This window comes from Triticum urartu, chromosome 1A (genome assembly GCF_056163025.1).
Source record: "Triticum urartu cultivar PI428250 chromosome 1A, HENAU_Tu73, whole genome shotgun sequence".
Lineage (NCBI taxonomy): Eukaryota > Viridiplantae > Streptophyta > Magnoliopsida > Poales > Poaceae > Triticum > Triticum urartu.
In genome coordinates this window covers 552,249,066-552,320,690 of record NC_141873.1, presented here as the reverse complement: position 1 = coordinate 552,320,690, position 71,625 = coordinate 552,249,066, and the positions used below count along the sequence as shown (strand labels likewise).

General features: G+C 43.7%; 4 protein-coding genes and 2 pseudogenes across 5 annotated transcripts; 2 read left to right on the top strand and 4 right to left on the bottom strand.

The window, feature by feature from the left end:
- Positions 1–10,558: 10,558 nt before the first annotated feature.
- On the bottom strand, positions 10,559–13,268 carry LOC147992594 (uncharacterized). The gene is made up of 3 exons (XM_087539081.1): positions 13,256–13,268; positions 13,091–13,142; positions 10,559–11,906 (listed from the first exon to the last, which is right to left on the bottom strand). Exons 1-3 carry the CDS (start codon positions 13,266–13,268, stop codon positions 10,559–10,561), a joined length of 1,413 nt encoding a protein of 470 aa, XP_087395207.1.
- A 5,418-nt stretch (positions 13,269–18,686) lies between these two features.
- Positions 18,687–24,293, top strand: LOC125529511 (uncharacterized). Its single transcript, XM_087531118.1, is given in 19 exon segments — positions 18,687–18,940; positions 19,022–19,135; positions 19,265–19,390; positions 19,516–19,578; positions 20,437–20,464; positions 20,467–20,540; positions 21,312–21,389; positions 21,551–21,643; positions 21,980–22,066; positions 22,195–22,296; positions 22,404–22,523; positions 22,632–22,694; positions 22,775–22,920; positions 23,009–23,102; positions 23,216–23,274; positions 23,432–23,471; positions 23,570–23,661; positions 23,798–23,867; positions 23,963–24,293. Coding segments are annotated over 19 exon segments (1,749 nt in total). The 5' UTR covers positions 18,687–18,712; the 3' UTR covers positions 24,035–24,293.
- An 11,886-nt stretch (positions 24,294–36,179) lies between these two features.
- On the top strand, positions 36,180–37,547 carry LOC125528911 (uncharacterized). 2 transcript variants are annotated; one of them, XM_087531126.1, is made up of 5 exons: positions 36,180–36,330; positions 36,563–36,699; positions 36,807–36,860; positions 37,008–37,077; positions 37,226–37,547. In XM_087531126.1, the coding sequence occupies exons 2-5, from the start codon at positions 36,643–36,645 to the stop codon at positions 37,276–37,278; spliced, it is 234 nt and encodes a 77-aa protein (XP_087387252.1). In that variant the 5' UTR covers positions 36,180–36,330; positions 36,563–36,642; the 3' UTR covers positions 37,279–37,547. The 2 variants fall into 2 exon arrangements, with proteins under 2 accessions (XP_087387252.1, XP_087387257.1); XM_087531131.1 differs by having other exon boundaries at positions 37,008–37,082.
- Positions 37,548–40,330: 2,783 nt separating this feature from the next.
- LOC125528910 (uncharacterized) lies at positions 40,331–41,137 on the bottom strand. The gene is made up of 2 exons (XM_087539080.1): positions 40,802–41,137; positions 40,331–40,771 (listed from the first exon to the last, which is right to left on the bottom strand). Exons 1-2 carry the CDS (start codon positions 41,135–41,137, stop codon positions 40,331–40,333), a joined length of 777 nt encoding a protein of 258 aa, XP_087395206.1.
- Positions 41,138–41,431: 294 nt separating this feature from the next.
- On the bottom strand, positions 41,432–43,909 carry LOC147992593 (putative disease resistance RPP13-like protein 1; annotated as a pseudogene).
- A 228-nt stretch (positions 43,910–44,137) lies between these two features.
- Positions 44,138–49,545, bottom strand: LOC147992592 (uncharacterized; annotated as a pseudogene).
- Between the last annotated feature and the right edge of the window lie 22,080 nt (positions 49,546–71,625).

Here is a 71,625-nt window from a genome sequence, read left to right as displayed (position 1 = left end):
ATGAGCATGATATATAAAATTTCACACAAACAAGTTGATAAAGAAAAGTTCATGCCCACAAGTTCAAAATCATGCCCACAAGTTCATCCAATCAAGTTCAAAATGCAAATCAAGTTCAATACACAAATGAAAGACACATCATTCCTCGTCCTCGTCTTCGTCCTCGTCCTCATCTTCGGAAGATGATTCTTCCGCCTCCGAAGATGAATCTTCCTCCCTCTCCTCATCGCGCACCGCATCACGTGAAGCTCCGACGGTATTGGCAAGATCTTCAACGGCATGAAGAGGCCGCGCGCGAGGCCGATGGTCGGAGGAGCTCCGGCGGAGGCGAGGCCAACGCCACCCGGGCTAGGGTTTGCGGCGGCGGCGGCAGCGGCGGCGGTGGAGGGGTCGCGGCTATAGGATGGGGTGAGCGCGGTGCCGGCGCATGCGTCCATGGGGTGCAGTTCGCCGGCGCCGGCGCGCGCGGGGCGTAGGAGGCGGAGAAGAGAGAGTGCAACGCGAGCGCTCGACTGTGCCGCGCGGAAGCGGGCGCCCCAAATACACCGCGCAAGATAGCGAATCCGACCGCGCGCCCAACTCCTTATACCGCGCGCGCGGTTATTGCGCGCCCGCTGGAGCCACCCGCCGGATTGCGCGCGCGCTAAACTGGCCAAATTTTAGGCACGGCACTTGTTTAGCGCGGCTGTTGGAGATGCTCTGAACATCAGATCAATCTGTGGCCTATTTGTCCTACAGCCATACCTTCGACGAAACATTCTCACTGGACTCTGTCTGTATGGTGTATCTACAACACTGAACATCAGATCAATTTGTGGCCTATCTGTCCTACAGCTTACCTCAAATGGATGGATGCGTAGGGGGAGTTACAGCAGCCGATTGCACCTCCTTTTCCAAGGCACTCCTCCACAAGGGTTGTATAGCCATGATAGAAAACACAAAAAACACCACGCATTGGGTTGTCAGCAAATCTTGTCCGGAGAGACCTCTGCGGCGGCCAGAGCGCCCACGGGAGAGGCCTCCACCCGAACATCTACACTTGTCAGCAGAAGCGCGCATCTCGCGCAGTGGGTCGCGCCTCGCCTAACGCAGGTACTGTTGACGGGGTCAGGGTGACGCCACCGAGATCGTGGGGGCGGCTCCCCGGGGTCGCGTCAGATGGCGTACCTCGCTTGCCGGCGGTGGCTGAACAGTCGCGCATGGCAGCGTCGGTGCGCTCGCTGGGCACTCCCGATCGAGGAGGGTATGCGTGCTGGATGCAGGCTGGTGGTGGATTTTTGTGATGAGAGTGACTCATCGGTTACTGAAAGAGGGATGGGAAATGAACAGAGGATCTACGCGAGTGGAACCGGGCGTGGCATTGAAGTTTTATCTTTTCTCTAGTGCTTTTTTTAGGATTTGTCTCTATAGTGCTCATGTGGTAACTTGTGCTTCTCATTGGGTCCCTCATGTAAGCCGGTAGTGAAATGATGACATGGCTAGGACGATGATGTGGATAGCTTGCATGTTAAGATAATTAGTTTAGTGGGGATGAACTATTTAGGTATTATAGATTCATGTGGTGGAAGGGCTTCCCTTCCTCCCCGGTGAAAATTCAAAAAAAAACAATATTAATGTTGCTAAAAGGTTTTTTGCTGGTAATGTTGCTAAAAGTTTGTCCACTGGTCGAGTATTAATTTTGTTACTAGAACATAATGCCGCGCGTTGCCGCGCTCATCCTTTAACAGTCATTTGTGGTTTAGTTCAATGCATATCATTCACATTTCTGAATGAATTATTAGTAGTACTAATCATGCATAGCTTGATCCAAAAAGCAGTAGGTATACACGTGAGCTTAATTGCCTGACCTTCCATGCCGATTCTTGGTACTTGAAGTAGCGTTAACGGCCAAGTTGCTCAGAAAGGCCCTTGATCAAGCATACCCTGTCCTGGAGGCAACTAACATTCATCGATTCTTTTTCCTCGCGATCTGTAAACCAGATACTACATTTGATTAGATAGGCAATGAATTAAGAGTGTGCAAACAAATTGCATCAGTTGGCTTGTATCTGCCTTCCCACCTGAACGCCACTTCTCAGTGCATAAACCGTTTTCTTAAAACAAAAACTTCATTAGTAAAACTGGATTTGTAGAAAAAGAGAAGTAGTATAGTTGGAATGGGTTAAGCAAATAATTCCTATCATGAGCCACGGTGACAGGAAGGATGAGCTGGGTACTGAAATAAATGAAACCAGAAGTTCAGAACATAGGGCCAACAGTGCATCTCTATCGTCGGTGACTTTTTTTAAAACAAAAGAGAGTTCTGGAAGTTCCAAAAATACCAGCCTTAACAAATACAGTACTCACATATTCTTGCAAAACTGCACAGAATGTATTATTGCTACATATCCAACATCGCATGAAGTAAATAATTAAGATTTGCTTGATTATCAACTGGCCATGAAGCAACCTTAGAAAATTACTAATAGCACTAATAAAAATGCCTCTCGATAGCCCATAATTCAATACTTTGGATGACTCTGTATGTACCATAACTAATATGATGATCTGGCAACTGAAATTTTGCTTACCAATGAGATGCATATTTTTGGAAATGGAGGCATGCCCCCGGCCTCTGCATCATGATGATGCATGCGGCCCTCTTATTAATAATCAGGTCTTACAGCTCGCAAACGGAGCGAAACAAAGTAAATAAACGACAAAAAGTACAGGCGGACAATAACAACCGATACGGTAATAAAATGGATAAGCTCCCTAGACTCCTATCCTGTTATGCGAGCGCCATCCGAACCGGTTGAAGATAACCCGAGTTACCATCTCCCATTGGTTGCACCCAGTAACCAAAGGCTCTCTAGCAGTGGCGGAGCCAGGATTGAAGCAAGCCCTGGGCCTAATTTTTTTTTCACCCGGAGGGAAAAACTCGATGTTCATAAGGCTTTTAACTACCTCAAAAGACACCCTAAAATATGGCTCAATTACAAGAAAAAATTAGAATTTTAAATTCAATGCTTAACAATAAAACAGAATAGATAAAAACATGTTAAACAATGAACAGTATGTGATAGAAAAATACCAAATCAATGGTTTGCTTCACTTGTGCCTCCCGTAACCTCATCAACGGTGTAAGAAGAGCCAACACCTTCAAGACATCAAAAGAAATTTTTCATAAGAGAAGGCATGACCTGAAATGAAACAATAATCATTAATACAAATGTAAAAACTTACCACTTCAACGAGATAAAAGCCCTTTGTGAGACCTATATATGTTTGAAAGCCATATAAAATATCACCATCGTCAATACTTGCAAATACATCTTGCTCTATTTAGCAAACCGGTGAAAAAAATCTCTTTATCTTCATTTTCTGCAATATGAAATGAAATTGGCAATTACATCAATTTGAGTTCAACAATACCCTAGATATATGACTGGATGCATACATACACATATTATTTCAATTAAATTTCAGTTCGAAGCAGTTTATACACTGATCAGGGGGAAACAGAAAATGCTTCAACGAAAATTAGAAACATACAAGCTGCGGCAGCGGCAGCAAGCAGCGAAATAGCCAGGGATGCCGCGGGGCGAACGAAGAATAGGACAGGAGGGCGGCGACCGGGAGCAGAGGGAGTGACGGGGCGGATGCGACGCCATTGCGGACGGCGGCGCCGCGCGAGCGCTGGGATCTGGACTCTGGAGATCACGACTCGGCGGCGGCTGCGCGAGCGCTGCGTTTCCTCTTCTTTTTTTTTAGCAACAGCGCTGCGTCTCGTGCGTGGGAGTTAGATCGTAGGATTTTTTTGTTTTGAGAATTGTTAGATCGTGGGATGGTGGTCTTTCCTCGTGCGTTTGTTTCAGGTAACACAGCCCATCAAGGCTTTGGGCTGCTTTCTTTCACTGGGCTGCACCCCGGGCCTGCAGAAAATCATTCAATCATATATAACAATAGCCTGTTACATTTTCCACGCCCCGGGCCTGGGCCCTGGGTGCCCGGGGCCCAGCTCCGCCCCTGCTCCCTGGAGTCCATAGGAGTGAGTAAGGACCACGTACGGATGCAAGCTGTAGCTCTGAAGATAACCTGTAAAAAAGTTAAGTTGTGTTGTCTGTTAAAAATCATATCATTCCTGCAGTTCCATATAGCCCATAATAGCGCACATATTCCAATCCGAATATGAGCAGCAGTAGTCTGTTCAACCCCAGCTAACCACATCCCAAACAAAGACACAATATCTACTGGAGGGTTGATATTGAAAGCTATATGAATCGTTCTCCAAAGTAACTTGGCAAGTGGGCATTCAAGAAATAAATGTTGTATTGTTTCATCATGCGCACAGAAACAACACCGTGAATTGCCTACTCATCGCCTCTTAATTAAGTTGTTCTTTGTGAGTATCACTTGCTTGTGGACAAACCACATGAAAATTTTAATACGCAAAGGAACCTTAACCTTCCATATGTGTAGTGACCTTGAGAGGGGGCCAGAATTAATCAAATCCGTATAAAAAGATCTCATCGTAAATATCTCATTCTTAGTTAACTTCCATTGTGTTGAGTCCGGTAGGTCGGAGAGTTGAACCTCTATCAATCTCCGAACCAGGTGCATCCAGGCGGTCCATCTCTCGCCTACTAACGCACGTCTGAACTGGATGTTCAAGGGAATAGTTTGAAGGACGATGCCTACGTAATCCTCCTTACGTTGCACAATATTATAGAGGGTTGGATATTGTACGGCCAGAGGTGTCTCTCCTAACCACGTATCCTCCCAAAATCTTGTTGACATACCGTTGCCTACCAAGAATTTGACCCTACGAAAGAACATGTCCTTCGTTCTCATAAGTCCCTTTCAGAACGGTGAGTCAGTCGGTCTCATGGTAACCTGGGCTAGTGTTTTCGAGTGCAAATACTTATTATGCAGGATTTGAGACCACATGCCCTCCGGCTCTGTCTCTAACCTGTACAACCATTTTCTCATAAGGCATTTATTCTTAATTTCTAAGTTCTCAATACCGAGACCCCCTTGGTTTTTAGGTCAGCAAAGGATATCCCATCGCGCGAGACGGTATTTCCTCTTGGCCTCATCAGACTGCCAAAAGAAACGGGATCTAAAGAAATCAAGTCGCCTTCGGACCCCTTTAGGAATTTCGAAAAACGAAAGTAGAAACATCGGCATACTAGTCAATACGGAGTTGATCAAAACTAGCCGACCTCCATATGACATCAGCTTGCCCTTCCAGCAGCTGAGTTTTTTTTCAATTCGTTCTTCAATACATTTCCATTCTTTGTTGGATAACTTACGGTGATGAATCGAGATTACCAAGTAACTAAATGGTAAAGCACCTAATTCACATCCGAACAATTGTCTGTAAGTGTGTTCCTCGTCTTTGGCCTTCACAAAACAAAACACCTCGCTCTTATGAAAATTAATTTTTAAGCCAGACAATTATTCAAATAGACACAAGATAAGTTTCATGTTACGTGCTTTAGCCATGTCATGCTCCATGAATAGAATAGTGTCATCAACATATTGTAGAATGGACACCCCTCCATCAACTAGATGAGGAACTAGACCCTCTACATGGAAACGCTGCTTGGCCCTGCCAATAATGACGGCCAACATATCGGCCACAATATTGAACAGAAGAGGTGACATGGAATCCCCTTGTCTCAACCCCATATGCGTCTGAAAATAGTGACCGATATCATCGTTCACCTTAATTCCAACACTACCCTTCTGGACTTGAGTATCCACTTGGTTCCTTCAGGCTTCACTAAAACCCTTCATTCGCATTGCCTGCTGAAGAAAAGGCCATTTTACTTTATCATAGGCCTTCTCAAAATCCACTTTGAAGATAACCCCATCCAGTTTCTTCGAGTGAATCTCATGCAGCATTTCATGTAGGACGGCCACCCCTTCGAGTATATGTTGTCCCAGCATAAACGTTGTCTGGCTTGGTTGAACCACTGAGTGAGCAATTTGTGTCAGTCTATTGGTTCCCACCTTTGTGAAAATATTGAAACTCACATTTAGCAGACAAATGGGCCGGAATTGTTCGATCCGAACAGCCTCATTTTTCTTAGGTAGCAACGTTATCATACCAAAGTTGAGGTGGAACAACTCCAAATGGCCGTCAAAAAAATTGTGAAACATAGGCATAAGATCATCTTTAATAATATGCCAACATTTCTTATAGATTTCATCCGGAAAACCATCTGGTCCCGGTGCTTTATTCGGCTTCATTTGGGTTATGACCTCATGAACCTCTTTCTCAGTAAACGGTGCAGAGAGAACATCGTTCTCTGCTGCCTGTAATTGAGGTATATCATCAATCACAGACTCATCTAGAGACACCGTGGATAAATTCGGGGGTCCAAAAGGTTTTTTATAATAATTAGAGATATACGCTTTCAGATTTTCATGTCCCACTATTGTCCCCTCATCCTGTTCAAGCTGTATGATTTTCTTCTTCCTATGTTTACCATTTGCAACCATATGGAAAAATTGCGTATTGTCGGTCCCTTGGACAACCTTTAGCGTTTTCGCACGCAACGCCCACTTAAGCTCCTCCTCTCTCAGGAGAGCACGTAGACCTTGCTCAGCCCCGGACTTGGTTCGATGCTCATTAACAGAAAGGAGAGTGGCTTCAGCCTTTAAGTCTAGTGCCTCAATCAGTTGAGTAAGACGCTCTTTTTCCTGTTTGTAAATCCCACTCTCATTTCTGGCCCAGCCTCTCAGAAATTGTCATAGATGTCTAATTTTATTTTGCCATCTCTCGACATGCGTCCTTCCCGTAACCGGCTTAGCCCATTCGTGTGCAATCATCTCCATAAATCCTTGTCGCTCAAACCAGCTGTGCTCGAAGGAGAAGATATTTTTATTTGCCACATGGGTAGCCTCACCCGAGTCTAAAAGGAGTGGTGTATGATCCGAGATCACTCTTTGCATCGCATGGACCGACACCAACGGTTACTTTTGCTCCCACTCAACACTAGCAAGAACCCTATCCAGCTTTTCATAAGTCGGAATAGGTAAGGAGTTGGCCCATGTAAATTGTCTACCGGTGAGCTCTATTTCTCTCAAATTGAGACTCTCGATAATCATGTTGAACATCATAGACCAACGGCCATCAAAATTGTCATTATTCTTTTCTTCTCTTCTCCGGATAATATTAAAATCCCCCCGACTAATATTGGCAGATTTTCATCTCCACAAATCCGCACTAGATCGGCCAGAAAGTCAGGTTTAAACTCAGGTTGTGCTGCTCCATATACAGCAACTAGTGACCAACGGAACCCATCCAGCTTTGATCTTACCCTGAATTTAACCGAAAAGTCTCCCTGAACCACAGTAAGCACCTCTAAAGTCTCGCACCGTACTCCTAGTAAGATCCCACCGGATCTTCCTCTAGGAGGTAAAATGTGCCAATCAAAATCGATACCAACTGAGAGTGTTTGAAGAAACTGTGATGTGAAATTATCTCGTCCAGTTTCCAAGAGTGCAATAAAATCTAAGTGCTGTTCTAACGTTGTCTCTGCTAAGAATCTTTGTTTAGCCAAGTCAGCTAGACCTCTGCTATTCCAAAAGAGTCCTTTCATAAGTCATCATGGATTTTTTTTTCTTAAGCTTAACTCTAGCACTTCGGCGTACTGCCGAGGTAGGATAAATTTTCTGCTTCCAGGGCCGTTTGGGCTTCTCCTCAACACCCCGCGGGAAAATAGGATTGTCTACGATAGAGACTGCACCCTCCATCAAGAGAGGCTCTACCGTATCTGTGGTCTCCAGATCCTGCTCATCCTCAGCCTCCACAGTAGGCAACAGGTTATTACATATATTTGTGAGATCATTAATTCCTAAGTTATTCATCTCATTGTCATTCATAGGTTTGATAGATGCAAGGTTATGAATGATCTCAGAAGCTCTCTCCGCTTCCAAGTCTAAAAGATCATTAACGGATTTGACGACCTCGGTTTCATTTGATCCCAAAGAAATTCCTAAGTCATTTGCCTTATCAACTATTTCAGTCTCAGAGAAATGCAAAATTGAACAATTTTTATCAAAAGACGGACCTGTAGTAGCCTGGGCATGACGAAGTGAAGGAAATATGCCCTAGAGGCAATAATAAAGTTATTATTTATTTCCTCATCTCATGATAAATGTTTATTATTCATGTTATAATTGTATTAACTGGAAACATGATACTTGTGTGAATACATAGACAAACTAAACGTCACTAGTATGCCTCTACTTGACTAGCTCATTAATCAAAGATGGTTATGTTTCCTAACCATAGACATGTGTTGTCATTTGATTAACGGGATCACATCATTAGGAGAATGATGTGATTGACTTGACCCATTCTGTTAGCATAGCACTTGATCGTTTAGTATGTTGCTATTGCTTTCTTCATGACTTATACAAGTTCCTATAACTATGAGATTATGCAACTCCCGTTTATCGGAGGAACACTTTGTGTGCTACCAAACATCACAACGTAACTGGGTGATTATAAAGGAGCTCTACAGGTGTCTCCAAAGGTACATGTTGAGTTGGCGTATTTCGAGATTAGGTTTGTCACTCCGATTGTCGGAGAGGTATCTCTGGGCCCTCTCGGTAATGCACATCACTATAAGCCTTGCAAGCAATGTAGCTAATGAGTTAGTTACGGAATGATGCATTACGTAACGAGTAAAGAGACTTGTTGGTAACGAGATTGAACTAGGTATTGGATATCGACGATCAAATCTCGGGCAAGTAACATACCGATGACAAAGGGAACAACGTATGTTGTTATGCGGTTTGACCGATAAAGATCTTCGTAGAATATGTAGGAGCCAATATGAGCATCTAGGTTCCGCTATTGGTTATTGACCGGAAACAGTTCTAGGTCATGTCTACATAGTTCTCGAACCCGTAGGGTCCGCACGCTTAAGGTTTCGATGATAGTTATATTATGAGTTTATGAGTTTTGATGTACCGAAGTTTGTTCGGAGTCCCGGATGAGATTACGGACATGATGAGGAGTCTCGAAATGGTCGAGACATGAAGATTGATATATTGGAAGCCTATGTTTGGATACCGGAAGTGTTCCGGGTGAAATCGGGATTTTACCGGAGTACCGGGAGGTTACCAGAACCCCCCGGGAACATAATGGGCCTTAGTGGGCCTAGGGGGAAGAGAGGAGAGGCGGCTAGGGCTGGGCTGCGCGCCCCTCCCCCCCAGTCCGAATAGGACAAGGAGAGGGGGGCGGCGCCCCCCCTTCCTTCTTCTCCTCCACTCCTTCCCCCTCCCAAGTCCTAATCCAACTAGGAAAGGGGGGGTCCTACTCCCGGTGGGAGTAGGACTCCTCCCGGCGCGCCCTCTCCCTTGGCCGGCCGCACCCCCCTTGCTCCTTTATATACGGGGGCAGGGGGCACCTCTATACACAACAATTGATCTCTTGATCTCTTAGCCGTGTGCGGTGCCCCCCTCCACCATAGTCCTCCTCGATAACATTGTAGCAGTGCTTAGGTGAAGCACTGCGACGGTAGAACATCAAGATCGTCACCACGCCGTCGTGCTGACGGAACTCTCCCTCGACACTCGGCTGGATCGGAGTTTGAGGGACGTCATCGAGCTGAACGTGTGCTAGAACTCGGAGGTGTCGTAGTTTCGGTGCTTGATCGGTCGGGCCGTGAAGACGTACGACTACATCAACCGTGTTGTTCTAACGCTTCCGCTTTTGGTGTACGAGGGTACATGGACAACACTCTTCCCTCTCGTTGCTATGCATCACCATGATCTTGCGTGTGCGTAGGAATTTTTTTGAAATTACTACGTTCCCCAACACGAAGCATGGCGGCCCTCTTGGCACGCGCTAGCTGCAGGTCGTCCGCATCTGGCTGTCCCTGAATCCGGTTGCTGACACGCCTGCCAGCCGACACCGGATCCGCTATCCCGTCGAAAGCGATAAGCTCCTCCGTCGTCCTCTCTCGAGGGGTACGGTCTCGACTCCCACGCCCATCCCCTATCGTCGGTGAAGGAGGGTAGGGCGTAGTCGAGTGGGCCTCGGCCACCGAGATCAAGGGGGAAGGGGACCATGGAGACGCCTGCTCACTAGGCCCGTTCCCCCTTGCTGAACAGCTCGTCCCCTGGCCATCCTGCAGAGCGCACTCCTGTGGAGGGATTGCGACATAGGGCTCCTTCCCGCATCTCATCCCTAGCTCGCCACTCAGGATGGTGGCATCCTGTGGAGGGGTTACAGCACGGGACTCCTTCCCGCACCTCACCCCTAGCTCGACCGGTGAAGCCTGTGTGCGGGGAACGCCATAGACTGCCTGTCCAGGCGCCCCTCCCAAAGAAGTTGAGACGGGCACCGGTGCCTCCTGCCCGTGGGTCCCCCCACACTCGGTCAACCTAGCTGAAACAACCGTCCCATCAGGTGTGGAATCCGTAGACAACGCCTCGCAGGCCATACTCAACACCGGTGGCAACTCAAGTTCCGTTGGGTCGTCTGCCTCGACCCTGGTGCTCCATAACCGACTAGGAGCCGAACTCGGTGCAAAGGAACCAAAGCAAAGCATGTTCATCGGATAGTGGACGGGGGTGTCTCTTTGGTAGATGTGTCTACCTTATCAGATTTCGCAGTAGGCCCCTTGTCTGACTCTGGCAGTGAATCATCGGACCCCTTATCCTGATTCCCGGGCACGCCACCCCCCTCAGTCATGTCCATGTCCTGTGGCTCATCCCCATCCTGGGAAATCAGAGTATCCTCGATCTCAAGCTCTAAAACATAACTGACTCCAGCATGTGTCCATCTAACCACATCAGGTATGAACTCAACACTCACAACACTGACCAGCAACCTCGCAGCCCCTTGTGCATGAGTGAAGGGCATGTCAACCCTTTCTGTCTTACCAATCATACCACCCAAGCTCTGAGCAATCAGAAAATGCTTTATCAATTTTGGTGGTGCACCAAAGAAGCGTACCCACACCTTCTCCAAAGGTGTACCCTCAGATTCCTCCTGCTTCCACTCATCAAAAGCAATAACAATGTTGGTGCTTGGGACTCTACACAAACCCCACTTGAGAAAATGCATCTGATCCTCTTTAGTGGGAAAGTCCACCTTATAAGTCTGGCCCTCTAACTGTTCCAGATGCCACTGATAGTTACCTGGCACTAAGTCACGCAGTTGTCTCACGATCTGAGCCTCTGTCAACTGTCCATTAGTAACCCGGACAACTGCAGGGAAGGAACTCTCAACCATCTGCGGTATAGGATCCACCTCCGGTGTCTCAAAGAACATCGACTCCTTACAACAAACACCAAAAATATTAATGCCAGGTTTAGGATCAGAAAGTAGTGGGCAATCCGCTGTCGCATGCTGAGATCGGAGGCAATAGTCACAAAGCTCATTTGTACACTCTGCCACAAAATGACCCGGTTCACCACATCTATAGCAAGGTAACTTTTTATTTTTAATTGTCCACTTAGAGAGTTTTCCGCCCTCCGCTTTCTCTGGCCCTTTGTCAGACGTGCCGTCCCTAGATTTAGCACCTCCAGAAGCGACCGGAACCTGCACTGCTGCCAGAGCCCGAACCGCGTCAACTGCCGCTGCGGGTAACGTGGTTGGGTCTGCCATCCCATCCGCTGCGTGCTCGAGCTCCTCCGCCGAGGCCATATCCGCAGCCGGCGGTGGTGGCGGTGGAAGGTGTCGAGGCGGTGGTGGGCGTCTCCCTCTCCCCCCGCGACGATATCCACCTCGGTAGCGATCCCGGGGATCGGCGACACCTTCAACAAAGTTACCGGGCGGACCTTGAAACTGCCTAGTATCCTCATCGTTGTATCGGTTGTATCCACGGCCGCCACCGGACGAAGATCCACGGTGCAGTCCCTCACCATATGCATCATATCCATCATCTCCCCACTGCCTGTGTCAACGCCATAGAGCTCAATGCATCGGCCCCCTGCTATACGGAGGAGTGAACGCCCCGGCCGGCCGCAACTCTGGGCTGCACTCCCGTTGCCACAGGCCTCTGAGGAGGCAAGCCGCCCCGCCCGACAGCGCCGATCCCCCCAGCCGACAGGGCACCACAGCGAGCACCACCAGCGGCAAGGACTGGCTAAGCGCCACGCCCGACCCCGGCCGTCGAGACAGCACTGGCCGGTGGAGCGCCACGCCCGGCCCCGCCAGCAGCCGAAGCACCAACGGAGGGAGGCGGCCCTCATCCAGTCATGGCGTCGGTGCAGGAGACCTTCCTCGCCCGCCTAGTACCCAGCGAACAAAAACCTGGGACCGAAACCCTAGTCTCGATCGTTTGCTCGGCTGGCAGCGATGCAACATGCACATCCGCCTGTTTGGGATGAAACGAGGCTTGGGCCTCCAGCTGGGCCTCGCCCAAACCTGGAAGACCCATGACCATCGTTACATCCGGCGCTGCATCCAAACCGGGTCCATCGCCCAATAACATATTCAAACGAGCCCGTCTGGCCGCTCGAACAATACTCGCCGATCTCACCACCGGCGATCTTGGCGGCGGTGGTGGCCGGCTAGTCTTTCCTTTCTTCTTCTTTCATGTGACCATAGTCCAATTTTCCAGCAAGAATTGTGACAAGGTTACAGGTTCTCTCATTACCTTAGGGATCGGTCCGATCCATGGCTTCATGGCCGGCTTGGAGTTTTCAAATTTTGAACGATGTCGAACAATCGTAATCATGGGCTCCGGCAACGGACCGGCACCCGGCGAGGCCATGGCTCTGGTGGGGGCATGACACTCCACTTGATCTTCGTCGTCGCTCTCCAGCATAATGGAGAGATATCTAAAGTTTGACTACATGTGCACTTGAATCCTTGCTAAAATACTTCAATCTCCTATGGATGGGGCTGATCCACTACTTGCAGCTCTTCTCCGACGGCTGGTTAGGTCTATTGCCCTGCTGATCATTTATCGGCCGGACAAAGTAATCCCCGCCTTCTATCTACATGGGCATGGGGCAGCGGCGGTGGGCTATCATTATCACCCTTATTACAGTCTTAAAGAGTGATGAGATGAAGAGAAAAACATAGTACTATAGTCAAATCAGCATAAGGCATTAAGGCATATAGCATACTTACACGTGCAGAGCTTCCAAGCCCTCCATTAGTTGGGGATCCAAGATTCTTAGATCTGATACAAATCAGCATAAACCAGTTAGCAGTAAATTAGTAAATACAGTCAATATAGCATATTGGGTGGGAAGCAAACAAAGATAGTCTCCTTGTTTGGATGCAACCCGGAACCTTGAGATGCCATGTGGTTCAATGAATACAGCACATCGCAAACGAAATTAGGCGATAGCAATGATAAGCAACCAATACATGTTTAAGATCCGCACGTGAAAACATGGTAGAGGACCAGAAGATTGGGACGGAGGGGACCGGAGTCCTCGAAGGAGCACCATCGTCGCGAAGCTCGCCCACGGCGGGACGCCGGCGCATCGAGGAGGGACAGAGAAACTACGGCGGCGCAGGAGGAATAGAGAAACTGCGATGGGAGGGATAACGCTCGAAACTGTACGACGTGGGCTGTTAGCAGCGAACTGGAAACAAGTGGGCCTTGCACGGCCCGATTAAGGAGAGAAAGACCAGGTCATTCCGTGAAGAAGCGGCCCGCAAGGGCGTTTCCTATTTAGCGTTGCAGGTGCCCGTTATAGGCAAATTTACAAACGGGCGCCTGCAGCGCCGAGCGCTGGGCCGGCCCATCACTCTGCTTTTTTGGAAGCTCTTCTATCTACATGGGCGTGGGGCAGCGGCGGTGGGCTATCATTATCACCCTTATTACAGTCTTAAAGAGTGATGAGATGAAGAGAAAAACACAGTACTACAGTCAAATCAGCATAAGGCATTAAAGCATATAGCATACTTACACGTGCAGAGCTTCCAAGCCCTCCATTAGTTGGGGATCCAAGATTCTTAGATCTGATACAAATCAGCATAAACCAGTTAGTAGTAAATTAGTAAATACAGTCAATATAGCATATTGGGTGGGAAGCAAACAAAGATAGTCTCCTTGTTTGGATGCAACCCGGAACCTTGAGATGCCATGTGGTTCAATGAATATAGCACATCGCAAACGAAATTAGGCGATAGCAATGATAAGCAACCAATACATGTTTAAGATCCGCACGTGAAAACATGGTAGAGGAGCAGAAGATTGGGACGGAGGGGACCGGAGTCCTCCAAGGAGCACCATCGTCGCGAAGCTCACCCACGGCGGGACAGAGAAACTACGGCGGCGCAGGAAGAATAGAGAAACTGCGATGGGAGGGATAGCGCTCGAAACTGTACGACGTGGGCTGTTAGCAGCGAACTGGAAACAAATGGGCCTTGCACGGCCCGATTAAGGAGAGGAAGACCAAGTCATTCCGTGGAGAAGCGGCCCGCAAGGGCGTTTCCTATTTAGAGTTGCAGGCGCCCGTTATAGGCAAATTTACAAACGGGCGCCTGCAGCGCCGCGCGCTGGGCCGGCCCATCACTCTGCTTTTTTGTACTCAAAAAATAGGTGCGCTAACTGAGAATCGAACAGGCGACCTCACTTGCGCAGCATCGTTCGTACAAACACCAAGCCAGGAAGCGGGTTATGCTAAGATTCAACTCTTTATTACTTTCATTCCTTGCTTTTTTTTCATTTTGCTTTTTTCCTTTTTCCTTTTTTCCATTTTCATTTTATTTTTTTTTCTTCTTCCTGGTTTATTCCCTCATCGATTTTTTTCCTTTTTTTCTTTTCGTAAATGCGTGAACTTTTTTCAATTCGATGGTGTTTTTTTTTTCCAATTTGATGAACTTTTGTTTTCAAATCAATGAACTTTTTTCTATTTTTAGTGAACATTTTTTAACAAATGATGATTTTTTAAAAATTTGATGAACTTTTTTCATTTCGATGAGCTTTTTTTCAAATTCGATGAACTTTTTTTAATTTGATGAACTTTTTTTTCAAATTCGAAGAACTATTTTGAAATTCAATGAACTTTTCTCAAAATCGATGAACCTTTTCTCAAATCCAATGAACTTTTTTTTTCAAATGTGATGAAGAATTTTCAAATTCGATGAACTCTTTTTCAAATCCGATGAACCTTTTCAAAATGAGGTGAACTTTTCTCAAATTCGATGAACTTTTCTCAAATTGGATGAAGAATTTTCAAATTCCATGAACTATTTATCAAATCCGATGAACTTTTTTGAAAAGTTGATGAACTTTTTTTAAATTCGATGAACTTTTCCAAATTTAGTGAACTGTTTTTCAAATTCATGAACTTTTTTCAAATTCGTGAAGTCTTTTTTCAAACTCATGGTTGTTTTCATTGTTGTGAACTTTTTTTAAAAGTTTGTGCACTTTTGTTTTCCATTTGCGTGAACTTATTTGAATACATGAACCTTTTTTACATTGGCCAACTTTTTTATGCATGTCGTCAACTTTACAAAAAAAATCATTTTTCCCATACATTCACGTTTTTCATCAATGTTTTCAAATAATTCAAAAATCTAAGGGAGATAAGTAGCGCCGCCACACTGGTTCTTAAACATAGTCTCGCTGAGGTCGTTTGTTCGATTCACAGAGTGCTTCTTTTTAGATTTTTTCGCACAATAATACAATTTTTTCTCCATGCGCGTTCGTGGGCCGGCCCGCCAGGAGTAGCCGCAGGCGCCAGCTGCCTTTGGCGGCGCTGAAGGCGCTGAGTAGGCGCTCCCTCCCGCGAGACAATATGTGAGGCAAGCGGTCAAACTGGAACGACCAGCGCTAATCTGGATCATAGATTGAAAGATCTGACGGCTGAGACAATCAAATGGCTGTGGAGGCTCCTAACTAACCTCGTTATACTGTTTTTCAATCAATAGACATCGGTCATGCTAATATAGGGCCTTAGTGCCCGTCAGCTTATAATTGCCTGCAAAATTCGAATGAATGTTGATCGGTTTTCAGTCGGATGTCCCATCAAACTATGACGGTGGATTTATTATATATGATATATAACTGTACGTAGATGGTAGATAGATAATAGGTCAGGTGCATTCATTCATCTTTACATGCTCCAAATCAAATGGCCTTCGTTTGTTTGCACAAAAGACCTTGTGCCTGGCGGTGTTGAGAAATGGATTATTCTGATCAAAGGAACATAATTATGTATACATAATAAGCAAATTTCCACTGGTTGAGAAATGGGCTATTCCATATATATACATACTTCTCATTGCATCTGACCAGACGGAGGTGTTGAGAAATGAATTTGCTCTCTCTTCTGATCAAAGGGTGCCTGGCCCCACCTGTCATATGTGCAGAAAAGCGTTCCCATTGGCCGGCCCAAGTACCGGGTGTGGAGTCCTTGTTTTTTGTGCTATTTTTAACTTAGAAAAATGGTCATGAATCCCAATGTTTGGGATTTCGTTTTTTTGAAATTCATTTTTCTTACAAATTTGTAAGAATGTTCAGATTACAAAAGATGTTCTCAATATTTACAAATTGTTCACGAATTTGAAAATGTTCTCGATTTCAAAAAACATTCACATTTTTTGTTTTTTAATTTCAAAAAATGTCATGAATTTGAAAAATGCTACTAAATTGCAAAAAATGTTCTCAAATTTGAGAAAAGTGAATTTCAATTTTTTCCTCAAATTTGAGAAAAAGTTCTTGAATTTCAAAATATGTTCTCGATTTCAAATAACATTCACAATTTTTGTTTTTGAATTTCAAAAAAGGTTCCCAAGTTCTCGAGGTCAAGGAGTCTGAGATCAAGGAGGCTTTAAAAAAGATGAAAGGAGGCAAGGCGATGGGCCCTGATTGTATCCCCATTGAGGTGTGGGAAGGCCTCGGGGACATAGCGATAGTATGGCTAGCCAATCTTTTCAACCTCATTTTTTGGGCAAACAAGATGCCATAAGAATGGAGACTGAGTATATTAGTATCAATCTTCAAAAACAAGGGAGGTGTCCAGAGTTGTACTAATTACTGTGGGATTAAGCGGATGAGCCATACAATAAAGCTATGGGAGAGAGTCATTGAGCACCGCTTAAGAAGAATGAGAAGCATGACCAAAAATTAGTTTGGTTTCATGCCTGGGAGATCGACGATGGAAGCCATTTTCTTGGTTCGACAACTTATGGAGAGATACACGGAGCAAAAGAAGGACTTACATATGGTGTTCATTGACTTGGAGAAGGCCTATGATAAGATACCGCAGAATGTCATGTGTGGTGGGCCTTGGAGAAACACAAAGTCCCAGCAAAGTAAATTAGCCTCATCAAGGACATGTACGATAATGTTATGACAAGTGTTCGAACAAGTAATGTCGACACTGATGACTTTCCGATTAAGATAGGACTACATCAGGGGGCAGCTTTAAGCCCTTATCTTTTTTCCTTGGTGATGGATGAGATCACAAGCGATATACAAGGAGATATCCTATGGTGTATGCTCTTTGCGGACGATGTGGTGCTAGTTGACGATAGTCGGACGGGGGTAAATGGGAAGTTATAGTTATGGAGACAAACCTTGGAACCGAAAGGGTTTAAGCTTAGTAGAACTAAAACTGAGTATATGATGTGCGGTTTCAATACTACTAGGTGTGAGGAGGAGGAGGTTAGCCTTGATGGACAGGTGGTGCCTCAGAAGAACACATTTTCGATATTTGGGGTCAATGTTGCAGGAGGATGGGGGTATTGATGAAGATGTGAACCATCAAATCAAAGCCGGATGGATGAAGTGGCGCCAAGCTTCTCGCATCCACTGTGACAAGAGAGTGCCACAAAACCTAAAAGGCAAGTTCTACAGGACGGTGGTTCGACCCGCAATGCTGTATGGCGCTAAGTGTTGGCCGACTAAAAGACGACATGTTCAACAGTTAGGTGTGGTGGAGATGCGTATGTTGAGATGGATGTGTGGCCACACGAGGAAGGATCGAGTTCGGAATGATGATATACGAGATAGAGTTGGGGTAGCACCAATTGAAGAGAAGTTTGTCCAACATCGCCTGAGATGGTTTGGGCATATCCAGCGCAGGCCTCCAGAAGCCCCAGTGCATAGCAGATGGCTAAAGCGTGCGGATAATGTCAAGAGAGGTCGGGGTAGATCGAATTTTGACATGGAAGGAGTCCGTTAAGAGAGACATGAAGGATTGAAGTATCATCAAAGAACTACCTATAGACAGGGGTGCGTGGAAGCTTGCTATCCATGTGCCGGAGCCATGAGTTAGTCATGAGATTTTATGTGTTTCACCTCTAGCCTATCCCAATTTGTTTGGGACTAAAGACTTTGTTGTTGTTGTTATTGTTGCTCCCAAGTTCTTGAATTATGAAAACATTAATGTGCTTCGAAAATATTGCCAGGATTTTAATAAATGTTCACGCATTTTGAAGAACGTTCATCTATTTCAAAAGATGTTCACGAATTTAAAATTTTCCATGATTTGAAAAAATATCTTGGAATCTCAAAAAAATTCCCACAAATTGAATTAAATTGTGACGAATTAGAAAGTGTTCGTGATATGAAGAAATGTTATTCCCCGGACCATTGATAACCAGGTGCGCGCGTTCTGATCCGCTGTAACAAAGCAGTTCGGTCCGTGTCGGCGACGAACGGGCCCAAGAAGTTTGGGCCTTGACAGGCCAGCAGACCGACCCATCAGAACCGCTCTGGCTAACTTTACTTGACCCCCGAGGCCTCCGGCCCTTCCTCCTCCCCTCCCCTCCCCATCGCCGACCGCCATGGCCGCCGACCCTAGCTCCGACCTCGCCAACGGGGCCCCGGCCCCCGCCCCCGCCCCCGCCGCCGCGGGCGCCGACAAGAAGAAGTCGCGCGAGAGCGAGCGCCGCCGCCGCCGCCGGAAGCAGAAGAAGAGCAAGGCGCCCGCTTCCGACGCCGCCGCCGCCGACGCCGACGCCGACGCGGCCGCAGATGAGGGCGAGGAGGAGAAGCCCGACTCCAAGCCCCCGGTACGTGGATGGGTTTCCTCGGGTGGGGCTCGCGACGGTCTCTCTGACGCTGACGCTGGGTTGGTTTGGCTGTGCGCGCAGGTGGAGATCGAGGTGGAGTACGTGCCGGAGGAGCCGGACCTCGCCGACGGCCTCCTCGCCGACTTCAAGAGCATCTTCGACAAGTTCACTTTCAAGGAGCCCGTCGCCGCCGAGGTACCGGAGCCCGTCGATTACCAAGCAAAACCCTAGGAATCTTTCTAGTTCTAGCTGCCCCGCAGTGGAGCTTATTGTGCTATCTGCAATCTGCACTAGTCTTAATGAGTTGGTGGTTTGTGCTGGCAGGACGGGGAGAAGAAGGACGAGGCTGCCGACGCCGCGAAGAAGGGGTCGGGGTCCGACTCGGACGACGACGAGCAGGAGACCCAGCAGAAGAAGAAAGAAGGGGGCATCTCCAACAAGAAGAAAAAGGTTTGCTTATCTCTGTCTCTCTGTGTCTGCCTGATTGTTGAGTTACCTGTTTTTTATGCGCAATTGTTGTGGTTTCGTAGAAGGCGCTAAGCATGAATTCTGCTGTTTTGGTTTGTGCTTTGTAGCTTGAACAAAGGATGAAGATTGCGGAGCTGAAGCAGATATGCAACAGGCCCGACGTCGTCGAAGTAAGCCACCCCCCTCCTTTTCTTTTGCTGTGAACCAGGTGTGCTGGCAATGTGATGTGCCTGTGTTACTTTGAACGGATGTGTTGATGCAGCATCCTATCCTACCGCACCTGTCCGTCTAGTGTTTGCATCGCCAAAGGTTGCCAATGCTAGTGTGATCTGACCACCACCAATGGTCTCTAGTTGATATAACTCAAATTGCACCCGGGGATTTGTTTAAAGTCATGTATTATTGTCGTCTGGTCATGCAGCAGCTATTGGCTGCAGGCTTTGTAATAACACACTTCACCTCTAATGCTAGAAAACTGTGCTAGCAACTTTTACCATCACTTATTGTTGATATAACTAAAATTGCATTGGAGAATTTGTTTTAAGTCATGTACTATTGTGGTCTGGTCATGCAGTTTCCATTGGCCGTGCAGTTTGTAACAACGCACTTTGTTAGTGAGGATATGTTTGGTATTATGTAAGCTTTCTGATTTATCTGAGTAAATAATCTGTAGTAAGGTTCACGGCAAGTTAGATTATCTTAGGCTGGGTTGCTAGAAAAATGTGCCAGCAACTTTCACCTTTCACCTTTCACAGTTCTAAGGTTAAGATATACTCCCGTCCCATAATTTAAGACGTTTTTTGACACTTGCATTATGGGATGGAGGGAGTAGTATTTCTCTTGTTAAAGGCCATGACAGCATGCACACACGCGTACCCATGTAGCTTGTATCGGTGGTGTGAACATAAGATGAGAAAATGTCACTAAACTATTTGTTGTGTGCAATCTTTTTTTATCTCATTGCTATTAGCAGTGTAAAATTGTTTATGGATTAGCTTCAACTGATGTAATTATGCTCCTCCTGCCAGGTTTGGGACGCGACTGCATCAGACCCCAAGTTGTCTATCTGAAGTCTTACAGGAACACAGTACCTGTCCCAAGGCACTGGTCTCAAAAGAGGAAATTGTTGCAGGTTTGTAATACATGTACCATGAGTAATGAGTAATTTTGTTCTGCATAATTTCGTAATGAGTACTTGGATGCTCCTCTGAGAAATCAACCACACAATCATAATTTATTGTAGTTAGTAGTGGAGTGGTAGGCAGATGCAAACAGACCATCAGTTTTCTTTGAATAAAAGTGTTGGAGCATCTCCCTCAATTAATATCTGTCATTGAACAAACACTGCATGCCTTCATGTATTGTTACAGAAGGGTTTTTTTTTTCAAACAAACATAAGGGCCAAGGGACAGACTAATATGCCAGTCCCGAATTCACTCAATGTCGAGCACACATGGGGTTTATCCCGTAACTGCAACTGTTCGGGCCAGCACGGATATGCTAGTGTAACTCATTACGTAGTGCCATGGGGTGGGTCTTATTAGGAGAGGGGAGGGAACATAAAGTCGATAAGGTTTTTCCCCTCCCTCTTATACAGATATATAATTCTTGCAGGGATGCTGCAACTTCCTGGGAGCAAGGTCTTGGTGGTACTGTACTTGAGTGATAGTATGAATGCTAATGTGCTTGATCTAGTTGGTTCATGCTAAGCATTCCCTTGAAAGACATTTAGGTCCATCTAGGATCTTGACCTTTGGTCCTCCTTTATTTGCCTATACAGGTATATCATTTGCCCAGGCCTTTGCAACTTTTTTATATATCTCCAAAACATGAAATTATGCTTTGCTTCTTATTATCTATATCTTGTCGAATAGATTTTACATCATCATGTTGTTTCTTTCAGGGTAAGAGAGGTATCGAAAAACAACCTTTCCAACTTCCTGACTTCATTGCTGCAACTGGAATAAAAAAAATTAGACAGGTATGTTAATATCTTGGTCCTTTGTAGCAATGCTATGGACATTGTATCTCCCTTGTCAACTTGGTAACTTCAGTAGTTTTGTTTTATTGTCACTTCTAATTTTTATTCCACAAATGGGCAAGATGGACAAATTTTAAGTACCTTTTCAAATGCATTTTCAGGCATATATCGAGAAAGAGGATAGCAAAAAGTTGAAGCAGAAGCAGCGGGAGCGTATGCAGCCAAAAATGGGCAAGATGGATATAGATTATCAGGTCAGTTAATTCCTCTTGAGGCCAATCTGAGTTGCACATAGAAGCACATGCCATATATATTTGTGTGTTCTCCATAATGTGCAAGATGGATACAGAGCACTATTTATTTGCCCCCTGATTATAGTTGCAAATACAAGCACATGCCTGCGTTTTCTCCTTATCTGTTTGCCAGGTGTTTAATTACCTGCCACTTAGGCACTGATACTGATAATGTACACGTGAAAATATCATAGCTGATAAGTACGATGTGTTTCTTCCATATGTTCTAATTTTAGACATGAGTTAACTTCTGAATGTGCAGGAAAGGAAGTCTCACCTTAATTTTGTTGTGTGCAGGTTTTACACGACGCCTTCTTCAAATATCAAACAAAACCAAAATTGACTAGTCATGGTGACCTTTACTACGAAGGAAAAGAGTTTGAGGTACTTTTTTTTGCTTCGCTCTCTTCTTAATGTCAGGAACAGAGATAGTTGATATTTGTTTGGGAGATCCATATGTCTGTGTTCTCAAACCTGTCTTACCGAGCATAATACATGTATGAACTCAACAGGTCAAACTCAGGGAAATGAAGCCAGGTATGCTGTCCCGAGAACTTAAAGAAGCTCTTGGTATGCCAGAAGGTGCACCGCCTCCATGGCTTATAAACATGCAGGTATTGTTCTTTTTTAGAAGAAACAAACTCCAGGCAGCTGGTCTTCTGGTTGACTGATCTCTTGTTATTGGCCAGCTATATCAACTGACATCAAATAATTTTGGCAGAGATATGGTCCTCCGCCCTCATATCCTTCACTGAAGATTCCTGGTCTGAATGCCCCAATTCCTCCTGGTGCTACTTTTGGTTACCGGCCCGGGGAATGGGGAAAGCCTCCTGTGGATGAGGTAATTTACAACAAATGTGCTTTTCATGGGCTCGGCTGTAGTTAAATGCGGCTTCTGTAACGAAAATAAATTTCTTTTCTGATCTATTTATTTGTTTTTGGCTAACAGCATGGACGCCCCCTCCACGGAGATGTTTTTGGTATCCTACAGCTGGATGAACCTAATTATGATGTATGTTTGATCAGCTAATTTTCCTTGAAATTGAACTGCAGCTCTACTAGTTAACTGACTTGTGTTGCATTGTATTCCAGGAGGAGCCTGTTGACCGCAGCAAGCATTGGGGAGACTTGGAGGAGGAAGAGGAGGAGGAGGATGATGATGAGGAGGAAGAGGAGGAGGAACTAATGGAAGATGAAGACATGGAAGCTGGCATGCAGTCTGTCGACACCATGTCAAGGTTATTTCTAGAATAATTATTTGATTACTAGCTTAGGTTCTTCCCTAAGGGAACTATGTTTTGACGCCTCTTCTTGTTCTTTGTATAGCACTCCCACTGGCGTGGAAACACCTGACGTCATTGATCTTCGGAAGCAACAGAGGAAAGAGTCTGAAAGGCCAACAGATAAGCAGTTATACCAGGTAAGGGCTTAGCTTCAGTTTTGTGGCATTTCAGGCCAAATCTTATTATGGAGCTTTAGTTTGGCTTACTTATTGCAGTTCATAACCAACAATTTGTTCTTTTTCATCTGAAGGTTCTTGAGCAGAAGGAGGAGAAAATCGCACCTGGAACCCTCTATGGATCAAGCCACACGTATGCAACTCTAATACAACCTAGTCATCTCTACAATATTTTTTCCAATGAATTTCTGTTTCAGCCATATGGAGAACTCATTTTATATCGATAATTTCTGATGGATTCCTGTTTCAATCATATGGAGAACTCATTTTGTATCTTGCTGTTTTTGCAGGTATGTGGTTGGGGCACAGGATAAAGCTGGGGTTAAAAGGGTGAGCTTTTAACATTCCTTGCCCCAAGTATACAAGCATTCCCATGCCGTGCATGTTCCGATGATTCATTGACACATCGTTGTGATCCTCGTTTGCAGGTTGACCTTCTCAAGAATCAAAAGTCCGACAAAGTGGACGTCACCATACATCCCGAGGAGCTTGAAGTTATGGATGATGTTCTGGCAGCCAAGTAAGATCACTTCTCGCTCGCGTCTGCCAAGCTTTGCCTGTCAGTAGCCACGAGTTGAACCGTTAACGCCTTCCCTTTAATAAAATGATGAAAACAGGTATGAAGAAGCGTCCCTTTAATAAAATGATGAAAACAGGTATGAAGAAGCCCGGGAGGAGGAGAAGCTCCGGAACCAGAAGGAAGACTTCAGCGACATGGTGGCGGAGGTATGTTTTTACAGAGGCAGTCTTGTGTATCTGTTGAGCCAGAATCAAATACCAGCTTTCATCGAGCTGAATCTTTCCCCCTCTCCGATTTGCAGAACGCGAGCAAGAGGAAGAGGAAGCACGAGAAGGACGGGAAATCTTCCAAAAAGAAGGACTTCAAGTTCTAGACGGGGCGCCGTTTTGTTACCGTTCCTCTTCCGTTTCCCAGGAGGAGAATGTTTCCATTTCTTCCTGTAGCTTGTACTATAAATCAAGCTGTGTATGTATACTTAGCCTCTGGCAAATGTTGAAGTGCTGGATGAGAAGGCCGGACGAAAAAAAAAGAAATGAAGCTGTAGTCCATGCATGAGAGCAAGTTATGATGTTAAATATAACTGCTAGCATTAGTTTATTGCTGTTATGAAGAGTGGTATGCTAAGTTTGCTATGATCGACATACTCATCTGAGAAGAGTTTTGAGTGCTCTGCTGGGGAACAGATGCTTTAGGGAATAATTTTTCCGGACAAATCAGAGTCTTGGTGTGAGATGAAGTTTTCATATTTTTGAAATGCTGAAAAGAAAAAAGGCCTTTTATTACCACGTAAAAATAATATTGCCATATGCAATCGGTCCTCCCGTCCCCCTGCAATGAATTTGCCTTTGTCACCCCTCAGGTCAGTCTCATGGAACACCTTATGCCTTTCCCATAAAAAATACCAGGCAATAATGGCAATCATCTCTCGAACATGCTGAATATCCATCATGGACAAATCCTATTATGGCAAAAGAAGTAGAAGCTCTAGAGCCGCCATCAACTTCATAGGCTCTATCAGTAATTTCATCACCTCCAATCATCTCTTGCTTTCTTACAGAGAAATAACATGTGTTTTGTATCCTCTGGGCTCGAAGAACATAATGGACATTAGAGTGAGACTTCCATGTGTCTATTGTCAAGCGTAACACGACATGGGAGAGTACCTTGCAATGTACGCCAGATAAAAATATTTACCTTTTGCCGGGCAAGAATGCTTCCTAACCCTACACCAAAATAGGGCTAACAGTGGTTTATCATCCATTCCATTAATACACCTCAGTTTAGTTTCTTCAGGCGCAGCTGATGCAGTTGCCCTGACTTCTTCATTTTCTTCAGGAGCACCACTAGTGGATGCCCTGGTAATTTCATCAGCGGCTGGAATGCAGCATCAGCCTAGGAACTTACATTTTCTTCAGCACCCTGAGTGTCATCAGCGGTACTAGCATGTTCTTCAGTAGGCTGAGCAGATGCTTCAGCAGTAGTGACTTCAATGTGCACAGGAGCAGCAACACTTGAAGTGAATTTCTTCATCAAGTTGACGAATCGGACCTTGGCGCCCTTCTAGTCAGCCTTGTAGGCTTCAAATTCTTCGCTGAGCTTCTTGATTTCAGCTTGTAGTGCGAGAAGCTGCTCAGGCGAAAGATTGATGACGTTGTCCTTTAGGTAGCGCTGCTTTTTGTATTGCGCTTTCTTCAATGACCTTGCTTGGTCATACTTCCATTTTTCTTCTCCAATAAAAGCAGTCAAGACATGACTTTGACCAGGAGTGAGGTTTATCTCCGGCAAAGGCGTGTTTGGGTCCTTGTGCCATAGATCAATGAATTCTAGGATCAACTTTGGATCCAGTAGCATTGGCACATTGCTGCCTTTGGCTCTAGCGGCCCTAGCCTGCCCGTCTCTGATGATTTCGGCAAGTTCTTCATCATCAGCCTCATCATCAGAAGGCACTTGAAAGGCGACCTGCTTCTTGTGAGGACTAGGTCGAGGGCCTCGTCCAGCAGTAGCCTTTTTCTTCAGCAAAGAGGGGCCAGTTGAAGAATTTGGTGCAGCAGAGGAACTTGCAGATGCTCCTGAGGCAATTGAGAAGCATGTTGTCCTTTGACACGTGGCGAGATGCACAAGTGCAGAGGATTTAGTTGGAGCAGCTGAGGACTTTGACGGAGGAGCTGAAGACTTTGTAGGAGATGCAGGTTGAGGAATTGGCCGTGAGGGCATTGAAGAATCTGGCCGTGAGGGCATTGCTGAGGAGCTGGGCCGTGAGGGCATTGAGGTTGAAGCACTTGGCTTGAAAGCAGGCTTCTTAGGCATGGCCTTCCTTGGCTTGCTTGCAGAGGTCTCAGCAGCAGTAGCAGCAGCAGCAGAGTCTTCATTAAATTTCCTCACTACTTCTCTTGCCTGTTTTGATAGTTTGGCCTGGCGCTTTGCCCATTCATCAGGATAATCCTCACCGTGCTTGAGGCTGGTAGGGTCTGCCAATTGGCCAGATGCCAATGGAGGTCTTGGTCATGGCGGGTTGAGTGTGAATTTCTTCATATACTTGGGAGTAACATATCTGTACTCCCTCCATTCACGTGCCCATCTTCTCTCTATCCTTTGTATGCGCACCTTGCGCTAATTTTTGTCCTCCTTGCCAAATTTGGCCTCATCAGGAGTGCAATAATCCTTGTATATGTCATCGGGGATTTCGAAAGCAATATTGACCTCAGGCCTTTTTCCACCCTTCTGTGGCTTCTTACCATCAGCCATTTTCTTCAGCTGAGGAATATGAACAACAGAAGTTTCTGAAGAGGTGTGCAACTTTTTTTCGAGGAACGCTGCAAATGAGTTAGTTGATGAGAACCTAGTGATTCAGTAGAGGACATGTGTACCTGTGAACAGAGTATAGTTGCGAGGAATTTGGAGAGGTCATATGCGTTCTCAGAAGGTTTTTCAAAAAGAACAAGTTTGAGGAATTTGACCAGATGAGTCTTGAGGAATTTCACTAAGCGTTCTTTGTCTTAGGTTCCAGAGTTGTATAGATCAAATATCCACATAATTGCGGAATCTTGAAGAAAAATTATTGCTTAGAGAAATGAATCAAGAGCAGATGACATGTGAGGTGTTCAGTGTGTGAAGGTTTGAAGAATAAACACCATTGAAGATTTTTAAGAAATCATTTGAAGCAACGAGGGCAGTAAAAGTAACTTTTAATTACCCTTGATGAAGAACACGATGAACTGGGAAGTGTAGATGTGAAGTTCGTCAGTTCAGATCTTCCACGCCCTAACTTGGCAGAGGAAGACAGCTACGGCGGCGGCGGAGTGAAGAAATCCGCAGCCGATACGAGTACGACGGCGACGAGGTCGAGGCAGTGAAGCTCTTCCTCACCGGCGGCGATGAAGTAGCGGCGGCGCTAGGGTTTGGGAAGCTCGAGCCGGAGTGAGAACGAGCGAAGTAAAAAACGAAGTGAGGAAGAGGTTGAGGTATTTATAGTGCGAGTGAAAAACTGTACGCCCGAGGAAATCGGACGAACGTGCCCCTGGCCCTTCTCATTCACGTGACATGTGCCACCCACGTACTGAGAGGTGGCGATTGTGTAAGATCGTGGATGAATAGATAAGTATTGTCATGGGATGCGGAACGGTTTAAGCGGCAAAACCAAAAATTTAGATAAGATAAGTTAAAAGTTCCGTTCACAATTTCTTCAGCTGACAAGAACACAGTGAAGATTTTGAACGAGTTTCAAATAGAACGCACATGAAGAATTTGTGAAAAGATTGGGTTGAGTTTAGCATAGAGGGGGAAGGGTCCGATCACATTCACTTAGCAGAAGAAATCAACTTAAAGAATTAGCAATAAGTGAATGCTGTAGAGGATATAAACTCATATATATATTTCCAATGAAGAAAAACGACGGAAATAGTGAAGACAATGCAAAGTTGAAGAATTTGAAAAACTGAGGAATTTCAAAAACCGAGGAAAAACTCAAATTGAAGATTTTCAACTTTTGGTGGTGGCGTAACCCACCATATAAGAAAGCTGACTTCAGATACCGCGTACAATTGTCGTAGGGCTCTGAGAGTCAATTTCTTCGTTAATTTCTTCACACTTAGAGGGTTAGTCTTCATTGATTGAAGAAAAACATTACTTTGTGTGTTGCACATCTAAGTCATCAAGTCAGCATAAGTGTTAGGATGTGTGTCCTTTTCAGAGAACATTCGAAGATTCTAGGATATTTAGCTCACACCTCAACTTGCTAAATCTCTTCTCATCCAAGGGCTTAGTGAAGATATCGGCTAGCTGTTCTTCAGTTCGTACATGCTCAATGAAGATGTCGCCCTTCAACACATGATCACAAAGAAAATGATGACGAATCTGGATATGCTTGGTCTTTGAATGCTGAACTGGGTTATGAGCAATCTTGATAGCGCTCTCGTTGTCGCAGTAGAGAGGAACATTCTTCACGTTGATGCCATAGTCCTTGAGTGTTTGCTTCATCCATAGTAATTGAGCACAGCACGATCCAGCAGCAATGTACTCAGCTTCTGCAGTGGAGAGTGATACACAGTTCTGTTTCTTCGAGGACCAACAGACCAAAGATCGTCCGAGGAAATGACATGTGCCTGATGTTGACTTGCGGTCCACACGGCGGTCACCAGCATAGTCAGAGTCTAAATATCCAACGAGATCAAAAGCCGAGCCCTTGGGGTACCATAATCCAAGTGTTGGTGTGTGAGCTAGATATCGAAGAATATGCTTCACAGCCTTATGGTGTGATTCCTTCGGTGTAGCTTGAAATCGGGCACATATGCAAACACTAAGCATAATATCTGGCCTAGATGCACATAGGTACAATAAAGAGCCAACCATGAAGCGGTATACCTTTTGATCAAAGTCGATACCATTTTCATCAGTGCATAGATGGCCATTTATGGGCATTGGAATTTTGATCCCTTTACAGTCTTGCATGCCGAATTTCCTCAATACATCTTTGAGGTATTTCACCTGAGATATGAATATGCCATTGCGCTGTTAACGAATTTGAAGACCTATTTTCTTTTCAATTCTCCCATCATAGACATTTTATATTCTTCACTCAACATATAGGCAAATTCATCACTATAACGTTGGTCAGTACAGTCAAAAATAATATCATCAACATATATTTGGCACACAAATAATTCATCACCATAAGATTTAGTGAAAAGAGTTGGGTCGAGTGAACCGGGTTTGAAGCCTTTCTTCATGAGGAATTCCTTCAAAGTATCATACCACGCCCGAGGGGCCTGCTTGAGGCCATACAGGGCCTTTGTTGAGTCTGAAGACTTTGTCGGGATGCTTTGGATCTTCAAAACCTGGGGGTTGAGCAACATATACTTCTTCCTCAAGCTTACCATTGAGGAATGCACTTTTCACATCCATTTGATATAAGGTGATATTATGATGGTTAGCATAAGCAAGTAATATGCGAATAGCCTCAAGTCTAGCAACAGGTGCAAAAGTTTCATCGAAATAAATTCCTTCAACCTGTGTTGTCGGGGGTTGGGTGCGACATATGCCAAGGGATGGGAGCGAGTAGAACGTCGCCGGTGCCAGGAAGCGGGATAAGGCGTAGACACGAACGCCGGCGTACTTTACCCAGGTTGGGGGCTCTCCTTGGAGATAATACCCCTACTCCTGCTCTGCGGGATCTCCGCATGATCATTAAGGCACTAGTGAATACAAAGTGCTCCTTGAGTTGTATGCTAGAGGTTGAAGGAGGCACGTCTAGCTCTCTTCTTCCTCTAGGTATGTGTCTAGGTCTCTCAGGTTCGGAACCCTTTGCATGGGTGCCCTGGGGGGTTTATATAGGCCTACCCCCCAGGGGTACAATGGTAACTCGGTCGGGTGCTGGGCCCGGCTGTCAGCGTCTCTGGTTACCGGCTTCTCCGCCGGCAGCTGGGGCCCGCCGCCTGGTGGGCCCTCCGACTTGTCCGGTATGGAGCCGACATGCCGCGTCCGCCGCTGGCGGGTCTGGTTGGTGGCTGATCACTGTAGCCATGGTGCTAATGACGCGGGCTTGGTCAGAGGAGCATGGCTACAGTCCCGTCGCCTGGTGAGAGATCACTGTAGCCACACCGCGTCCTGTCTGGTTGATGTCATACTGCCTTTGGGGGAGGGCCCGGTCGCCTGCTGGGGGCCGGCCTCCCGTAGTTCCGGCTGGTCTAGCGTCGGCCGCCTTCCGGGCTCTCCTTGCCCGGTAGGGCCCGCCGTCTGCGGGCCGTACCGACAGACCGTCGTGGGAACAGGGCTTCGCCGGTCAGTAGTGGCGTAAAGGGGGAATGGCAACAGTGCCACATCGTGCGGGGATCTCCGCCGGTACGGGACACTGTAGCCATGCCAAGCCCGGGATCCGGGGGTACGGGGCTACATTGTCTTCTTGATGAGGGGCTCAGACTCTGAGGGCGCCTGGTGGCCGCCTGCTAGAGGCCGGCCTCTCCGGAGGCCGTCCGCTAAGAGGCGGCTTATCTTGGTGCCGTCTGCTGGTGCTAGGCCGCCTTCGGGCAGCCGACATTAGTACTAAACTTTGTACTAAACTTTCATACTTACTTTTTATAACATTATGAAGTTAAAATAATTTTTATTTAGCCATAGTTGATAATACTCTCTCCGATCCATATCTTTCAACGCTGCTTAAGAGAAGTAGATTGTACTAAAGCAACGTCAATTAATATGGATCAAGGGGAGTAACATTATTTGATGTAAATTTCTAAGATCTATCTTTGGAAGGTACGTCACACACACCATACTCAAAGTAAACTGTATCATGTAGGCACGAAGTCTTTATTTTTGCAAACGATGTCTCTTAAAACAACATGTTGGACTAAACATTATAAAATAAAAGGGATGTTATTTCATAGCGCCATAGATTATTAAATGAAACTCACGCCAAAAATTATAGTGTATGTATGTGCGTTGTGGTGCATACTGTAATATTCTTAAATATCTCGAGACAAATACATAAATCATGCAATTTTACAGATATCCCAAAAGTGGTTTCTAGTGTAATAGCTATAGGCAAATAGAATATATTATATAATGTTTTTATGTGAAGATTATCACTTAATAGCTGGCATGATGTTTTAGCTGTGGTCAAATGTGGTTTACATGTTTATGCTGGTTCAGTACTATATTAGGCAGGTTGTGTCTGAATTGAGCTTGTTATTGAAATGAGATTTATTTTAATAACAAGCCACATATAAAATTGAAAGTGCATCCTTAATGGTATTTTGGTGTTGATGACAATGTGGTTAGTGAGACTAATGTCTGTTATTAAGTTTATGTGAGAATATTTGTCTCTCGTTGAGTTTACATGTAGTTGGTTGACCCCCACTCCAAACGAAAAAAGGCGTCGGTTTTTTTAGGACTCAAAGGTTTTTACTGTTTTTTAGACATAGGATGACCACACTATTAAGGGAAGTTGAGGTGATTGCATAAGAATGGGGATCATGCATAACATACATACCAAGTTATTCCATTCTTATTGTAAAGATAACAGGTTGCAACACTCCTAATTTGACTCCATGAACATTTCTTAAAAGTAGTGTCAGCAATCTTTTACACCGCAGAAACATTTTTTAAATTCATGATGAACATTTTAAATAAATTACTTAATAAATGTCTGGTATATATATTTAGAATATTCTGAAACATAAACAAAAATACAAAAGAAACAAATTAACAAATGAAGCAACGCGATACTGTGCCGGCCCAGTAGCCCGTCGCTTAAGGCAAGGTGATGCTCGCATTACGTCAAATGGCCCCGACCCTATTATGTGCCTTAAGCGCCGGTTATAGGCAATTTTTCCAACCGACGCACACCACCCTCCACCCTGGGCCGACCCATTTACACTTTTTTCTTTCCATAAAAACTTCAAAAAGCTGCGTCTGATTCTATTTAAACTCCAAACCCTGTAGCTTAATACAAAGCAAGGTAACCAACTAGGACATTTTTCCTGCTATGCCTTGGTTACTTCCTTTTTCTTCATCAAATGTAAAGCTAAACAAAAGTAGACGTTTCCGTATTTGATTTTTTTCGGTTTTGTTTGGCCGGTTTTTTGTTCTTTTTTATTGCTTCTTTAAAAAAATCACAAGCTGTTTTAGAACACGTTAACTATTCAAATTCATGGACATTTTCTTAAATTCACAAATGTTTTTTGAATTTGTGAACATTGTTTCAAATGCATGAACACTTTTCAACTTATATATTTTTTTCAATCCCACAATGTTTTCAAATTCATGAACTTTTTGTTTGAAAATCAATGATCTTTTTTCAAATCCGCGATTGGTTTTTCAAATGCATGCAGTTTTTTCGAATTTGTTATTTTTTTAAAAAAATTGATGAACATTTTCATTCTTCATTCTTTTCAAAATGGATGAACATTTTTTAGATTCCAAAATTGATGATTTATTTTTCAAATCCTTGAATTTTTTACAAACCCTGTGAATGGTTTTCAAATTTGCGAACACTTTTTTCAGAATTGATGAACTTTTTTCATTCCTTGAAGTTCTTTTTCAAATCCATGAACTTTTTCCAAAATTATCGTTAACCTTTTAAATTCATGATATTTTGTCGAAATTCATGAAATTTTTTATTTTATGTTTTTTTCAAAGCCATGAACTTTTTTGAAATCACAACCTTTGTCCCTTTTTTGCGTTTTTTTGCTTTTAAACAAAAGTTATTTGTTTTAAAGAAAGCATCAATCCTCAGCTTTTTGTATGTGAGTGGAAGCGATCCCTCAACTTCTTTCCACCTGGGACGAGCGACCCTTAGTTTTTCTTGAGAGAATTCCTTATTTGACCCTTTCTTAAATTTTGGTTCCCTTTTTGGCCCTAGTAAAAAAATTCTTCCTGTTCTGGCACTCAAACTTCAGTTTGTTCCCTATATGACATTTCCGTCGGTTATGGCAACTAACACCGTTAAATCTGACATGAAAAGTCCTTTTTACCCTTGGTGTAGTTTGTGACCAAAATTGTGTACTGGAAGTCAAAAGCAATGGTGGTGTGATATGTTTGTCTTGAATACATTACCAAATGAAACCAAATCTGCTATTTAGCACATCTTTAATTTTAATTGGATAATTGGACAGAACCTCCCTTGTATTTTGATGATATATGCCCTGTACAGTTCATATATGCACAATTTATAATATACTTGGAGCAGATTCACATGTATGCAAACTAAAAGTTCATAGAAACTTGGTCCAGGTTCACATATACGCAAATAGTCCACATATTTAGTCCTCTACACACATTCAGGTTCTCATAGAGTTCACATATAATAGTCCAGGTTCACATCATGTCAAATACAACACATGAAGGTCACATATAGCACGTACAAAAGCCCAGGTTCACATATATATTACATAAACATCTCAAAAGTTTCTAAAATGAACCATGATATGGAAAGGGATCTAATGAGAATCACAAGCTAAGCCTCCTTTTGCTTCATGTGCTCATTGCAGGGCTGGCAGGATTCATTTTTTTGCTTCGTGTGCCCATTGTAGGGCTGTCATGTGGCACCATAGGAAGGTGTGGCAACTTATCAGCAACCTCTTTGCTTTTTCTTTTGGCATGTAGTTTTCAAAGCAACAGATTATTTCTTGTTGGCCACACAAATGGGCTGAGTTCTTGATCTACACATACACATTCATGGCAGCACATCACACATCACATATAGTAGCCCAGGTTAAAAAAGAACAATGCATAACATAACATAAAATTCGGAAACAACCATAGGTTACCTTTTTGCTACTCCGGATCCAGATTTACTCCCGTTCCCTTTTTCCTTAGTTGTTTTCTCCAACATTTGGCTATAGTGAGAAGAATGCAATTAGAATACAAAACTAAGCTTTCATCTAGTCTACCACAAAATTCAGAACTAGTTCTTACCTTTTTGATGCTCCAGTAATTGAGTTATCATGTTTTCTCTTTTTCGTAGTTGTAGGTTCCAAGCTTTGGCTATGGTGAGAAGTTACTTAGAATTAAAACACAGATTTCAATGCAACAAAAATTCTTTTAAATCCGATTTTATCTTTTATTGTGTGATGATCAATGATCACTATGCTACCGGGGCAGCAACTTTCAATTTGCGCCTTGAAACTATACAGATTATCAAAGCTTGTATCCCAATCATCATATAGTTCCTTCAAGGCTAGCAGCTTACCCATATAGACTCTCTTAGAGTTGATGTTGATTCCATGATGCTCTTTAAGCTTCTTTCGCAATGCCTTTGGTCCTAGAGTTGCATCCTCAATTAGCCAGTCTTTCACGTGCTCACATATCCACCGCTTGTTTGCATTCTTCAACTTCTTTTTTTCTTTTTGTACTAGAGCAATCGTGACCACAAGGGTTCTTTCTCACCTACCAAAGATGAACATAGAAAATTAGTACTAGAGTAAAGACCATGACCACAAATTAAGCACACATGAGTAAAGTTAGAAATTTACCATTCTGTGCACTCTTCTTCCATTGTAGAAGCATATGTCCTCCATGGACACTTATCTTCATCCCTTCTTGAACAATAAGCTCTGAACCTATGTGGTGCACTTTTTTCGGTGTCAAACTCAAATTCATGTTTGATTACATGCTGAGAAAGCGCCAATTTAAACTCTGCCATATTGGGATATTTTCTTCCTTCGTTCATTGGAGGATCTAATTTATTATATTCAATGTGTGGTGCATGATCTGCCTTGTGATATTCCTCATCTTCCTCTACTTCAACCTCTGGCATGCTCTCATCCTCGCTCTCATCCTCGCTCTCAGCCTCGCTCTCACGATCAGGAACATAGTCTTTGTCCTTTTCTTTATTGGAACAAGGAACCATGATAAGAGGTACAGGTTCATCCTCTAAATAAATATTTTCATCATCAACACCAACATGCTCATTCTCAGGTACCTTGTCGCGTTGGTTGCGAGTTCTTTGTTTGTTTGTGTAGGTTCGTGGGACTTGTTGAGGAGCCTCCTACTGGATTGATACCTTGGTTCTCAAAACTGAGGGAAATACTTACGCTACTGTGCTGCATCACCCTTTCCTCTTCAAGGAAAACCAACGCAAGCTCAAGACGTAGCACCGCTGGGTGCCTCGCTCGCGCCGCCGCTGTCGCGCTAGGTTTAGGTCTCGGGGAGGAGAAGGGGAATCGGGGGGAGATGGGGGAATCGGGGGCAGAAGGGGGAGGTCTTTTTTTAGCGTGCTATAAAGCAGGGGTAAATACGACTTTTCCTGTCATAGTTGACGGTGTTAACGGCAAAGAATGACAGAAGTGTCATGGAAGGAAGAAAATAAAATTATGGTGTCAAAGAAGGAAAAAAATAATTTTTTAAGGCCAAAAAGGGAACCAAAATTTAAGAAAGGGCCAAATAAGGAATTCTCTCGTTTTTCTTAACAAAGACACGATACTGGGCCGGCCCACAATGCGGGTGCGTGAGCGTCTGTTCTCCTAGCCAACAGTTGTGGCGCCGGCTAGGAGGTCTCGTCAAATGGATAGGGTGACACCCCCCCCCCCCCACACACACACACGTGCGAGTCAAGTTGGGCTGGACCACTTTGACATTTTCCACTTGTTTCGTTAGCTACCCTGTTGAAGCTTCAGTGACTGTTTTGCCCGGAATGAACAATCCAACAACACTTGGGGCCCTAGCATGCCATGAGGGCTTAGCACTAGCTGTTGATCTGTCTATGGATAATCTAGCAGTCCCTTGTGATTGCAAACCAACCATGGATGATATCAAACAAGGTCTGGGAGGTTCGCATATCACAATCGTCAAGGAAATAGATAAAAGGAGAGCAAGTTTTGCTAGATGTGATTTCATATTTGAAGGCCGAGCATCAACAGCTATGGTGAGCGTCTGTTCTCCATGGTGAATATTTTCCAAGTACACATTATTTTTTGTGCATTCCCAATTTCTTGTATTTACAAAAGGCAGATAACAACCAAAAGAACAAAGCAGAATTTATAAACCCAAAATAACCCTTGCATAGGCATAGGTTGGCACGTTACTGGGTTAGCCGTTTGCACCCCGCTTCAAGCGTAGCCTGCCTGTTTGAGGCAAATAGGCGTCAACTAGGAGCTCTCGCTCACGAAAAACACTATCTGGGACATGTTAGCTATAGATAGCGTCATCGTGCTCACAAAGCCCCCTACGCTACTTCATATAAGGGCCTGCCCATGTAGTTTTTCTCTCACCAGTTTTGGATAGTTTTTTCTCTTGTTTATGCAGGACAGGTTTCATTCGGGTTTTGTTTTTTCAAATTCATAATTTTTTTCAGACTCATGAATCTTTTTCAAATGAATGAATGTTTTTCAATGTCATGAAATTTTTTGAATTTTATTTTGTTTATAAAAGGTGAACAATCTTCTGTGTTCCTTAATCATTTTCAAACTCATGAACTTTGTGAAATTTCGCAAGCATGTTTTTAAAAAGTCATGGTCAACCAGCCGGCCAGCGAACCTAGTTAGTGCACTCGAGCGGAGGAAGGAGCCCATATTCGTTTCGAGACATTTAGGCCAGGCCGTAATGGGCCGCGAGGCAGGTCCTGATGAGAGCCGACGCACACCCCCGTCTCTTGGTCCCGTCCCTTGTTTCCCCGGCCGCCGCACCGCCGTCGTCCTCCGCCCTCCCGTCTCCGCCGCGACGCCACCCCTTAGTCAGGTCTCTCTCCCTCTCTGGAACCTCCTGCTAGAACCCTCTCCACCCCCCGCCCCTCTCCCTTCTCGTAGCCGCAGCCGGGCGTAGCGGGACTCGCTGGCTTCTGGATCGGCCGTGGTTCGCTGGGGGGTGGAGTGGCTTTGGAACTCCAGTGGATTCGATTTTGGCCGGGTTTGAGCTTTAATTTAAGGGTCCTTCTCATTGAGCATGAACCAGATTCGTTTCTTTCGTTTAGGCATCGGTAGCTGCGTTGGGGTCGTCTGACTGAGGTGCCCTGAAGCTGAATCGGACCTCCACCTCCGGCACCGGTGACACATGGCTGCGGCGGCTGCGAAGGAGGTGGACATGAAGAAGATGGAGCTTATGAAGGAGGTATTAGGGCTACATGTTTCTCTACCTTGATGCAGTCCTTCGTTCGATTTGTTCGACGACAGTAAAAGATAGATACATAACCTGCATGTGTGTGTTATTCGGTTCAGGTAAGAGCGCACCAAGTGGCGATCGGCGAGCTCAACAACCTGCCTCCATCCAGGGTAAGCATCCCTCCTACATCTCACCAATTTCTGCATGAATTTGTTGAGTCCAGGCGATGGTCAATTGGTGTGATGGCTTGATAATGGTAGGTAGTAACAACTGATCACTTACCACCTGTCTGACTGACTTGCCGCTATGTGCTGCAGGCAGCGTACCAGAAGACCTGCAACATCTTCTTCCGCAAGGACACCAAATCCGCCGTGGCATCCCAACAGAGTACGGTTGCTCATCGCTTTTGTTGTTGTTGTTGTTGTTGTTGTTGTTGTTGTTGGAAGTGGTGATGTTGATTGTTTTCTTCTTTTGTATGTGTTGCTCTTCATGGTGGTAACATGACATGATTCCTCCTTCTCTAATTCTTGTTCAGAGCAACTTGATATCACCAAGGCAAAGCTGCAGAAGCTAGATCAGGCATCATGAAGGTTCACTGCAGAAATTTGAAATTGCAACTTATGCTGCTTCATCCATCCACCTCGGTGAATTCTCTCTAATCAAGTGTCTTCGGAGTGCCAGTCAACTAGGATGCAACTTATATAGATTTCTGTGTAATAATGGTGTGTTTAATAGTTACGAGTGCGAGACAAATCATTTCTTTCTGAATATGGAGACTGGATATGGGAATGTAGTCACAATAGACCCATTATGAAGGTGATGCGATGATTTGGTTGAGCTAATTAAGCTGACCTACTGCTTGCTCGAGTCTTTCTGAACCGATTATGCAGCGACAGGATTATGGATCCAGGGGCATGTGTCAGCGAAGAGTCTGTGCATCAGTTTATAGGCTATGTGGTAGCTTGTCATGTCTATCAGCCGGAGCATGTACTCGCAGTCTTGTACAGGGGAGAGGCCACTCTGCTCTCTCCACTGTTCTGCTGTAAGCATATCTCTGTGATGAGCACTAGTTTCGGCCCTGAAGGTTTTTGAGAAGAAAGAGGATTTCATTTTTCTTTTGTGGCCTTTTCAGGTTCTTCTTTGCCTGTCAATAGATAGAATCCTATGATGTTTGTTTTTTCTTTACTTGGATTTGCAGCAAGAGGAAGCATGAGAAGGATGGGGAGTTCTTCTAGTTGTGACGTTATGGAAGATTTTGACTCAATCTTTAAAAATCTTGCCATCGTAGTTTTTTTTTGACCCAAGAACCGTAGAATAACTTTTCCATGGTATTTTTCTATTATAAAATAAATATGTACTATCCAATAGGAGGAAAAACAAAAAGGAAAAGCAAATAAAGAAAGACAACAATCTATCCAATACCAACTCTAGGAAACATTTGGGGGATAAAGAAAAGAGGACTAACATTTGGCTCTGCTCTTGGAAACACCTCCTGTCATCCATCTTCGGAAAGGCTCTGAAGTGTCTACTGCCTATGCTTGGGAATAGCTTGAAATCCAGTAGTGCTGCCTGTCGATGGCTGCCTGCAAGCCAAAATGTTTATGTCATTTCCCTGTGAAGCTGTACTGCAAGAGTAAAAGTGAGCTTGCTTTTTTTTTTTTGCAAGAGTAAAAGTGAGCTTGCTAGTGGCATGAGTAACGAACTGCAAAGCTGGCTGGCAGTGTGAGTCTTACACCTGTGAGTGAAGCTGTCTCAGTAAACTATTGTGTTGTTCCTGAATAAGAGATGCATGAGTGCTGGGGAAGAGTAAGATCTGCTGAGCTTTAGCACATGATTTTTTTGGACTAACGAGTCGTGTGTGAGTGAAGGAGGACGCATCGACGAGAGATATCCTATTTTAAGGAGGGCGGTATTCAAATCAGGGAAATGATCCTTTCATCTATTGATTTCATAGACATTCGTTTTTCTTTTATTGTCCGTATGATTTTGATTTTCAAAAGCTCCTCAGAGTTCTGTCGAAAGAGATGAAATCATACATTTGTCTCTGCAAACTGGGCCGACCAACTTGCAGCTCTGTGTTGTGTTTCTTTGACAGGTTAGTTCTGACGTATGCGTGTATAAGCAGCGAACATGCATTCAGGTATGCTGTTTCAATAGTATTAACATACTGAACTCTGTAGTGTTAAATTGATAGCATCTTTAAATGTATCAAATCAAAGGCAGCATGAATTCATGATACAAGCGCTGCCTTGTCAGCTAAACTATCAACTACATGTGCAACTCAGGGCTGAAGACATTATCACTTTAACATAACGAAAGCATTCTTCCAAACATAGAAACGGTAATCCAGCAACGTGTAAAAGTTACAAGGAAGCATTCTTCTGAAATGGTAGCACACCAACATCTAACAAGTTGATGAGGTTCATGAACAGCATTTCGCAGAAAAAAATAAGGTTGTCAAGAAATGCGCATTTGCCGCCGAAAATAAACTCGGGACGACAAACCACCGTCAATAGCAGAACGCAAACAAATGCACCGACAGTAGGCTAACAAGTTGAGACTCCTCACTGACACATGCCCCTGCATCCTCCTTTGATGCATAGAAGGTTCGGAAAATGGTCAAGCAAGCAGTGTGTCGACATAACTCACTCATTGCACCTTCAAAATGGGGCTATTTTTTATTACCGGTGAGCATGCAGGCGGGTTAATTGCCTTGCCTGAAGCCTGAACATAGAACGGAGATGAGCAGGAACTTGTCCTGTCGGAGGAGACAGGGTCAGAATGCACGTCCTCTGGCAAGGCTATCCCAAATTTCTGACGGAGGGAGATACAAGTTCGATCAATCCTAGCAAATTTGCCTGGTCCGATTACCGAATTCCTGTCCCAACATCTCCGGATATTTCTTCTGAATGCAGTCAAGGAGCTGAAAAATAATCATCTTGTTTTTAGTTCAGAACATGTGGTGAATAATAGATAGAGAGGGAAAAAAGCAGGTTACCTGTCCAACTTTCAGATTTCTGATATGGCAGCAAAATAGTAGGTAGGCATTTCCGACATGGAAGCATAAATCCCCAGTTTGTTTTCTGAAATCCCAGCAACTGGAGCAGAGAGGTACTGATTATTGAGACATCAAAATCAAGATGACCACATGGGTATGAGGTTCTGATTATCAACTGACCTCCCAGCGTTCATCTATCTTCTGCGTGCGGCTAAGAAACCTGAGAAACAATCACCTTTTTTTAATTCAAAACATGAGACGGATAATGAACAGCGAAAAGCAGGTTTACTTTTTTGGAGCTTTCATTTTATTTTATATGACAGCGAAAATACTAGGCTTTTCCAGCAGCATGAATCCCCTTTTCGGACCCAACGAGTGGAGAACAAAATATTGAGATTGCGAGTATGAGACGCCATTATCATGACCGCGTGAGGACGAGGTTCTGAAGTGAAACCGAACCTGTTCACATCACAAGAAAAATACGTTAAGCATTTTCCCTCCCAACCAAATATAATAACTAATGTAATAGGTGATCCAGGACAGGGATGGCCTGGGCAATCCCTCCAGTAGCATATAGGTATTTAGTCCCAAAACAAACTGGGCATGTATGGTAGAAGTATACCTTAGAAAGTTACTCAGCGATCAGTTCACATAGCACCCATCAATTTCGACCTCTAGCTTGCTTGTTGCAAGTGATCTGCATCCTTCTGATAACTTGTCGCTGCAGTCGTAGATCTCCAGTTTTTCCAGTGAAGGTGGAAGGCCCTCCTTCGGAAGCCCTGAGATGCTATTACAACATGTGATCTTCAACGTATTGAGGGAATGGAGGCCATGCAGGCCTGCAGGAAGATGTACGAGATCCTCACATTCAACAAAGCAGAGCTCTTGCAGGGACCTGAGGAGTAGAAGCGCTCTCTCTTGCTCATCTGTTAGCCTCGTTGATTCCAATTCAATAAGCATTAGGCTTCGGAGGCAGGTGAGGCCCTTGCAGAATGACGTGTTAAGGGGAGACAAATCATGGACCTCGAGACTTTCTAGTGCAGGGAATAACTCATAGCTATGACTTGAAATTCCCTCAATTGGCTCATAACTCTCCAATGGGGTAAGGGAAACCAAGGCAGGGGAATAGAGTATTTTCAAATGCTTGAGGTTCACGAGGGATCGCAAGCCTTCTAGTGAGACGAGTGAACTGCAGTACTGAATTTCCAAATGTTCCAGCGCCGTGCACGAATGTAGCTGTAGAGATTCCATGCTTGAGTTCACAAGTAATACCAAAGACCTGAGTGTTCCAAGCACCTGTGTGCCCTCTATAGCGACGAGCAGATGACAATTTTCAACTTCCAATTCTTCTAACGCCGTACAGGAATCCACCTGTAAATATTCCAAACTTCCTTCATTTAATTCCAATTTTCTAAGGCACGTGGGATTTCCCACAAAGCAGGGCCGCATTGTCTTTTGGGGACAACCAGTCCAAACAAGTTGATCGAGTGATTGTGGGAGGAGACATCTTCCCTTCTCTTGGGCATCTTCATCAAGGGAGGTAAATCCAACCAAATCTTCCCTACTCCCCTCAAATATTAGATGAGGGCATTTACCAATGGTTATCTTTGTGAGATTCAGCGGAATGTGCACGACTCCGTCAGCATCTGAGCTTGGCCATGCATCATTTACATATCCTGATGACGAAGCCTCGGAAGCTGACATAAAGTTTGATTGGACCTTTCCTTCCTCTTCTATCTTTAGCTATTTCAACTGCGGACATTCATATAAAGTCAATTCCTTCAGGGCCGGTGAATGTCGCAGCATCAGAGATAGCCACTTCCCTGTTATTCCACAATATCTAATATAAAGACTTTCAAGAGATGGGAGAGCATCCTCATTTGCAGGCACAATATCTGAAGATAAAAGTTCTCTGCAGTACTCTATTTTCAAACTCTTTAAAGAGATGAGTTGACTTAAACCTTTGAATGAAATAGATGTCATGCTTTTGCCCGACAATATCTCCAAGTATTTTCTCATCGACTGCCATCATCTCACTTGGAAGTCCATATCCATAAAGCTTTAATGTTTCCATGGAAAGTCCCTCCATTGACATAATTGTTGAAACACTAGTGATTATTAGTTTAGAAAGTGTGGCTGAAGGCGGAAGAGGGGTCTGTACTTGCAAACGAGGACAACCGACCATAATGAGTTTCCTCAGGCTGGGCATCGGTGACTTAAGCTCTGTTTCGTAGTTATAACCTTTCTGAAAGAAATCAAACACCTCAAGTGCAGAGCAACTCCAGATCTCCAGCAACCTTAAACTAGACTTTATATTCCCCACAGAAGTACAGGAACATATCTGTAAATCTGGCATTCGATCTAAAACCAGTTCCTCCAATGGCGGAACTAATACTACTCTTACTCTCCGCATGTTGCTCAACTTCAACCTTTTAAGAAACCGAAGCATTTCTAGAGATGGAAGTATTATCCATTCTCTGCAATCCTCTAGATGAACCGTATGCAATGAATTAAAGAAAACAACATCCAATACTTGAAGATGGAAGAACTTGCTCAAAACACGAGGCAAAGCCTTCTGCTCAGTATGACCACCCTGAATTTTTAGATACCGAAGATGTGTAGGATTTGCCAAGCTACACAGAAAAGAATTAAAATCAGGAGATGTTGCAAACATTTGCAGCAGACGCAGATTATGTGCTTCTTCAAAGACATCTTGGAATGCTTTAAAGAAAAAGGAGTCATATTCCCCAATTAACACTAATGTTCTCAGTTTTCTCACTGATGCGACTACTTTGCAATGAAAGTTCAAACCACTCAATACGAGGTATATTCCCAGTCTGATCATCCCTCTGATATATAAAATCGGTTATTATGGACAAATGGTGTACAGTTGGCAAAATTTCATTGCATTGCAAACCATCCAAAGCTGCACACTCTGTTCTTGAAACTAGCCTTGCAAAATCATGCATCAGGCCGCAAATGGCATAGTAAGTTTGACATTGAAGTTCAACCTGCTCAAACAAGCCCCGGTTCACCAAGTCAGTAAGATAGTACCGTCCCATATCCTCCAAACTCTTATTTGAATGATCACGATTCACAAATCCCTGTGAAATCCAAACATGAACTAGCTCCTCAGCAAGAAATGGATAGTTGTAGGGCAATATAGAACAATATGAGAAGCATTGCCCTACAGGGTAGGGCAACTCATCATAGGAAAGCTTTAAGGCAGACATAATACCACCAGTGTGTTGTAGGGATTTCTAATCTTCAGTGTTCAGAATGTTACTCCAATGATCCACAGTAAGATGATCTTTTAGTAGTGCCCCAACAGTTTGTGCTGCTAATGGGTTTCCTTTCAACCATCCTGCTATTTTCTATCCTAAATCACTTAGACTTTCTTTCTCTTTGTAATTCTCATCACCAAATGCACATGTTTTGAACATTGGCCAAAAATCACCATTTTTCAAACCATCCAAGTTAATTGGTCCAGTTGTACCTCTCTTTTTGGCAACAAACGGTTTTCTTGTTGTCAGAACTATCATATTGCCAGTTGCACCATCAGAACTGAACGGAGCTAACAATTTGTTCCATCGGCCATCATCCATGCCTTCCCAGAGATCATCTGAAATAAGTAGAACCCTCTTTGATTTAATATGATCCTTCAAGACCTCCTGAAGCTTGGAAAAGCTGCATATGCCATTATGTGTTTCTTGGGAGACGTGATCTAACATCTCTCTTGTGAGTCTCATTTCATCAAATTTATTAGACACCCAAATCCATATCTTGTGATCAAATTGGCTTTCCACAGCTGGATCATTGTATACAAGCTAAGCAAGAGCTGTCTTCCCAACTCCTCCGATGCCTACAATAGGCAGGACAGTTAAACCGACAGTTGCTTTGTGTTCTTTTATCAGTGATTTGATGGATCTCTTCTCTTCGTCTCTCCCATACACTTTCCCTTGAACAAGACTTTCTGTTCTTCTGCATGGATCTGAGATTGTACTCTGACAGACATTTGAAATTGCACCACCGGACCCAAGTATGATGAGAAGCCTTGTGATAGCCTCTCGTCCATCTTGCAGCTGACAAGTAATGTCATGTATCCTTTCGGAAAATTCGTCCTTTGTTCCACCCGTTTGGGTTAGCTGTGGTGATGTGTGTTGACTCCTGACCGGTTCTCATCCTTTCTCTGCTGAACGAATTGCCAGTTGCAACGGGCATAGGAACTGTAGTAGCATCAGTGGTGCTGAAATAAGAAATAGATCATGGATCGGCAGTGACAACCTTGATACGCTCTTAAGCTGATGCACAAAAGAAGGGACTAATAAACTAATATCGATCTCATGCCCAGCTTCGAATTAATTCGTAACGACGGGAGCCTACGAAAAACCCCCAAAGGGATCCCCTTCCCCCTCCCGCATCGCTCCCGCGAGCGCCGGGGGGGAAACCCTAGCCGCCGTCCCAGGGCCCTCCTTCTCCTCCTCCTTTCCTCGCCGCCGCCATGGCGAGCTGACGGGCAAAGCCTGGCCAGCATCGGCGACGGCGGGGCGTTCTCCTTCCCCTGCTCGGTTCCTGGTGGCGCGGGCCGTCGGAGTCGGGCGGCGGCGTGGCACGGGCACGGGGCGTGAAGGCGCGGTGGCAGCAGCTGGCGACGGAGGCGCGGACTGCTTGCGGCCGTGCGAAGGGGCTGTGGGCGTTGGGGACGGCGCACGGTTCCTCCTCTCGGTCGGGGTGGTTCGGATCTGGCGCGCGGGCTCGCGGCTCTGCTTCCGGCGACGGCTGGGCTGGGCCCTGGCGCGCGTGGAGGCGGGGTCTGGGCCTTCTCTGCCTGGCCCCCTGGTGGTGGTGCCCCTGCGGTCCTCCGGTCAGGTCCGGCCAGCCCTGGTCTGGTTTCCCAGCCCTGCGGACCTTGAGACTTTCCAGTGCGTGGAATAACTCATAGTTGTGGCTTGAAATTCCCTCAATTGGCCCATAACTCTCCGATGAGGTAAGGGAACCCAAGGCAGGGGAACCGAGTATTTCCAAATGCTTAAGGTTCAGGAGGGATCGCAAGACCTCTAGTGAGACGAGCGAACTGCGGTAATGAATTTCCAAACATTCCAACGTCATGCACCAATGCAGTTGTAGAGATTCCATGCTTGAGTTCACAAATAATACCAAAGACCCGAGGGATCCAAGCAATCGTATGCCCTCTATAGCGACGACAAATGGCAATTTTCAATTGCCAGTTCTTCTAACGACGTACAGGAATCCATCTGTAGGTATGTCAAACTTCCTTCAATCACTTCTAATTTTCTACGCGTGAGGTTCCCCACAAAACAGGGTCGTAGTGTTTTTTTTGGGGATAATATCCAAACAAGTTGATCAAGTGATTACGGAAGGAGACATCTTCCCCTCTCTTAGGCATCTTCATCAAGGGAGATAAATCCAACCAAGTCTTCACTAGTCCCGTCAAATATTAGATGAGGGCATTTACCAATGGTTATCTTTCTGAGATTCAACGGGGTGTGCACAACTCCGTCTACATCTGACCTTGGCCATGCACCATCTACATATCAAGATGACGAAGCCTCGGAAGCTGAGATAAAGTTTGATTGAACCTTTCCTTCCTCTTCTGTCTTTAGTTGTTTCAACTACGGGCAGTCATATAAAGTCAATTCATTCAGGGCGTGTGAATGTCACAAATAAGAGATAGCCACTTCCTATTATTCAACAATCTCTAATACAAAGACTTTCAAGAGCAGCCGCATTTGCAGTTATCATGTCTTCATGGGTCTGCTCTCGCACAACATGTGATGAGAAAAGTTCTTGTAGTACTCTATTTCAAACTCTTTAAAGAGATGACCTGACTTAAACCTATGAATGAAATAGATATCATGCTTTTGCACAACAATATCTCCAAGTATTTTATATACTTAATATTATCGAACGCTAACATTTTGTCATCAAGTGCCATCATCTCACTCGGAAGTCCATATCCATAAAGCTTTAATGTTTCCATGTAAGATCCCCCCATTGACACAATTGTTGAAACACTAGTCTTATTAGTTTAGAATATGTGGCTAAAGGCGGAGGGGGTTATGTACTTGCAAACGAGGACAACTGACCATAATGATTTGGCTAGGGCTGGAAAACCATGACTTATGTTCAATTTCGTAGTTACAATCTTTCTGAAATAGATCAAACACCTCAAGTGCAGAGAAACTCCAAATCTCCAACACACTTAAACTAGACTTCATCTCCCCCACAGAAGTACAAGAACATCTCCGCAAATCTGGCATTCCATCTAAACCAGCGCTTCCAATGACGGAACCATGATTTCTCTTACTCTCTGCATGTTGCTCAACTTCAATCTTTTAAGACACCGAAGCATTTCCAGAGATGGAAGTATTCTCCATTCTTCACAATCCTCTAGATGAACCGTATGTAATGACTTAAAAAACCAACATTCAATACTTGAAGATAGAAAAACCTAATCAGGACATATGGCAAAGCCAGTAGAACCATTCTGAATTTTTAGATACCCAAGATGTGTACGATTTGCCAAGATACACATAAAGGAATTGAAGTCAGGAGATACTGAAGACATTTGCAGTAGACGTAGATTATGTTCTTTTTGAAAGACATCTTGGAATGGTTTGAAGAACAAAGAGTCATATTCCCCCATTAACATGAATGTCCTCAAATTTCTCACTGATGCGACTATATTTTGCAAAAAGAATTCAAATTTCTCCCTACGAGGTATATTCCTAATCGGATCATCCCTCCGATATACAGAATTAGTTACTATAGGTAAATGGTGTATTGTTGGCAAAGTTTCATCGCATTGCAAACCACCCAGAGTTGCACTCTGTTCATTTCATTGCATTGCAAACACCTAGTATGAAAGTTTGTGATGAATGGAATCAATATGTTGGCATCGTATCTACAACGACGATCCAAACTTTAGGCTCAAAGCGAGTTAAAACATATAATATTTGTACTAAACTTTCCTACTTACTTTGATTTATTATAGAAAATTATAAAGTTAACTATTATATTGTATATAGCCACAATTAATAATAACATGTTTTGATATGAATTTCTAACATCTACCATTGAAATATACACCACACACGCACCATACTAAATGTAAATTGTATCATGTAGCCACAAAGTTTTTTTTCCAAATAATTTCTCTTAAAATTTAAGTTGATCCCATTAAACCGTAAAAATAGAAATGAATGAAATCTCATATTTTCATCGATTATTATATGAAATTTGCGTCAAATTATAGTGTATGTATGTGCGTTATGGTGCATATTTTAATATTCTTAAATATCTCGAGATAGATATATAAATCATACAATTTTACAAATATCCCAAGAGTGGTTTCGGGTCTACTAGCCACACACAAATAGAATATAGTATATAATGTTTTTATGAGGAGATCTAATAGCTGGCATGATGCTTTAGCTGTGATCAAATGTGGTTTACATGTTCATGTTGGTTCAATACTATGTTGGGCAAGTTGTGTCTGAATTGAGTTTGATATTGAAATGAGATCGATTTTAACAAAGCACATACAAAATTGTAAGTGCATTTAGTCCCTAATGATATTTTGGTGTCGATGATAATGTGGTTAGTGAGACCAGTGTTGGTTATTAAGTTTATCTCAGGACATTGGTCTCTCGATGAGTTTATATGAAGTTGGTTGACCCCCACTTCAAAAAGAAAATGGGTGATGATTCTTCCGAAGACTCGAAGGTTTTTTTTGGGGAGTCATAGGATAACCGTACTATTAAGAGGAGTTGAGGTGATTGCATAATAATGGGGATCATGCAAACTATATATACCCTAATAATATAACTGCATGAACATTTTCTAAAAGTTGTGTGAACATTATTTTACATTGCATAAACATTTTTAAAATTCACGATGACCATTTAAAAAATAGCTAATAGAATATATTTAGTGTATTTCAAAATATAAACAAAAATACAAAAGAACCAAAAAGGAAAATCAGAGAAAGCAACTAACAATCAAGTGAAGCAACAGGGTACTGGTCCAGCCCAATAGCTCGTCACTTGAGGAGAGGGATGCTCGCATTGGCAAATCCTATTTCTTTTTCTTTTTTGAGGGATCAAAATCCTATTTTTTGCCCGCACACATCGAATGGATATGGCGATGCCCACATGCGAGGAAAATTGGGTAGGCCCACTTTGGCATTTGCTAACCTGCTGGAGATTCTTTTTGGTTTTCCGTTGTTGTTTTTTTCCTACTATTTCATTAGTTGCATTGCTGCAATGTTTTTTCTTTCTATTGTGGCCTGTGTTTCATTTTTTTTCATGCTGTTTCATTTGTGGTGTCATTCCAGGGTCTTTTTTTTTCAGTTTTTTTGCTGTGCATTTTGTTTCCCTTTTGCTAGTTTTTGGTTTTTCCTTCCAATCCTTTTTTACTGTTTCTTTTTTAATAAACAATGCTCATTTTCAAAACATGAAGAAAATTATTTTATCACATGGAGAACTTTTTAAACATAAATACAGTTAATATTTTCAAGTACATGGTGAACATTTTAATATACGAGGACGTTTTTTAATATATGGTGAACATTTCTAAAACATGCGTTGAACATTTTCAAATACATTAACCATTTTTAGTATGTGTTAAATATTTTTCAAAATACACATTCATTTTGGAGTATTTATGGAATATAGGAAACAGCAAAAAATCAAAGAAAAACGAATAAACCAAAAATAACCACTACCTAGTGTTGCCTGGCAAATTATAGTGTAGAAGCTGAATCTAGGTAGTTTCAGAATACACCCTTAGGTTGGCATGTTATTGGTCAGCCCTTTGCACCTCACTTCAACCGTAGCATGTCGATTTAATGCCAATAGGTGTCGACCAGGAGCCGCTGCGAGCGAGACAAAGCCCCTCCTGAAAAAAAACTATTTGACAGTTAACCGCAGATTTTTTTTTGAGCCAATCTCGCGAAGCTTTATGACATCTTCTTCCTTGTCTGAAACAACAACTTGAGTTAGATCAGACTCTATGCCCATGACTTCTAAATGTGTTTTGGCATTGGTGGTATATCAACGTGTATATATCGGCAAGCTCAACAGTGTCCGTTCACAAAACACATTGGTGGTATATATCAACGTGTATATATAGGCAAATTCAGCAGTGTCCGAAAGACGTTCAGTTTCCCACTGTACATCGTAGGTTCGTGTTCATTTGCTTTTTGCGTGTACGTCAAGCTCTGAGATGTTTTGTTTTGTTGGGCATGAGCAGCGCATGCAGTAGCAAACCTGCATGCAATGCATCACGCAAGCGTTCGGGGCTTGCCTGCTCCTGTCTCCCTGATGTTCCTTTTAGCATTAGGCCAGCAATTTTTTTTTCCCATGTTTCTTTTTTAGTGCCAAAAGAGAAATCAAGTAATACTTCAACCAATCCGCAGTACATGCATATCGTTGAAACCTTCTTTGGCCAATACATCCAGAAATTAGGCGTCCATGGGATAAAGTCTGTTCACGGTAGCCATGCCATGTTAACAACGTCCTGCCGGCCAAATCTCTAAGTTCTTGAATCTTGATATTGGCATCTTCGCGCCCCGCATGGCGAGGTCGCCGAGCTTAACCTCGGCTGGCCGTCCTCCAAGAGATCACCGGCATGCAACTGGGCATAGTGCAAAATTATGGAAACCATCCACTCTCCAACGATAGCATGCTCGACTATGCGTGTAGCACCAGCTGAATTCTGCCTGCCCTCACCCTCGGCATGTGCTGCCTCATGCCCTCATCCATGGCCTTCGGCGTCCCCGTTGCCACTCCATCTGCCTCAATGCTCCAGCCGTCCCCCGTGCTCGAACGGCCCATGCCCAGCCAATTCGGTTCAGAACTTCAGATACTGATCTTTTGCTGCTGAAATTCCACTGTGTATCAAACGCCGAAATCCATCTTATTATCTTCACAAAAAAAGGGCTGACCACATGGCTTGAAGCATAACTGGCATTCAATTTTGGAGAACAAGGTCCAACGATGTCATTGGAAGTGGGATCTGGCAGCCACCAGCCCACCACGTCTCTTTTGAGTGAGTTAAATATTCAGATATTATGGGCGAGCACGACCACTATTCAGAGGAAATTTCGCCGACCAGCTTGTATGCATCCTGAAATCGATCAGCATGGGTGAGGGTTGCATGATGGGGTTGCAGGTAATGAGATTGGCCTCGATCCTCTCCTCCCGCATCTCGTTGAGAACAGATACTGCCCGGTCTGCTGTATCATATCGACGAAAAAGTCCTGTAGGAGACAACCGTAGGGTGCTGCCGGCTACATGCATCTCTGCCCAGAGCTTCCCAACCTTGTCCAGCTCGCGGATACTGCCTATACCAGCCGTTGGGAGCATATTGTAGGTCCATTGATCAGGCGTGTTCCCCTCATGCCAGCACCACTCATCGTAGGGCCATGACACCAGGACATGCGACCGCAGCCAACGCGGTCCTCGGACAACATCATTGTGGCCTTGGCGTTGCTTGGGCGCACGCGAAGGTACCCGACCAACACTCAATTTTCCGTCGACGGTGGAGCAGGACGACAACTATAGCCCGGGCCATCTCACCGCAACCGGTGCCTTCAGTCCGTTGAGCGTTTTTCTCCGGCGACACATACCTAGGCCTGGATCAATGAGTGTAGTTGTTTGAAGCGTGAGCACCACGATATTTTCATCTCGGCCTCGATCAATGGCTGGCTCTCAACACAACCGAACACCAAGACGCAGTGCCTGTGGCGCCGCCCTCCGTCGGCAATGTTGTAACCGCCAAGGCTCAGTGCCGACGGCGGCGCCCTCAACGACGCCGCGTGGCATAGGTTGTCGATACTTCCAATCGGGCTTCAATTTTTATATTGAGTTGACCGGGAACAGGCTTGGAGTAGTACAGACCAAACCGGCAACGTGTTGGAATTGGATTGAAGTTTCATTGAGGGACCGGGTGAAAGTACAACTCATATAGCGTCAAAACACAGGACTATACTACCACGTACGAAAAATTGGTATTGACGGACGGACGGACGCGGTCACATGAATAGTACCACCTCGGATGTAGAAAAAATAATATAGGTGAAAAAATTGAAAGCGTAAATTCACGAGAAGAAGCGTATTATGACGGTGGACCCACGGAGTCAATCCGTACTTTATTATTAGGGATAGATTATTATTATTATTATTACTAGCAAAAGGGTCCGTGCGTTGCAACGGGAGAAAAAAAATCACACTCACAAGACAATGATTAAAACTTCAAAAAATAATCTTGTTGAGTTGAACGTGACGGCTGCCTGGTCCATACACCATCCTTCGTAAGGATTGACTATAATCAGGAGCGAGAAAACACCACCAAATACTTCCATGAAATTTCTAAAGGTAACACTGCACTTGTATATATGAAGTGAACCCATGCCACAATAGTAATATCCTTTGTCGACCACTCTACACCTGCCAAATTAAGTTCATCTATGCATCACAGAGAAAAGGAATTTGAATGATGTGGGGATGCCACCTTGGATACAACATGGTCGCCTCTGCTATGTCTGTGTCTCTAAATTGAATATTATTTCGGCAATAAAAATAACTTAAAATACCAGTGTAGCAACTGCAAGAATAAAAAAATTCACATTGATACTTGCCATAACCAAACAGATACAACATTTTTTTTGAAACTATAGTAATTTAATACATCATTATTCCAATGCCTGCGCTATGAATACTTCAGTTACTAATACCAAAGCTTTCTAGTTTTGGTTTAGAAAAAAGAGACGTTGAGATCTTTTTCAAATACTCCAAAAATACCCATGATACTGGGACTTTGATTTATGAAACTACTATATTACATGATGGCAAACGCGTCAAAGAATTTAAAACCGTGGTTTAAAAAACTGAGCAGCCAAACATGGCCTAAAGCATTGTCAAAACATACTCTAGCAGACCATCGAAAGACCAGGAAAAGAATCTACACTTCATCCTATGGAAAGAAGAAAAATAAACTAATGAAAGACAAATAATAGCTCAGCTGATTCCCTATGTATTGAACTTCAGCACAAGCATATTGACGGTATGACAAAATTTTACATTCTAATATAATTAACCATTTCCGGATCAGCCTATTTCTGGCGTACACATCAGCCATAATTAAACTACAATGTTGTTGTCATAATAAAAATGAAGAAAATGGACAGAAGAGCAAGATCGAACAAAAGCTGCTTCAGCTATAGCATCTGGGATTTTGCTACATACACACAACAACAAGCTGAATAACGAACGAAGAATATGATATGTATCAGATAGGCCTCTAATTGAATTGGAACACGATGATTTTTATCATTTTTCTAGAGCCCAAATTGTTAATTAGACCCGCTATACAAAGCAACATAACACAACATTGTTTACCAATAGACTTTTGGACTGCTTGATTAAAATCAAAACCACCAGCAAGAAGAACAGGGAGGTGAAAAGAAAGATGAAATCATTGCAAATAAATATCAGTATATCTTTCCCTAATGATTAATCTATTTAGTTACCTAATTATGAAAAGCCATGGCATGACTGGTTGCACAAAGAGACTGAACAAACTTCAGTTCTTAATTGTAACTCCACCTTCTCGACCTATGCACGTGTATATCATAGATCAAACATGAACCAATAATCATATATCCAAATTCATGTGCATAAATAGGAACAAAGGGGATTAACTAACTCCTAAATCTGGCAAGTACAACTCAAAGAGGTGCTTGCCTGAGTCAACCCTTTATTTTTGACAGAAGCAAAACCCAGCCCGGCTGGTTCTTCCCTACGATTGTAAACTGGAGGCTTGGGTTCGATCCTCGCAAACCACATACTCCCTCCATTCCTTTATACAAGGCCACAAACTTAAATTACAGGTACCTAGGTAAAAATTTAATGACTACTTTGCAAGCCAACTTTTCTTCTTGTTAACTGGGATCATTAATACGTCTACATGCATGCAAGGAAGAAATGAGAAGGAAGTAGCACTGGGTCATTATGACTACATGCATGCAAGTATTAAATAAATTGCTAGTACGAGAAAACGTCATTAAATTTTGCCTCGGTTACGGTTAGTGGCCTTGTATAGATGCATAATGTATTTTTCATACTGACCTTGTATAAGGGAATGGAGGGAGTATTATTTTTCGTTGATCGGAGCGGCACAACGTCAAAGCTTTAAAGGGCCGGCCCATGATGTTGTTCTACGATCCAAACATTTTTTTCCCTCACGTACCAAATTTTATTAGTACCACCTCGCCTATATGTTTTAAATTCAAAGTGAAAGCGTAAATTCACGGGAGGAAGCGTATTGTGACGGTGAACCCGACAAAATCAATCCGTGCTAGTAAAAGGGCCCGTGCGTTGCAATGGGTGAAAATCGCATCGGCCAAGCATAATCCAGTCACTGTGAATCCGCAAAAAAAATAAGTATGACCTAAAACATAATGATGATTTGATTTATAACCCACGTGAAATATCTGTAACATGAAGAAGAATTTTCCTTGAAATTCATTGTAAAATTCTTAACGTATGTGTGATTTAAAAAAAAGTCTTACCGTATGCGTTGTTGGACTTGTGGGCCATGCGGCATGGCTCTCTCCTCCTTTGAGAACTGGGGCTTTCATCACAATTTTTTGATTTTACAAATGCTTTTAGGGCCGCTGTTTGTAAGCATTTTTTAGGTCTGCACTCTTTTTTCATCCATCGATCCGAGGGTATTTATTATACCTGTAGCCGACCATCTCTTTCCATATGCAACTTTTGCATGTCTTCCTCACACGTGCACGTCTTTCTCCATCATATGTACTGCAGGATATTTCTCCATCATGTTAATTAGTCGACCATATATATAGATCTCTTCCTCCGCGTTATCCCTCTCTTACAGGGCCAGAGCCTTCATCTTTCCTTATTATCTCGTAATTATCCAATTATAATTGCTACCATGCATGCCAGAATATGTCTTAAATTTAAACTGAAAGCGTAAAATCACGAAAAAAAACGTATTGTGACGGTGAACCCACGGAGTCAATCCGTGCTTTATTATTACTAGCACAAATGCCCGTGCGTTGCAACGGGAGAAAACATTGATCATAAGAAACTGTGTCGTGGGACAATGGACGCTCATGAGAAAAAAGATGGATCATTTGAGAATTGCGCATGAGCTCATGACATGGGGCCGGTATTACTCCGAGTAAATTTATGTTTCTGAACTAGAAAAATTAGCAATATCAACAATCTTAAGTAATAGTAGCAGCAAACAAACCAACCTAGAATAACAATTGCAGCAGCAAGCAATTCCAAACATCATTTTGGTCCATTTAGCAGACGATGAGAGCGTTGTGGGTGGAGAGGGATGAATGTCCTGAGGAATTCGATCGGTGCCTTCCACTTTGCAGCATATTCTTTGAGAGTTTAATAACTGCTACTTCTAAATGGTGCATCATTGTAACCTTTACAAAATTATTACATGTCACTAAGGTGATGGACCAAAGGTTTATACATGTGCACTTTGTGAACCTCCACTCATTTAATCAGATTGGTAAATTCACGTGTAGTCGATGTGCAGAGCTTATCCCAATCACTACAAATAACCACCATCCGTCCCAAAGCAGAGGAATATTCTAAATCTGAAGGTACCGGTAGTTAAGTTCTATTTTTTGATAGAAAGCTAAAACTCAAATTGTTGACCGTACTGGTTTACAGCCAACGAAACCTCGGATACATGTCTAAAGTTTTCTAGGGCTGCCAGCCAACACACAAAAGCTCCTTTTTCTGAACATCACACATGTCATGTTCACTTGTTTAGAGGAAATGTAAGTTTTCTCCATCAAGTAAATCAACCTTGACAAAAGAATAAAGTTACCAGATGTCCTTACATGATCATTTTGCACAAACATATGCCACCTATACTGGAGAACAAAGTTGTCCGGCAACCCACAAAATGTTCAGATTACTGTATAAAGACTGTCAGTTTTTATTATGATGAAACCTTTAAAATTGTGTACCAAAGGTTCGGATCAAAGGAAATGTAGGATCCTCATTCATACAATGGAATTTTCCAAGAGGTGCCACATCTGGAGTCTGTGTGAACCATACACGATACTCTCTCTGGTAAAACCACCCTAAATATGGGTCATTTGACATATATCAGTTTTACTTTGGGTTTTCTAGATACGACTTACTAATTGCAGGACACCAGTATGCATGTTGTCTTAATTTTCTTTTGCAATCTCAGGAAGAAAGCTGCAGATGTTCAGTTTTTTTTTCTAATGTGAGTTGTAATTTGGGTAACATAATCTTCAAAATGACTGTACAGATGACTCTTCCATGATCTACTTTTCTGAGTAAGATATTTACATATAAAGTATGCAATCCTTTGATGTTTAAGTACTTCTCAGGAGCTGAATATACGTCCTATGAAAATTTCTTACCAGATATTATTTTTTGTATCTTATGTACTTGTGAAATGATGTTCGCCCTTCAAACTTTTCTGATCTATTTTCCTTCCATCCATACAGTGTACTGCACAGGAACTTGTTCTATGGTATTATCCCTAGAGAGATGGGAGATTTACGAGAGCTGAAGGTGTTGGATCTGGGGTACAATAACTTCAATGGATCAATTCCATCAAAGCTAATAAACATTTTATCCCTGGAATTTATGTGCGTGCGAACTTTGATATATGTTTTTTTTCATTTCTGTTTAACTTCAAAACTTGACTGACCTTACTATTTGAATTGCAGCTTTCTTAAAAAAACAGACTTTATGGTGATTTACCTCTTGAACTAAATGAGCTCATCAGTCTGTGTGAGTCTCAGGTTCGCCACGGCAGGACTTTCTCAAATAGGATGCCCGCTGCAAGGTTTGTCTAAGTTTTCTTCTAGCATATCTGAGAGTTAAACTCGTGATTATGCAAGGCTTGAGTTAAATTTTCAAATCAAATAGGGATTTGAGCAAGCTTGATTTTGGTTAAAAAATCCCACCCTGTTCCTGCAATCACATGTATGTTAATGATATCTGAAATATTTGAGAATTATCTGTTTCGACTCAAGAAATATCAGACTTCTTTTAGGAACATTTCCTCCACAAAATGGTAAATTATATCCGAGTCGGCATCCCTGAAACCCAGCCCAAATCCACATATAACCTCACTCCGGACGAACCCTAGACCCAAATCTCTAGACAATGCCATGTTGAAAGATAGGCTTGCGAAGATTCGGCTCAAGAATTCCTGAGGGTACTTCTGTCTTTATCATATTTCTTCTCACACCTTGGGCGTTGTGTTTTCCCGCCGCAACGCACGCGTCGACCCGCAGCCCTCATATTAAGTGAACCAGAAGCGGTACATGCGAGAGAAAAGAAAAACAAACCCAACCACCTGCACTACCCTTCCTCTCGATCCCATGTGGACCTTTAGTATTCTCGGGATATATCTGATTATGATGATGTTCCGTACTGCTCTGGAGCCGACAACTTTTTGGACTGCTCGATGTTTATAACCAATGAGACTACTTTTTTGGTTGTTGGCTGGAGACTGGAGCTATCGATGTGACTGAAATTTTCTTTTCACCAAAGTAAATTTATATGGTCATCAAAAACCAACGACAGGCCAACACTTGTCAGCAGTTTGCAATTTGTATTACAATATGCGTAAGCCAATGGTCAGACATTGTTGTTTTAGTTAGGAAATGTAGAAAACGTGTTCATGATTTATGTAGATTGGATAGTCCCTTCAAACTGCAGTATTCGATCTTGAGCGGACAATCTAACTATATGTTTCCTTATAGAAAATTGACTATATTATGTTCCATGAATTTATTGAGTCTCTGGGTTCACCGTCATGGCAATTTTGCACAAAAGCCCCTGTAGTTGTTTATATTCAACCCGCAATCCTAATTATCAAGTCACGCCGAAACGACACAAGCAGAAAAATAAAAACGCACGACCCGCGACCCTGCCCCAATCCCATCTTCCACCTCCAGCGCGCCGCCTACCCCGCCGGCGACCCCCCCTGTTCCAAGTGCCCCCACCCACGCGGCCATCCACCGCCGACGACACTCGACGCTGCGGCCGTTGCCGGCTCCCCCATCCCTGCTACCACGGCGCCGCTTGGACTCCATCCCACTGCTTCCACCTCGGCAATGGTTCCCCCAACCCCGCCGGCTTCGCCATCCCGACGAACTCCACCACCCGTTGGACCAGTCCGCCTAGCTCCTGCGGCCACGGCGCACTCCACCACCCGTTGGACCAGTCTTCCTGGCTCCCGCGGCGAACATCGCTGCAACCCCGCTGTCGCTTCCCACCACAGCCGCTAGCCTACTCCACCTGCGCCGCGTGCTCTCCAGCCTCCGGCTAGCTGGGACGCGAGGTGAGCTTGGTTGCTTAGCAAAGTGTGTGCAGGCCATATTGCTTCAGAGGATTGGGAGTCAAAAACTTGCAGCTACAGGCTGTAGCTCTTCGGATGAGATGGGAGTGGATGAGAAGATCAGATCCTAATATACCATGGCAAGGATTACCGGTAGCGGTGGATGATTTTGTACGTAAGCTCTTTAATAGTTTGGTCATATTGAGTGATGTGGGAGATGGGCGTACAACTTTTTTTGGACTGACAAATGTATGGAAGGCTTTGATGTTAGTGATTTTGCGGCATCATTACTACTGAAGATCAGTCCACGCATCCTGAATAAGTGCATAGTTTGGGAAGCTCTCCATAACCATCGTTGGCTGCAAGATATTGCTAGCATGGCGAGGTCCATCCGCACGAACAGGTTCAGCTGGGCACCTTATGGACAGTTCTCAACTATGTCCAACTTCACGATGCTAGACCGGATGTGTTTCAATGTTCCGGTGGTGCTCATTGTGTTGGTCGTATTCGTGTCCTTCTGTGCTGGATACCTCACTCAGCTTTGCCAATCTAGCCTGAGTTCCTCTTCAAGGCAATGCTTACTAAGGTTGTTGTGTGAAATTTACAGGAGTTATCTGAAGAAAGGACTCACTATCCGGCTAGATGTACCATTGGATGCCCTTGCAAGAAGTATTGCTGCGGTGGGTACAGCATCACGGCCCCTCCTGCATCAACAATTTGGTGCTCCATATGCAAAGGTAGGTAGCTACTGATGCTCTTATCTTTCTGCAATTTCAGTGTAGCATGCTAACAGAGCTAATATTGTGTTGTTTTCTTATGCAGGCCTATGCAAAACTTATATCATTTTTGAACAAAGAATGGACTCATATGCTAATGCTGATGCCCAAGTTTCCTTTGAAAGTAGTTCAATAATAATATAACGCCAATCTACGTAATTCTGGTTTTCATTCCAGTGATGTATGCTACATTGCTACTTCAAAGACGCACACGGTCCACCCATACGATGCTTCTAGCTCTTCAATTTTTACACCATCGCTCCATGTAAATGCAGTTATCCTTAATGCAGGTATTGCATTCAAACAATGACATAATGACTTGGCTAAGGTGGTCTTTTGAAGTGTGCCTGACTGCAAAATAGTCATGGTTAAGCCAATAGTGAGATCTGGCCTATTTGATAATGCTACTGTACAAGAAACAAATCTCCCTATACATCTAGCGTACAACTAAATAGTTAAAGGAAAACATTGCAGGAAACTAAGATTGAAAACCTGTACATGTAGGATTTAACTTACTATGAACATACTTCTGATAGTTCTTGCGACAACACGGGATAAAACAAGGTTACTTAAATCCGCAGGTGGGAGGAGAAACTGCTATTGTTATTCTGGTGAAAGCTGCATTGGAGAAGAGTGCGTGCAAAAGCAATCATGATGCACGGTAAGTCCTCCTGCTGATTTCTGAACAATAAACAGTCATGATGCACTTTTCGCTGCTGATATTCTACAATTACGGGAGTTACAAGTCTTGGCATGATCATATGTGGACGCAATGTGAATATACATGAGGTGGCATAGCAGGAGTAGAAAAAGTGCAGCTCAAAGTGAGTGCACCTGTATAATTTCCTAGAATTATTTTCTTGGCAGAAGTTACTATCTTCTCATTATGTAATAGGTAGGACTGTAAATTTTGAGAAGTAGAAATTCAAAATTAATACCAGTGTTATAACTTAGGAGAGGCTCATGTGGATCAACTATTTTTCTCAGCCCATGAGAGATTGTCGGCAAGATCAAGGCGTACCACCCCCTTTGCACCTTGCTATATTGCAAGTTCTGAAAAGCCTTCTAGATAACAGTAGCAGCATTGTGAAGGAGGGACAAGAGTTTTCTGTTCCTTTTATTTGGAGGTTAAACTTTGAAAGAGAACAACTTGGTCACAACACGCATGATGAGCGAACTAAGACCGATTTGATCTTCTGGTTTAGTTTTCTTCCTTAATCCCACATTAATCTATTGAATTCTACTTTGTTCACTGACGGATTCACAAGGCTATGAAGAATCAATGAATTGATATCTTTTGAGGTTAGATCCCTTGATTTAATTTATTATGTAATAAGATTAAAATAATATGCATACAAGCAAAAACATCCCTAATATAAAAAAATGTTTGACCTGGTGGTATGCTATTTGAACTCATGTCATGGAATTAAAGAGGTTGAACTCAGCAGTCAAGTATTAATAACAAACGACATCAGTTCAGCAACATGTATTGGACATTTGTTAGTCAAGCATGCTAACAAGTAGTATCATGATTAGTTCATGAAGGTAAAGGCTTTGTATAGGGGGTCAAGGAATTTTGGAGGTAATTTACACATAGTTCAGTTGACCAATTGTTGGGTGGAGGAGTAGGAGGATGAAGACAACGTTGGGCGCCTATGCGTTGCCTCGAGGGCGCCTATGCGTTGCCTCGAGGGCCTTCTTGACCTCCCTTGGCGTCCAGTAGGGCACGTGCTCGCTAAGGTAGACGTGTCCTGCCGTCTGTGGGGGCATCATCTGTGGGGGCATCATGGTGATGGTGGACAACGGACAAAGAGGTGGATCCTTGGCAGGATCGTATACAATGTTTGTGTACGCATTGTGACGTCGATGTGCATTTGATGAAATCAACTTTCTCTCCCGTTGCAAGTCAATTGCGTCCGTCTGTTCACCGTAATTCTTTTTTTTACGATCGTTTCGTTCACTGTTGTTCTCTTTTTTTACGATAGTATCGTTCACACGTAATGTATCGTATGTTGACCCACGCTGGTTTTTCTGCTTGATCCGTTTCTGCTGTTTGAGATCGAACGAGAGAGACGAACGAATAGTAAAGCAAAGATAGTTGATCTCTTTCATTAATGATTAGGCTTACATACAGTCTGTCAGGATGCAATAGAGGGATGCGTCCGTTCCCGAACAACGCATCGAGGAATGCAATTGTTGCCGGTGTCGGTAGGAACAAGGGGAGATTTCCCTTTAATTAAGTGTCATAATTAAATCCTACCAGGATCATGTGTGTGAGCCATGCGCCCAGAATTAAACGGAGGCCTAAACTGTTCAGAGAATGTATTTTTTTCTAAACTTTCGCGACTACCTGCCGGCTGTCATTGTTCGGATATCATGTTGTTGGTAGGCGTTTTGGTGTAGCGAAGCACAGGTTGTCGTGCTACCACATGCATACCAATTTATGCCCGTGCGTTGCAACGGGATAAAAATAATAGGGATGCACATAATTGAATGTCATCGGCTTCCTCCTCCTTCTCTCCCCCGCCGCCCAAATTTCAGCTCCATTATCCCTCTCTTTTCCTTTTGTATGTATATGATTAGAAGAAGAAAACCTTTTTTTTTCGTTTTAAGTCACGTCGACCCAACTTCCTTCATTTCTCTCCCCAGCCTTCCCCAATCCGGTCGCGCCCACTCTCGGCCCCCTCTCTCCCTCGATCCCCTCCTCCCATGGCACCACCGGTCGGGAGAGAGCCGCGCCACCCATGGTCACGCACCGACCCTTTGACCACGTCTACCACGCGCGCGCCCAGCACCCCATCCTGCTCATCTCCCCTCTGTTTCCCTCGCTGCACCATCGCGCGCTTGTTAGCCATGGTGCCACACTATCTGGCAGGGCGCCCGCCAACAAGCTCCGGCACCAGCCCTCGGTCACCTCCACGGTCGTCCTCACCGTCGTGGTGAAACCACGAGCGTCGTCAAGTTCTTTTGGCAACCGAGCGCAAGCTTTGATTCATGATCTCTTTGCCACAATGTTTGGAATCCCTACTCGGATATCCCAGGAGACTGAAAAAAGTATATAAACGGTGCTAATTGAATGCAAGCGGCCAAGGTGGGACTATATTTAGTAGGAGTTGATATAACCGGCATTTAATTCTTCTGTGGGCCGTTTTTGTTGGTAGCTTAGTTGGGCCGCAGTCGTGCCTCTGTGATGGACGAACGAAATAAGAACGAATAGTAAAAACGTAAGACGACGGTCTTTGACTTACATGCAGGGATATACAGATAGATTAGTACCACCTCGGATATTCATTAAAAAAACCAAAAGCGTAAATTTATGAGAAGAAGCGTATTGTGACGGTGAACCCACGGAGTCAATCCGTGCTTTATTATTAAAATAAATAAATATATACTAGTACATATGCCCGTGCGTTGCAACGGGCTCCTGTTGTAACATCCCCAAAGGGTGTGGCAGCCTTGATGAGCGTGTGATCCCTCCCTCCTACGGCTCTACCCAACAATTCAACCTAGGGGAATGCAACATCCAAAGGATGCCACTCAGCAATGAGGAGACCGTGTCTTCCTGTTATGACCTCCATCTATCATAACAACCACCTGATGCCGCGGCATGGCGTCATCTAAATTGTGCCAACCAAAATTGTCTTTTTTGCATAATGGTCAAAAAAAGCATGATTTAGGAACGTAATCCCGAAACATGAGCTCACAAGTGGACCTAAAGAGAACATATGAACAAACCCAAAGAAACTTCAATGCTAGTCCGTTACAAAGTTGAAAGGAATACTGGATATGTAAAGCTTAAGAAATACAACTAATATATGAGTAACACAAAAAGATGAACATTATTAGAAGTAAGGCAGAATATAGCATTGAAAGGATTAAAAAAATATGACAAAATATACTGTTCTCCAAGCTGAATGCAATAACCATCAATTTTACAAATATAGCCCCAACCTTAAGCATTGTATGAAAGAAATAATTCATAGTGTTCCAATAAAGGAATTTTTTCCACCGATAATATGCACCTATAAATTGATTGGTGTTCATCATAAAACATGTTCCTATGTTAGCACGTCTGCATGAATCTCTGTTAGCATGCTTGTATGAACTTCTGTTAGCATGCACAAATCACTGAATTAAGTTGTGTACTTTAATTTTTCTAAAGAACCTGGCATGACTTCTCAGACATCTTAATTAAGCTACAATCCACCGTGACCAAATTTGGATCTTGATTAATTATTAGACTGAAGCGAGTTATCTGCTTTGTTTCAATGACAAAATATATGACGGTGTTTTCCTAAAGGAGTATATGTCAGGCAAGCTATTATCTTAACAAACGAGGGTAAAATTGAAAATCTCCTATAACTCAATTCTAAATTCCATCACATTTTTTAGTTACTTCTCTAAGTACTAACTAATACTACTACTCATATATTAACTTGTTCTCTCCTGAAAAAAAGTGGTTGTTGCAAAATCAGAATAAATAACCACAGATTGTAAACGGCATAACTTTCCCTTCCCTCATATTCTATCTGCAGGCACAAAACACAAAATATCTTGTGAGTTACATGCCACATGTATTGTAAAGAAGCCTAGTTTAAGTTGAATATGTGAGTCGCGGCTTCTAAGCCCCCGCCAGATCTAAAATGGAGATGCATATACATAGAAGTCCTTCACAGATCGGTGTATGGCAGGGCACATGTTACCTTGTTCATACTGTCCATGCTCCAATTATATTCACCAGATCTTGTAGCACATTGGCCAAATAGTGCAATATAACAATTCAATTTGCATGTATACTGAAGCAAAGCATGCACATTCAGTGTTGTACGGAGGAGCATCGGGAGGCTTTCAGTAAACCAACAGAAGAAATTCTTGATTTTTTACACCCTAGTCACAACCTGGGTCTTAACAACACAGAAAAAGCCCAACTTTATCTGCTTTACTGCTATCGAGAAAAGCAAGAACATGAGTTGCGCTTATATCAAACTAAACTGTACCTCTGTTATATGGAGTATTTTAACTACCAAACTGTACTGCTAAGTTTAATTTTGTTCCAAACAGTGTGCCAATTCACATGGACCAAGCTTATATGTGATACTTCCAACCCACAAACTAAACTGATTCCTTAGTTCAGATCATACTTTTATGTAGGAAAAAGCTAGCGTTGCTCCTAGGAATCCTAACCGATGTTGCTTTGGTTTTACAATTCCATTGCTTCCAACTTCCAAATCAAACTGCTGTTACAGACATGTTTGCTATGTAGATGTAGCCTAAAAAAACCCTATATTTACTTTCTCAAATAGAATTGCATTTCCTAGTTGTCAAAATAGGGTTAGCAGCAACTTTCATGCCAACATGATGTCCTCCTGATAGCATCACATATAAAAGAACAGGGCACCAAAGCAGAGTAAGTTTGGTTTGCACTCTTATGTTTGTAAATAGAACAACACCATGATGGTGTCTATGTAGGCCTCTCGTTTGCACAAAAAAATGGAGGTCCAGATGCTTATTTCACTCCTTTCTTGACCTCAATTAGACTTCTTTTATCCAAAGTTAGGAGCATACATATATGATAGGACCCTGTAGCAATCCGGCGAGAGGTTACCGCCTGCTTAGTGGTGCTGTCAACATGGTGAACGAGGATCACCCCCCCCCCCCCCCCCCAAATACGACTCTGATAAACAAATGTGAGAGTGCTGCTGTATTTTGTACCTGCAAGTAGCTGGTGTGTCTCTGGTCTCTGGCGAAAGGATGCAGACGGAGAGTGCAAGTAGCTGGTGTGTCTCTGGTCTCTGGCGAAAGGATGCAGACGGAGAGTGCAAGTAGCTGGTGTGTCTCTGGTCTCTGGCGAAAGGATGCAGACGGAGAGTGCAAGTAGCTGGTGTGTCTCTGGTCTCTGGCGAAAGGATGCAGACGGAGAGTGCAAGTAGCTGGTGTGTCTCTGGTCTCTGGCGAAAGGATGCAGACGGAGAGTTTGGACGGGCGAAGTCAGGATCTCCCCCCCCCCCCCCCCCCCCCCCCAAAATACGACTCTGATAAACAAATGTGAGAGTGCTGCTGTGTTTTGTACCTCTCTGTTGGGCGGGGGGTGTCGAGCAGCGAAAACCACAAAAGCGTGGCACCAAGGAAGGAGCTAAACATATGAATGGTACTGTCGTAAACCTATCGAAATTGAAGAAAGACTACCACGATGTGTTAGCTTTACCTGAGATTTGGACTAACAGAGACCCAGCACATCCTTTGATCTCCCTGCAAAGGTCCTCCGTCTCTCTCAAACATGAGGCGCACACCTATCCCTGGCCAACACACGGATCTGTTTTCCCCCAATTCCCATGCTCCATCTCCAGCTTGCTCTCTACCGATTAGTGAGGATTGACTTTGCTACTGGAACAGAAATCCCTTCTTTTTCATGCAGCTATTCCTCTCCTTTTTGCCTATCACATCACATAGCGATAAATACCTTGATTTCACTCTCTAGCTTTGGGGTTGTAGAGGCGTGCGCGGGCGGGGCTTGGTCCTGCTTGGGGAGGGGATTTTGCCGGGAGAGTGGGGGCCAGCAGGAGGGTGAGCTGGTGGCGGAGGTGGCAAGGTGATGCGGCCGGTGGACGCTCGCTGGCTGGATCCCACGGCCTCGATCCGTTTCTTCGGTTGGGAAGCAACTCGCCATTAGCAGGGCTGGAAAAGGCATGGAAACTTGGTGCGTGCTCGCCGTCCACGACGAACGGATCTAGAAGGAGGCCATCGCCAGGTGAAGCACAACGGCTCGCCGTTGCGCGAGATGAGGCGGATCCTGCCGATCTCATCCGGATTTGGCGGACGCGAACCGAGGGTGGGCACCGCGGAGCGGAGGGATGGGGGCGAGGCGGCGGATGGAAGCGTTCTCGTGCGGGGTGGGGCAGGGTAGGGCGAATCACAAAATTTAGTACCATCTCGGATATGTTTGAAATTCAAGTCGAAAGCATAAATTCACAGAAAGAAAACGTATTGTGATGATGAATTCACGGAGTCAATACATGCTTTATTATAGGGAAGAGATAGATATAATATATATATATATATATATAATATAATATATATTATAGGGAAGGGATAGATATATAATATATATTATTATTATTATTATTATTATTATTGTTAGGGAGAGATAGGGAGAGATTAGGGAAAGATATATCGAGCAACGTAACCGAAACAGAACAGAACAAGTGTCTTTTCTCTTCGGATGATGAGTTGACCGAAACCGACTGGCTCTCAGTTACAATATACTCCTACTATTAGGCCTCCTTTGGTTTGAAGGAATCTTGTAGGATTTCTAGAGGATAGGATTTTTGTAGAAAAAATTCCTATGAAGCCTTTGGTTTATAGGTATGGATTCCTATTCCTATATAGGATAGAAATCAATCCTTCACATTTCATAGGGAAAAAAATATTAGCCTAGACTCAATGGAAAAAATTCCATCCTATGAATCAAGTGACATCTCTTTTCCTATAGGAAGTAAGATGCATGCCACCTCACTTCCTATGATTGTCCTATTCCTATGATATTTCTATTCTATGAACCAAAAAAGGTCTAAATAATGTATATAACTATATTCCGGAATGCTTCCTTGGGCCACTCGGTTTCGGCAAGGGCCGGCTTTATTCCATGCAAAAAAAAGGCGGCTTTATTGATTTGAATAATGCTGGCTAAAAACACTTGATTCGGAAAATATAACGAGGCCGGCCGGTGCGTTACTCCGAGTAGTTTTTTTTTTGTATCGACGGGGGTTGTTGTAAAATCCGATATGCATATGTTTAAGAAAAGGGAAATGTTTATTTTCCACCTGATGATCTTTCTCTCCCTTAAGCCGCGCGCTACGGACGCCACATGTCTTGGTGGAGGGCCGCCCACGACCTGCCCAGCCTTATCTCTTTAGTTGGAGCGAGAACCGGTCAATATCCAACGAGCTTGATCACCTTCGGCATGGCCTCCTGTCCGCCATGACCTACTTCCCAAGCTCCACCTGCTGCTCAAGATCCACACGCCGCACGCTACGGATGCAATGATTTTTGTTGACGACAGCCAGTGCTGCAACGCAGCCCTCGTTGTTGACTCGGATGCTGTCGGTGATGCGACCCGATGACTCGACGGTGCTGCTGGCGTCATTAAGTGCCGGTGCTGCAACACAACACGCATGAGAGGTTAGGCTGCTAGTAGCCGGTGTTGCAACATAGCACGAAGGACATAGTGCAGTCGGGCGCCGTTGTAAAATCGAAAGTATGTCTAGAGGGTATGTGATTTGACTCCTTGACCAAATAAAAACCTGTCATTTTCTCAATTTTAATTGTGGGCAAGTTTTTAGAATTCTACGAAGTCAAGCAACAACCTACACATGAAAGTCCAAGAGTTGTGCAGCGGAGAGTGAAGACTCTGCATATGAACGTAAATAAGAGATCGAAGAAATCAAACGCAATGAATACAACTGTAAGAGGAAGAGGCTTGAAGGCTTCGAACTTCGAAGTGTGGCCACGGCGTGCTCGACGGGCTCCGGGGGCGGCGTTGGGGTCGCTGTTTGCTGCTGACCTTGAGCTCGAAGGGGCGCGGCGGCGTCAGGAGCGAGAGGAGAAGGAAGATGTAAGGGTGAGCCACAGGGGGCTGCCTGTCTATTTAGGGGAGGTGGAACCTGAAACTGCAGGAGCAAAACCCCAGGCGGCGCAGTAAATTTAGGCTCAAAAGTTGACTCGATTTTCACGCTTACAAGATTTGACATCCATTCAAAGATTCGTTATGATGACATATGCACATGTTGAAGCAGAGAAGGTGATGCCACGATAAGAAGAGGCGAAAATGGTCAAGTGTTAAGAAGAACCATGAGAGCCGGCAAATATTTTTGACCCGGCGAAGAAGTTGTGAAGAAACAGAGTAGCGAGGACAGGAAGGATGAAGCCATTACCGGCTCAAGGAAGATCCGGACCAGAGCGCAACCTTGTATGATTTCCTTTGTTCTTATTTTCAGGATGGTGTTTTATTTGGTTGCAATGTTTTTTTCTAAATCCGCACAATGTCTAATGAAGAAAGATTTGTGCGGATGCAGCAGGACGACTCGCGTCCAACCGACTCAAACGGACAAAAAACAAATCAACTATACGTTCATTTAGGTCGGTGCATTGGAGTTGGCCTAAGAACCGGCTCATAAGTTGCATAGCCACCGTCAGCATTTTGCTCATTTATGCATAATTTCATAAGCTTGTCCATTCTCTCGTAAAAAAACATTGGTCATTTCATTGTCTATTCCAACACACTTGAAATTAAAAAAATAATTGTGAAAATAATGCTCGCAGCAATAGAACATAATACTTAAAATATTTCATCAAATTAGATGATGTCCACATTCCACAACATAAAAACTCTCATATCACTGACAAAGTAATGAGTTGGAAACAAAGATACGAAAGTCTAGTGAAGATAGTAGAAGCTATCCTGGGTACAAATGAGCTCGAAGAATTTCGCCATGATGATAGCGACACATCTGGTACCTGCCGTCTCGGTGCATGTCATAGCTGTATGCATGAGCGGAGCTAGATGAGTACATGGTGTACTGATGTACACCCATTATTTCCTATTTAAAAAAAGTATATAGGCTCATCTGTTAAACCATATGGTTTATCAAATATATGATTAAAGTTGTACGTGAATGCTCTAAAAATGAGTATATCTGAAGCAATTCCATACATACGATTAAATCTGTACTCTAGAATTTTCTACATATATGCTTTCCTAATCATATAGTACGACCACTGTTACAAATATTTGTCGAACCATATGTTTTAGAGATATATCCAACATGAGCTGTTTTACGGTGATTGGGTTAGTATTCGGAGTACTTAGCAGTACTTACATATCTGATCACGTCTGATTTTTATTAGCCGTCAGATCTTGTGAGGAATTTTAATTGATTAAATTTAATATGTTAATTGCGATAAGGGCATAATGGTCCAGGGGGAATATCTTTTCTTGAACCGATCACCTGAGGACCAGATCCATGTCTACTCGATCCAATTCAGAATCCTCCTCCGATCTATTCGTCGCCGCTCGCCGCTCCTGACCTTCTCCGTCCTCGACCTGCCCGGCGAGAGGAATAAATTCATCGTCCTCGTCCTCCACCCAACCAACCCCAGCCTCCCACGCCGTCACCGAAGAAGAAGAAGGCCAGATCTGCGCCGGCTGAATCGGCGGCGACCGCGGCGGGCGATCCCATCTCTTCGCGCGTACCATCCTTAAGGTATGAATTCGGCTTGGCGTTCTGCTCGTTCTCTTGGCCGTTGCGCCCCTCCACCGTGCATGCAGTACAACCTCAACCCCACAAGATCCGGGTACGGACTAGAACAACGAATGGAAAGCTTCATCGTGGCATAGTTTCTCTTGAGCTAATCGCATCATGTTTGTTTAAGTAAGATGTTTACGTTTGAGATGAGATATACTAAAGGAAGATGAGATACTGGTTCCATAGTTCACTTAATTTAGTTTATTAAAGTCATCATCACTTTAGGTTTGCATAGCGCATGAAATATAGTTTAAAGGAAGATGCGATACTACTTGTTGGACGTTGATGATTGGTTTCCCTCACGTGTCAAACCAGCAAAGTCTTTTCCATGCACTTGTCTTTGCCTATGAGCTATTTTACACCTGCAACATTGATAAACAGAAAGATGTTGATGATTGGTTTCCCTCACATGTCATATGCAGGAAGACATGGCGTATGCAAGTGATGAGAGTATGTTCGAGTATGTAAATGTTGTCAGCAAGATGTTTGATAGTGAGGCTGAAGGTTATGAATTCTACAACAAATATGCTTTTGAAAAAAGTTTTAGTGTGAGGAAAAGCTACGTTGAGTGGGATGGATCCAACAAATACATAATTTTAAGGAAAATTGTGTGTAGTCGTCAAGGGTTTCGCGAAGATAAGCACATGAAAAGAAAGATGGAAGATAGAAAAAGGAGGCCACGAAGTTTAACTCGTGTTGGGTGTAATGCTAAATTGGTCATTACGAGACAGGAGGAAACCGGTCGGTGGTTTGTCAAGGATTTCGTCGATGAGCACAACCATCCTCTAGCCCCACGGGATCTTTCTTGTCTGCTGCGTTCGCACAGACGAATTAGCGATGAGCAGAAAGCGGACATTGCGGACATGGAAAAATGTGGGATCCGCAAATACCGTATTATGGATATTTTGTGCTTTCAATACGGTGGATTTGATAAGGTTGGATGCATAAAGAGGGACGTTTATAATTTCTTCCATGCTAATAAGCAGGAGACAATCAGTGCCGGTGATGCTAAAAAGGTGATCATGCACATGATGGCGAGGCGAGAGCGAGATGTGGATTTTTTCTTCAAGTACTTGGTAGACGAGCATGGCCATCTGAAGGGACTGTTCTGGGCTGATAGTCAATCGCGACTTGACTACGGGGCTTTCGGAGACGTCATTGTTTTCGATAGCACATACAGAACCAACAAATACAATCTGCCATTCATGCTTTTTGTCGGGTTGAATCACCACCGCAGCACTGTTATATTTGGCTGTGGTATAATTTCTCATGAAACAAGCCAGGCATACGAGTGGATGTTGCGGACCTTTTCTGATTGCATGGCACAGAAGCATCCGATATCTGTGATCACAGATGGGGACCTTGCAATGCAGAGAGCAATAAGGGTGGTCTGGCCAGACTCAAACCATAGACTATGTATATGGCACATTCAGCAGAACATTGTACGCCATCTGCATGATGACGACGTAAAGGAGGAATTCAGATCTTTCATTTATGATACTTCTTCCATTGAAGAGCATGAGATAAAATGGATACAATTCTTACAACGGAATAAAGTAACCAGTGAGGAGTCTTGGCTGCATCAGATGTATCAGATGAGAAAGTTGTGGTGTGCTCCATATCTTGAGGGGCGTTGTTTCCTAGGATTGAGCAGCAATCAGAGGAGTGAGAGCTTGAACTCTGTGCTACATACGCATCTTGAGGGTAAGATGTCGTTGTTTGAAATGCTAGAGCACTATGAGCGTTGCCTTGCGTCGCGACAGATTAATGAAGCTCTCCATGACGTCGAAGCCTTGCAGTCCGTTCCATTTACAGAGGAAAATGCTTCGCCGCTTGAGAAACACGCCGCAACAGTTTTCACACCTAGTGTCTTTAAGATGGTCTTATGGAGCATAGATGCTGTCAGCAAATGTCAGATTAGAGAGATACTAGATGGATCAGAAGATTCCACTTATGTTGTGTCCAAGCAGGAAAGAATGGATAAAAAGTTTGGAGTGCGCATTGAAGAGCAAGGAGGTCTTTTGCACAGGGTGAGTTGTTCTTGCCGTAAGCTGGAATGCGCAGGCACACCATGTTCCCACATTTTTTACATATTGGGGGATTTTAAAACAAATAATTCTGCTCGGTTGTTGCGTTCCCACTAGGTGGACTATGAATGCAAAATGTGCATACGCACCTACCAGAAAAAAATCAGATGTATGACTATTCGGTAAGCCTGCAGAGGTACCGCGAGTTGCGGAATTGTAGTCACGCCGCAAGTTTCCAGGCATGCCACTCTGATGAGGACTATCACCGTCTAAAGATGCTTTTGCAAGCACAACATCATGGCAAGCAATCAAGTTTTGAACAAGCTGACAGCAAGGAGTCAACTAATGCTCAGCATAACAGCATTAGGTTTCGCCCATTGATGCCGCACTCGCAGAAAGTTGATAAGGTTCTGGATCCCGTGCATGTGCCAGGACGAGGTGCACCGAAGAAAAGGCTGCATGCAAAGACAAAGAAGTCAAGATCACAGAATATCTGTGGCTATTGCAAGAAACCAGGTCACAATCAACGTAAATGCGCTAAATTGCTAGAGGTACGAAATATGTTCATATTTTTTTTGCATGTTTTTTACTCATAATTGATGTCCATGTGATTTATTGTATTCTTCAGTGTAGGATCTCGAGGCTGAACTGTGATATCTACATACAGCATGAACCGACGATGAGCCAGAGAAAGTCGTGTGCCATTCAGCTTTGTGTGACGTGGTCTTTACATTCTATTTCATCGTGACAGTAATTTAGTGAAGTACGGTTGTACTGCCATGTTACTGTATTAGTTCGACATCTTTCGTTTCCATTTTCTGTGCGTATCATTTGATGTCCAACTTTAAGAATGATGATGTATTTCGACAAATTGGGCACTATGATTCTTCACCCTTACTATGGTTGTCATGCATATTCATAATCATCATGCATATTCTTCATTTACAGAGCAATAATGACTGACATATCTTTTAAATAAGCGGGGCCCACTGGGGTGTGCTTGGAAATCTTTGAAAAACCTCCATGCACGTTCATCTTCGCTGCATGCAAATCGGGCGGCAGCCGCTGTGCCAGTAGCTGTCAAGGCCTTGATGAATCACTATTCACATGCAGGTCCCCGACTCTTGCATGCAGGTCCCTAACTCTTGCATGCAGGTCCCCGACTCTTGCATGCAGGTCCCCTTGAGGCATAGACCGATGTTTTCAGCAGTCAGTCTAGAGGGCATTATAAATTCAAAAAAATTCAAAAAAATACAAAAACTTGGAAACCTAGTTTTGTTTGTGGAAGAGATCATGTGTGCCAAAACTGAGGTGATTTGGAGGTGGTCGAAAAAATGCCCGCATTCCCGGAGGGACCATTTGGTCTAACTTAAGCCAGTTTTTGAAAAAACGTGAATTTTTCCACCACCTCCAAATCACCCAAATTTTCT

Excerpts from the sequence above, each read along its gene's own strand:
- LOC147992594 (XM_087539081.1), bottom strand. Across the intron at positions 11,907-13,090 it reads GGCTTGGAAGCTCTGCACGT|GCAGTGGGGAGATGATGGAT; the intron begins GTAAGTATGCTA and ends GCGTTGACACAG.
- LOC125528910 (XM_087539080.1), bottom strand. The coding sequence starts at position 41,137 with ATGCGGCCCTGCTTTGTGGGAAATCCCACGTGCCTTAGAAAATTGGAA. Across the intron at positions 40,772-40,801 it reads TACTCTATTCCCCTGCCTTG|CCAATTGAGGGAATTTCAAG; the intron begins GTTTCCCTTACC and ends GAGAGTTATGAG.
- LOC125528911 (XM_087531126.1), top strand. The coding sequence starts at position 36,643 with ATGGCTGCGGCGGCTGCGAAGGAGGTGGACATGAAGAAGATGGAGCTT. Across the intron at positions 36,861-37,007 it reads ACAACCTGCCTCCATCCAGG|GCAGCGTACCAGAAGACCTG; the intron begins GTAAGCATCCCT and ends TATGTGCTGCAG. Across the intron at positions 37,078-37,225 it reads CGCCGTGGCATCCCAACAGA|AGCAACTTGATATCACCAAG; the intron begins GTACGGTTGCTC and ends ATTCTTGTTCAG.